We start from the raw sequence: 66,535 nt of genomic DNA on the forward strand, positions 1-66,535 counted from the left end.
TTAAAAACTTTGTGGCAGGAGTTAGATCTTTATGATGCAGCAGATCTTCAAGGTTTAGAAGCTAATGCAAGGTTTAAGAGTTATTTAGAGAAAAGATGTCTCTATGATTTTCTTGCTGGCCTTAATCGTGATCTTGATGATGTTCGTGGAAGGATATTGGGGCAGAACCCGTTACCTTCCATTGCAGCTGCTTTTTCTATGGTACGACGGGAGGAACTTCGCCGAAAGGTAATGTTGGGAGACAAGAACTCTAAATCCTCCGATGTTTCTGCCCTAGTAGCAAAACATACTCCTCGTCCCCCTAGTGATGCAAAACGTTCTGACCGATGGTGTTCTCATTGTAATAAGAGTGGTCACACTCGCGAAAAATGTTGGGAAATTCATGGAAAACCACCAAACTGGAAAACAAAGGGGCTGAACAAGAGTCGTGCTTATCAAATCTCTTCTGATGATAAGGGTGAGGAGTCTCGTGCCTCTCCAAACTCCGATGGTGTATTCATGATGTCTCAATCTGCTGAGGCAACTAGTCATGTTGCTCAACAAGGTATGGCATTTCATGTTGATCGTAGTAGTCATTGGATTCTTGATTCAGGAGCCTCTGATCATATGACAGGTAATGCATCCTTGTTTTGTTCTTATACCCCTTATTATCACCCCTCACGAATAAGGACTGCTGATGGTAGTTTCTCTAATATTGCGGGAAAGGGATCCATTAAGCTCTCTGATGAAGTCTGTCCTTCATGTCCCTTCTCTTACTTGTAACCTTATCTCTATTAGTAAACTTTCCTCTGAATTGCATTGTGTTGCTAAATTCTCTGCCAAAACCTGTGTTTTTCAGGAACAGGATTTGGGGTTGATGATTGGCAGTGCTAGAGAGGAAGAAGGACTTTACTATTTTGAAGAAGATTCTCATGAAAAGAGAATTTTTGCAAATCACTCTTTATGTTTATCAGACGATTGTAATGATGTTTTGTTGTGGCATCGTCGTTTAGGACACCCAAATTTCTTTTATCTTCAAAAGTTGTTTCTAAACTTATTTATCAATAAAAAACCAAGTTCCTTTTTTTGTGATGATTGTCAGTTTGCAAAACACTCGTGTTTCTTATTCCCTCAGAGATTATAATGTTTCGTCTCCATTTACATTGATCCATAGTGATATTTGGGGGCCAGCTCGTGAAAAAAATATATCTGGAACTCGTTGGTTTATTACTTTCATTGATGATCATTCTAGAGTATGCTGGGTATATCTTCTAAAGGATAAGTCTGAAGTTGCAGCCACTTTTAAAAACTTTCATGCTATGGTACGAACTCAATTCCAGACCTCTATCCAAATCCTGCAAACTGACAACGGTACTGAATATTTTAATTCTGTTCTTGGGGATTACCTAACCAAGCAAGGTATTATCCATCAAAGTTCTTGTCCTAACACCCCTCAACAAAATGGGGTGGCCGAAAGAAAAAATAGACATCTCATTGAAGTTACTAGAGCCCTCTTGTTTACGATGCATGTCCCTAAATACCTATGGGGGGAGGCTGTATTGACTGCCTCATACCTCATCAATCGGATGCCCTCTCGTGTCCTGAATTTTCATTCTCCCATATCTTGCCTTACCCGTTTTTTCCCCTCCTTTCGGGCTTTCTCTTCCCTTCCTCCAAAGTTGTTTGGCTGTGTGGCTTTTGTTCACATTCCTCCACATCAAAGGTCAAAACTTGATCCTAAGTCTGTTAGATGTGTCTTCATAGGATATCCTCCTAATCAAAAAGGGTACAAATGCTACTCACCTTCTCTTCGAAAGGTCTTTGTTTCTATGGATGTTACCTTTTATGAAACACAATCATTTTTTCCTTCGACTTCTCTTCAAGGGGAGTCTATTGGTGTAAATGAAGACAAGTCTTGGATTCCAAATAATTCTACTGTCTTACCTTTACCCTTGGAAACAAGTGTTGTTTCTTTAACTATGGAGACAGGGGGAGTTAATGTACAGGAGAAAAGGACAACAACTGTACCAGAGACTGGAGATCCTCCCGGTAAATGGGGAAAATTCTACAGCAGGCGTAAATCTCCTCAAGATCCTCTAGACTGCCAGAATTCTGACCCGAGTCCTAGTTCCAGCAATCCACTTGAGAACACCGGTACATCTGACCTAGATATGCCCATTGCCCTTCGAAAAGGTACTAGATCTTGCACTGCTCATCCTATTTCTCATCACATTTCATATGAAAAGTTATCTCTAGGTTTTCGTGCTTTCAACACTATATTAGAGAGTACAAAAATACCAAAAAATATCCAAGAGGCACTTAATGACCCTAAATGGAGGGATGCGGTTTTTGAAGAAATGGATGCACTTAAGAAAAATGGAACTTGGGAATCCGTGGCACTTCCCAGAGGAAAGAAAACTGTAGGTTGCAAATGGGTGTTCACAATAAAATTTAATGCAGATAACAACATCAACAAATATAAGGCTAGATTGGTTGCCAAAGGATTTACTCAGACTTATGGGATAGACTATCAGGAGACGTTTGCTCCCGTTGCCAAACATAACTCTATCCGAGTCCTACTATCACTTGCTGCCAACCTTGATTGGCCCTTGCATCAATTGGACGTAAAGAATGCCTTCTTAAATGGGGACTTACACGAGGAAGTTTACATGGATCCACTGTTAGAATATTAGATATGATATGATTAGATTTGATTAGATATGATTGGATTCTGTCTTATCCGTAAATAGTCTGACTGTATTCTGATTGTATTAGGATTAGGTTTGGATTAGGTTTGGGCCTTACACTTAAGCCCATTAGGATCTCTATATATTGTAACTCCCTGACACAGATCAATACATAACGTATTCTTTTACATTTAACTTGGTATCAGAGCTTTTTCGCTCTGGGGATCCGCTTCCGCTAAAACCCTAAGCCCACTGCTTAGGTGTTCTCTTCTACTTTACCGTGCATTCTTCCGGCGAGTTTCTCTCTAAGCCGTGTGTCTCTCCGGCTTGTTTCTTCAACTGTCAGAACCACTTCCCACCGCCAACAACCGCCGCTCGTCACTGTTCAGGCCACCGGAACCACTTCCGGCCGCCAACAACCGCCGCTCGTCACTGTTCCGGCCACCAGAGCACTGTTCCGGCGAGTTTTCAGCCCAGACTACCTGCGATCAGGACCGTCTCATCCCGGCGACCAGTTCTGTGGTGGTCCGACCACCGTCGCGTCATCAATGCGCCTCCACGCGCCGTTCTTCTCCTCTGCGCGTGGTGCTCACGCGCCACCTTCAACCGGCGCGTGTGCACTGTTCCGGTGGATTTTTCCGGCCGTTCTTGGACAGAACTTCTCGCCTTCTTCTCCTCTTTCTGGATCTGTGCTTGGTTCTTTGTGGGTCTCACTTTAGACGCGTGGTTCTCCTTGATTGGATATCGTTTGCCTTCGTTTACGGCTTTTATATTCTGTTTTTAAATGGCAGCAGCGTCCACTGATCTCTCGGAGGTTAACTCTCCTTGTCCTCCTGTCAAAACTTCCTCAGGAATCATCTCTACTAATATTGGGCTCATTACATCTTCCAAACTGAAGGATTCTACCTCTCTTGCTGCGAATATAGCTCAGTCAGACAATGCATCATTTGGTTCAGTTTCTCTCTCACTTGCGGACTATGCTGCACTCCAAACTCTTCTCAAGAAAGCTTCTCCTCAGTCTCAACCATATACTGGTAATCCCGTTGCTTGTGTTTCTCATTCTACATCACTTGGCACTTGGATATTTGACTCAGGTGCTACCGATCATCTCTGTGGTAATAAGGAACTTTTTACATCTCTTACTTATTCTGTTTTTAAATTATTTTACCCTTGCGGATGGAACCAAAGCCCCAGTTCGTGGGATTGGACAAGCTCGTCCGACCTCTACCTTGGCCTTGACATCTGTTTATTACATTCCTGGCATCCCTTATAACTTAATTTCTATTAGTAAGTTGATCCACCCCTCACTTGCACCATTACTTTCTCTAACCATTCTGTTTCTGTGCAGGATCCGGGTACGGGGGAAATGATTGGAGTGGGTCGTGAGTCACGGGGGCTTTACTATCTGGATGTGCCTCGTCCTTCAGTGGCACTCTCTCTCACAGAATCTCCACAACTTATCCACAGTCGCCTCGGTCATCCAAGTCTTTCGAAGTTGCAGAAAATGGTTCCTCTTTTATCCGGTCTTCAGTCTTTAGATTGTGTGTCATGTCAACAAGGGAAGCATACACGTTCCTCTTTTGCCAATCGAGTCAATAAACGAGCTGATGCCCCTTTTTCTCTTGTTCATTCAGATATCTGGGGTCCAAGTCGTACCTTGTCTGTTTTAGGTTTTCGGTATTTCGTTACCTTTATTGATGATTTTTCCCGTTGCACTTGGGTCTATTTAATGAAAAATCGTTCTGAGTTATTTTCCATTTATAAAAAGTTTTATACTCAGATTCATACTCAATTTGGTGTTTCTATTCGTATTCTACGTAGTGATAATGCTAAGGAATATGTTTCTATTGATTTTTCTAATTTCTTGGCCACACAAGGTACTTTACATCAAACTACTTGTCCTCACACTCCACAACAAAATGGGGTGGCTGAACGTAAAAACAGACATCTCATTGAAACTGCACGTACCCTTCTTCTTCATATGCAGGTTCCCCTTCACTTCTGGGCAGATGCTGTACTCATCTCTTGTTTTCTCATCAATCGCATGCCCTCATCTGTGCTCAACAATGACATTCCTCATAACCTATTGCTTCCAGATGTTCCTCTTTATTCTCTAACTCCACATGTCTTTGGTTGTACTTGTTTTGTTCATGATCTCACTCCTGGTAAGGATAAGTTAACATCCAAAGCCTTTCAGTGTATCTTTCTTGGTTATTCTCGTCTTCAAAAGGGTTATCGTTGTTATTCTCCCGATCTTAAGCGTTACTTAGTTTCCGCTGATGTCACTTTTCTTGATCAACAACCCTTTAATTCTATTCCATCTCAGTTGTCACAGGTTGATCATGTTCTTCCTGTCCCTTTTCTTGACTTGTCTTTGCCAGCTGCAGGTGCTTCTATTCCAAATGAGCAACCTATTGCTTCTATACCTGAGGACCGTCCACTTCTCACCTATCAGCGTCGCAAAACTATGCCTCCTGTCGACTCGACTCTTGCTGACTCATCGCCCACTGCTGTTGCTTCTTCCTCTCCGGATCCTTCACCAGAGGCTCTTCCCATTGCTCAAAGAAAAGGTACTCGTACTACTCGTAACCCTTATCCTCTTTATACTTTTTTGAGCTATGACCGTCTTTCTTCACCTCATCTCACCTTTGTTTCTAGTCTTTCTTCTATTTCTATTCCTAAGACCACAGGTGAAGCACTTTCCCATCCAGGGTGGCGCCAAGCGATGCTTGATGAGATGACTGCACTTCATTCCAATGGCACTTGGGACCTTGTTTCTGCTCCTCCACAGAAGTCTACAGTGTTGTCGCTGGGTGTTTACTGTGAAAGTTGGACCTGATGGCCATGTTGATCGACTCAAGGCCCGCCTAGTTGCAAAGGGTTTTACTCAAATATTCGGCCTTGATTATAGCGATACATTCTCTCCGGTCGCTAAGATGGCGTCTGTCCGCCTATTTCTTGCCCTTGCTGCTGTTCGTCACTGGCCACTCCTTCAACTTGACATCAAAAATGCCTTTCTTCATGGTGATTTACAAGAAGAAGTTTACATGGAGCAACCACCTGGTTTTGTTGCTCAGGGGGAGCCTGGGAAGGTGTGTCGTCTTCGAAAATCCTTATATGGTCTCAAGCAGTCTCCTCGAGCATGGTTCAGTCGCTTCAGTTCTGCTGTTCAGGAGTTTGGCCTAATTCGCAGTAAAGTTGATCACTCTGTGTTCTATAGGATCACATCTCCTGATAAGTGCATCTATTTGTTAGTCTATGTTGATGACATCATTCTCACCGGGAGTGATCAAGACGGAATCCATCAGTTAAAACAACATTTATTCAGTGCATTTCAAACAAAGGACCTTGGGAAGCTGCGTTACTTCTTGGGAATTGAGGTAGCACAATCTAGACAGGGCATTTCTATCTGTCAAAGGAAGTATGCCTTGGATATCCTAGAAGAGACTGGTATGTTGGCGTGTAAGCCAGTTGATACACCAATGGATCCTAATGTTAAGTTATTGCCCAGACAAGGGGAGCCGTTATCTGATCCTGGACGTTATCGAAGGCTGATTGGGAAGCTCAATTATCTTACTGTGACTAGGCCAGATATTTCTTTCGCTGTCAGTACGGCCAGTCAGTTCCTTGATTCCCCTTGTGATTCACATTGGGATGCTGCTGTGAGGATCCTCCGATACATCAAAGGAGCACCAGGAAAAGGTTTGTTGTATTCGGATCAGGGAAATACAGAAATTTGTGGTTACTCAGATGCCGATTGGGCAGGATCACCCTCGGACAGACGCTCTACTTCTGGTTATTGTGTCTTCTTCGGAGGAAACTTAATCTCATGGAAAAGCAAGAAACAACCTGTTGTTTCCCGATCTAGTGCAGAAGCTGAGTATCGTGCAATGGCAAATACTACCTGTGAGTTGATCTGGTTAAAGCAGTTGATTCAGGAGCTTCATCTTTGTGAACAGAAACAACCCATGACACTCATCTGTGATAATCAAGCTGCGCTACATATATCCTCTAATCCTGTTTTTCATGAGAGGACCAAACATATAGAGATTGATTGTCACTTCATTCGGGAAAAGATTCAGTCAGGAGAAATCAAGACAGCTTTTGTCAACTCATCTAATCAACTAGCAGATGTTTTCACTAAAGCTCTTAGAGGTCCTCGGGTTGAATACATTTGTAACAAGCTTGGTGCTCATAATATATACGCACCAGCTTGAGGGGGAGTGTTAGAATATTAGATATGATATGATTAGATTTGATTAGATATGATTGGATTCTGTCTTATCCGTAAATAGTCTGACTGTATTCTGACTGTATTAGGATTAGGTTTGGATTAGGTTTGGGCCTTACACTTAAGCCCATTAGGATCTCTATATATTGTAACTCCCTGACACAGATCAATACATAACGTATTCTTTTACATTTAACCACCTGGTTTTGAAGAGGGAGATGGTTCAGTATGCAAGTTGAAGAAGTCTCTTTATGGACTTAAACAATCCCCTAGAGAGTGGTTTGAAAAGTTTACTCGTGCTGTTAAAGAAAGAGGATTTGTCCAAGCTCAGACTGATCGCACTTTATTTTTTAAACACTCCGATAGTGGCAAAATTGCTATCCTCATTGTTTATGTTGATGACATAATTGTCACTGGTGATGACTGGGAGGAAATAAAATCTTTAAAGGGGGGTTTAGCTAATCAGTTTGAACCGAAGGATCTTGGATCACTCAAATATTTCCTTGGAATGGAAGTTGCTCGTAGCAAGGCCGAAATTTCCTTATCTCAGAAGAAATATATCCTAGACCTGCTACAAGAAACAGGTATGCTCGGGTGCAAGCCAGTAGAAACTCCTGTTGAACCCAATATTAAATTGGGAATTGAAGATGGAAAAGATGTTGACAGGGAGCAGTACCAAAGGTTGGTAGGGAAGCTGATCTACTTATCTCACACTCGGCCTGATATTGCATTTGCAGTTAGCATGGTTAGCCAATTCATGCATTCTCCTAAGGAAAAACACCTTAGTGCGGTTTATAGAATCCTCAAGTACCTCAAAAACACCCCTGGTCGAGGAATGCTCTTTAAAAGGGGACACAAGAGGATGATAGAAATCTATACAGATGCTGATTGGGCTGGCTCTACAATGGACCGAAGATCCACTTCAGGATATTGTACCTATGTCTGGGGAAATCTTGTGACCTGGAGAAGTAAGAAACAAACTGTTGTTGCCAGAAGCAGTGCAGAAGCAGAATTTCGGGCGCTAGCCCATGGCATTTGTGAAGGAATCTGGTTAAGAAGACTCCTTGAAGAATTAAAGATATCTTATTCTCTACCTGTCAGACTCTATTGTGATAATAAGGCTGCAATCAGTATTGCTCAAAATCCTGTACATCATGATAGAACCAAACATGTGGAGGTTGATCGTCATTTTATTAAAGAAAAATTGGAGGAAGGTAGTGTATGTTTGTCATATATACTTACCAAGGAGCAAACAGCCGACATTCTCACCAAAGGATTACATAAACCCATCTTTGAGGATTTAATTAGCAAGTTGGGGATGATCAATATATATCTCCCAACTTGAGGGGGAGTGTAGAATATTCTAGAGTCTTTTACTTGTTTCTAGCTACTAGTATCTTTGAATAGTGTGATGCCTCTTCGGTTACTGTGTATTTTATTTATTACTTCATCTCCTTAACTACCTTGTAATATGTATAAATAGAACCCTTTGGGGTGTCAATCAATATATGAAAAAAATACATTTCAGTCTTATATTACAATAATTTTACAGTGTATTCGGTAAATAATTTTAGATTTGGTTCCTTTTCTTTTAGTTCATGTTTTTGCCTTTTGTGAAGAATGTTGCTACAATTCTTGGTATTGGGTGTCGGTGAATTTTTTGTTGTTGTTGCCATTGGTTGCATCAGATTTTTGTTTTTTTCCCCCTTTTTTTTTTCTCCCTTTATGTAACACCTTGAATTCCGACTTTGAACCAATTTTTCTTATATGATTTTGGTTTGGAAAGGAAAGTTGAAAGATAACATGTTGATGGGTGTTATTAATTTAGTTTCATTCTTTTGTTAAATTATTGAATATTAAATGAAATATACACTATATAAATTAAAAATATTATTTAATATTAAAACGTATTCCAATGTGTTGAAATCCATATTTTTTTAGGATTGATGTGTCGGAGTGTCGTGTTGCGTGTCGTGTCAGTGCTGCATAGGTTGCATGAGCCTTTTAGGTGCCACAGCCCCTCTTTAGTTGAAAAACCTGGGAAATGTGTTTGGTAGATAGTACTTTTCAACTTGGTAGTTAAAATTATTTAAAAAAAGGGAAACAATTTTACGATATATTTTTTTAGAAAAAGAAGTTATAGAGATGTCTTGAGCCTTTGGGGGGACTGCAGCCCCCCATTGGATGAAAAAACTGGAAAAGTGTATTGCATTCTGCAATCTACTCTATTACATTTAATTGTTTATTGATATGTTTTGCTTAAATTCTCCACACTTCTACAATTATAAGATCTCTTCTTTTTACAGTGGTTTTACCTAATCCTTTCCATGTTCATTTTCGGTGCAAGCAGGTTACATACATCAGTACAATTCATTGAATTCCCATCCTGATGTTCTAAAGTCCTTGTACTCACCACTACAACCGTCGAGTTCTTTGGAGGGTCTAAGGCAAACCTTTTGTAATTTAGTTTCTTTTTTAATTTACTCCATGTTTAATTTTCGACCATGAAATGAGAAACATTGTTCAGCAAACTAAAGTATTTCATTCACTGAAAAAATAAAAAAGTATTTCTGAATTATAGACCCTTTATGCATTTGATAAGATTGTGTTCTACCAATAACACAAATGCAAATCGCATCAGCAAAACACTAATCAAATTGTGGGTTCTTGGATTGTGAAGAATGTGAGCACTCTAATTAGTATATCTTGATGTAATAGGTACCATGATGGTAGGCTCTCTGATCAGCAAATGGCTTTGCTGCAATATCAGCGTGAAAATCTTCATTTTTTGAGTGAGGAGGTATATGGCAATTTGAACCATTTTATATGCACTTTGACTGATATTGACAGTGTAGACATTCCACTGATGGTAACTTACAAATAGTTCTCCATCAATGTTTGGTTTTGCAGATTCTTCGATTGCAAGAATCTTTAAGCAAATATGAACGAACTGATGATCGAAGTACACCACAGGTAATAATGAACACATAAACTATTTGTTTCTAGTCCTCGTAACTGCATCATGTGTTATGTTTATGTCTCTTACTACGAGCATATGTTGTGGTTGTATCCAGGAAAATATTCAATATTGTATTTTTTTATTTATTTTTTTAATCAGGTAGGTGAGCAAATTATGCAATAACAAATGTCTGTATTGAATTAGCAGAGTTGCACTGCAATCTGAATTCATCTTGTGATTTAAATCAGAGTATCATGTTAAAATTTATTCAATTCCACAATTTATTCAATTTACATTCAAAATCCTCCCTGCTAAAATACAGTTCTATTTACCAACCTGCCTCCACCACCTCCCTAAAAAGACAACGCTATAGTTCTTTTGACACGGAAATAAATTTTTTTTGAAGATCTGACATGAAATGTGAGTCTTTAAGATGTCTACCTTAATTTTGCATTGTCAGAATTCATAACAAAGTTGTTAAGATGATCATGTATCATAAGTAGGAAATTGTAGTTAAATAGCCTGGGCTTCTCAGCATAAACTGTACACCTCGCAATGATGGGTCTCTGCTATTATAGGTATGATGTTACTTAGTATTTAGCCCGTTCTTGGTACCTGGAGGCTGGAACAGTTGTCCAAAGGTAGTTTTTATTTTATATTTTATTCCACCTTACAACGTGGGTCTCTAATTTGATTAACTTACAGAATCTGTTTCAATGACCTGAGGCTGATAGCACCTCATATTCTGTTGAGATCTTGGACGACATCTTGTTTTCACTTTTCAGTAGATATTAGTGGCTCTCTCTGCAATTTTTTAAGTATTTTTTTTTCTGGGAAGAAATTTCTTATATTGCATTTTGACCTTGCTCATTTTAAGTAATAACTTTTGGAGGATATTTATAGTGGAGGGATGTAGTAAATCGTGTTTCAATTACCTTTGTGCCTAATGTGACCTTTATTTTTTTGAGAACCTAGGTGAAAGATTTGTTTCCATGGGAATGGCCATGAGCCGACTTGAGATGAGCCTAGTGTCTCACATAGAAAATGCTTATATCAGGATTGACTTGATAAAAAAGTGAGCCTATTTTTTTGACTTGCTCATGAGCTACTCAAGCTCAATGAGCCAAGCTTGAATTCTATTCCAATTGTGTCTTTAAGGCAACATGACAATGAGTTAGGCTTGAATTGTGATGGGCCTGAGATAATTAGTTAGTTAGTTAGGGAGTTATTCTAGAATATTCTCAAATAATAGGATATAAGGAGGGGAGTGTGGGAGTGGGTGGTATGCATGTATTCAGAATATTTGAGTGGGGTTTTGGAAAAGGATCTCTTGGGATCTCTTTGGCCTAGGTATATTGGCTTGAGAGTGAGTGAGGTCTTTTTGTGTTTATTTTCTACATTTTATCTTGAATTAGTGTTTGCAATCTCTTGATTTAGTAAATACATAATTATAATTTTCTGGGTTCCATCAAATTGTAACCAAATAACAATATTTTACATAATTAATTATAAAATAGTTTGGCCAAACCAAGTATACTTTTTAGATAAATTGAGAAACTCACGAACTAGCTTAACTCATTTTTCATATTCTTTTGGATGTAAGTTTCAATGTGGCTCCATCTTCTTCTTTCTTTCTTTTTCTTTTTTCGGGTGAATAAATTACTTATATTGCAGGTTGACCTTGCCCATCTATTAGCGGCTCGTGATCAAGAATTACGGACACTTTCTGCAGAGGTAATTACTATCTGTTCTAGTTTTAAATTCCTGTGCAGACATATTAATGGAATTGCCTGTGTCTAGTAAATAGAAATTCCAAACGAAAATTTCTGTGACGCCTTTTATGATGAGTCGCATTTTATTGTCCTGTTTACATTTATATATCTGCTTGTGGGAGGAAAATCATTAAGAGACAAGTACCTAGCACAGTCCCCTAACTATATTTACACTAAACTGTGAGATCTTACACATGATAAATAATGAAACATAAGTCAAGCTGTTTGAAGTTTGATAAAATCACAGCTTGTATTCTAGTTCTTTTTTATATTTCTAGCCTGAAAATGATGGTGAGTTTAGAATATTATAAATGTACACTATGAGATCCCATATGTTCAAATAGAGCTATTAGTTAAACATTAAGCTCAAGAAATCCTTCTACCTTCCCGAACTCGTTTACTTCCTATGATATCTTCCACAGAAGTTGATTTATTGCTACTGTATCAAAATGGGGCTACAAAAACATTCTGATGAATCAGATATTGGCAAGTTCATTTATCTTAGAAAAGTAGAAAAGTAGTGTATATTTAATTGATGTTTACACAATGAAGCAGTGATTTGAAAGGCATCTCTTATTTGGTGACCCCGCCATCTCATTATTTACCAAGGTTTAGGGGGTCATCAGATATCATCCAACTCCACCTCCACAAACTAAAAGTATCCTCACTTGGAAATTTATGTTACAGATGAACCAAGTCCAATCTGAGCTAAGGCTTGCCCGGTCCTTGATTGCCGAAAGGGACTCGGAGATCCAACATGTACGCACAACCAACAATCAGGTATCTTAAAGGTTTTGCTAATACTAAAATGTAAATGGCCTTAGATTATAAGGTGCTTACAGTAGAATTCTTGCTATAATAATAACAGTATGTGGAAGAGAATGAAAGACTCAGAGCTATTTTAGGAGAATGGAGTACGCGGGCTGCTAAGGTATTATTCATAATTGTAATATACCAAGAATGGCTTTGAGCTAAAATATACTTTTTGGGCTCTGTCCTTATTAAAATGTGTTCTGCTGAAACTTTTTATTTATGATATAATGAAAGCTGGAGCGTGCACTGGAGGCAGAGCGGATGTCAAATCTTGAATTGCAAAGGAAGATTTCAACGCTAAGACATCAACCACCATCACCATCAGGAGAAGATTTCAAGGCTTAATTCACTTGCAGGCAAATGGATATGTTAAATCCTCAGTTCATGCTTTTAACCTCATTCTCACGGTTTTAAAAAAAAAAAAAAGTTGCTGTGGAGATGTGTCTTCAGCGCCATCGCGGCTGTGTTGAGATTAGATGTACATATATTAGTTACAAATGGGTTTTATTTTTATTTGTTAAGAGAAATCCATAATGATTTGATTTGATTCAGTGTTATCGTAAGCTATTGTGCTGCTTCATATTTGCCTGTTTCCTGAAAATCTTTCGTTGCACCAAATGAAATCTTTACATTTTAACTCTGGTATATAACAAAAACCAAACAAGAGAACATATATTTTACGAGTCGTGTCTATACAATTAATATGGGTTTATAAGATCTTGGGTATTTTCATCTTTTAAGTTAGCTTTTGGGAGGTGATCTCAAAGTCCATAACAATTGGTTCTTTTATTGAGAGTTGAGGCCACGGAAAATGTTACTTATACGCTGGATTAAAGTGTTATACTTTACAAAAGGAAAATAGCGATCATCGGGTCACTGTCGATAGTAGGGTGAAAGCTGCTATGAATGTCGGCCCTTAAAGGGGGTGACAATTTATAAATTTCAGATTAATTGTCTATATAATTAATGTGGGATTTATAAGGTCTTGAATATTCTTACTCTTTTGAGGCTAGTTTTTAAAATGGTGATCTTAAGGCCTGATAACAGGATCACAATAAATTAAAGAGAGAAAAGGAAAGGATGAATTATGCAACAAAGTTTTATGATTATTGATGAGTTAACAAAAGATGTTCAAGATGGGGTGTTATGGTGTATATTATTTACAATTGATATTGTTTGTATTTATTGATGAGATAAAGATCGATGTAACTTTAAAATAGAATAATGGGAAAATCACTAAATATTTATGCAAAGTTAGAGAAAAATTAGATAGAGTGAGTTTGTCATAATAAGCGGAGATTAAAAATGAATATTAGTATTTACAAAAAAAAAAAAAAAAAAATGAATATTAGTTGTGTTAAAGGAGAGACATTGATGAAAATATGAACATTAACGAGGATGTAAATTATAAAATTAAAGCAGATTGAATGAAACTAGACATTGCATTAGAATTTGTGTGATTGTAAAATCTCAATAAGGTTAAAAGAAATTTTTTAAAAAACAACATTCAGACTTGAAACGCACGACATTAAGGTCTATACTATTGTATCAAGCTAAATGTTGACCAGCTCAAACATGGTCACGTAACGAAAGTAATAAATGTAAAAATGTATAAGATAAGAAATGAAAATACTTAACAAATATTATAGTAATTGGTGGAAGAAAGAGAGAACATAAATTTAGATGATTTGTATGTATACTCTCGAATGCTTCTATCAACAAAGAAGTTTATTCCGAACATGATATAACCACAAAAAAAGGGAAAAGTTCGGCCGAAATTTATTTAAAATAATAAAATTTAATGAAGTGAAAAATAAATTCATATGCAAAATTTAATGAAGTGAAAAATAAACTAACATAGATATGATAAATTAAAGGAAAACTTTTTTTCAATATTGTAATTAAAGGTAAACTTTTAACATCATAACAGATTAGAATTTGTTTTATATATTTTTTATTATATAATATTTTTCTTCATCATTTATTTTTGCTTAATTATTCTTATGAGAATTACTTTTCTACAACAGCGGTAGAAAATTAATATCTATTTCAGAGACAAAAAATGAGATTCACTAATTTTTTTTTTAAAAAGAAAATGGCACAAAAATCAATGAGAATAACTGCAAAAAACTTTCTACCACAAAGGGTTCGCTTTTTCTGCAGCCACTGCAGATAAATTATCTGCAATAAGTCCAATATGATATTTTGGGACAAAAATCATAATATTTTTGTAATTTTAATTTCTTTTAAGATTATTATAATCTTTATAATTATAACTTTTTAATTTTTTAATCCCAAAATAATGTCATTTTGGGAGTAAATGCAGATAACTTATCTGCATTAAGTACAGAGATATTTTTTTTATAAAAATGTTGACGTGGGAATCAAAACTTAGGCGTTGGAATCAAAACTTAGGCGTAATGTTAAAGGAAAAAAACTATTCTCATGTTACATGATATAAGTTTTCTTTCCTACACATCCTTCGATAAATATGCCACTTTTTTCTTTTCTTTTCTTTTTATTGTTTCAGGTGGTGAAGCCTAAAAGTTTATCTCTATGACATGAGATAACTTAATAAAACCCAATGTTAAATTGGTTTTATTTTGCAGGAAAATAAAAACTTAGGCGTAATGTTAAATCTTTTTCCTGCTGACCCGTAAAAAAGTGTGCAATCTTTTTTTTTTTCTTTAAAAAAAATAAACAATGGATCCCACAAAACATGTATCTGCAGGAACTTTAAAAGTAATTCAATAACACAATGAGACTGGTCGTTGCTGCATGTTTATAATTTTCCAGCATATTCCTCGAGCCAAACAACCAAGGAACACTCGGAATTGTTTATTTTCACTGTCGCTCACTGGCACACAAGGTAAATTCTGGCACGCGGGATAATCCTCCATGAAAGAAAGGTCTTACACAAAGAACTTATAGCCAGTCCCGCTATAATTAAAATTTAAAATTCTTCATGACTAGATTACAACGGGCTAACCTGTGAAATTTCGTTCAAAAAGAGACACCTGAACACATTGTTGAAGAAATCACAACCTTTGGCAATACCACCCTCTCCAACCACAATATCCATGTCATATTTGCAAGCTCTTGTACAATCAGGGCAGTAAGTCACCTGCATAAAAGGAAATACATAAATATACACAAAATTCCAGAATTCAAAGAGGAAATATATCCTGAATAAATAATTCACTATATGACAAATAGGATATTGTCAGGTATCCAAAACTCGGAGGAGTTCAGGTCAAATATAAAACTGTTTGGTATTAAAGGAGTATCAGAAAAGAACTGCTTCAGTTACTAACCTCTAGTAACTTAGGTTGGAAAGAGCTGTCCAACATGACATCTACACCATACATGGCCCTTGATGTTGGACTATGCATCTCGGGATGTGCAACAGCAGCTGCCTCAAACACTGATCGAATCATATTCCTCACTCTTGTATGTATATCTAACCATTTAACTGCAAGAGATACAGGGACAGGAATTTGAACCAAGAATTCATTCAAAATGCAAATCATGCTCTAGAGGAGCCTCAAGAAACTCGTCTTAAAATGTAGCAGTGAATAAACATGAGGGAGTCCTCATTACCTTGATGTTCTTCCTCAAATTCCCTCACAAAATCCTTCATATTTTTGTGATTTATTCTTCCACGATAATTCTGATATCCATATAGTGACTATGTTAAAACTTGTCAAGGAAAGCATAGAAATATTCAATATTTCAATCAAGTTTTCAATTGAAGATTTTGTTGCTAAATAACATGGTACTCAAGACATACCATAACAGTGAAGTGAGTTTCATACTCAAAAAAACTACTTCTGTCCAAAGAATATTGGTTGCTGGCTATCCTGACCTGAAAATAAAATATAAAATCCATTGCCGTTACAATCTTTTAAGAGCATAAAAATAACAGAGGGAGGCTGAAATAAATGTTCACAATAGGTCATATTTACTAACTTATAGTTAGAACCCAAAAGAAGAAGAATCAGTATACCCAGAAACAATGTGACAGGAATATCTCCAAAGGGTGCATGCTCCGAACCAGTACCATGTAGCGGAGATCAAACTTCTTCCCCTGGAACAAAGCAGGTTGTTCAATATACTTCTGGCAAATCTTTGGACCAGTTTCCATGAGCCGGATGATTGCAGGTAAATTATCAGTTACAGTAGTATCAATTGTTCGGGCCATGTTCCAGGGTTTTAAGATCCAAAGATTGTCTAGTCCTTCTCTTTTGCGTACATAATAATCACCAATAAGTTGAGATAGATGTGTTTCAAGATTATATGTAGGCTGCAACCATTGAGGAGATCCATGTGCCTGAGGCAACAAAACCCCCAAAAAAATAAAAAAAATAAAAAAATAATGATTGAGTTATTGAAAAGCCTCAAAGGAGAAAATACAGTAACACTTCAATCCAATGGTAAGTTCGTCTTGGAAAAGAAAATAAAATTGTTACATTCCGTGATGAATATGTATGTATAATACATATTTCATTGAGGAAGAGGATGGTATGTCACCAGAAATGAATAATGGACACAAAGTCAGTCATTTAGGAAAATCTCATTGGCATCAACATACGTAGTTAACTATTATTACCTTCTGAATTGTCTCCGCTAAATGATGTTTCATGACAAGACATGCCTCAAAAGGAAATTGATTAATGTATTGCTGATCTGTTATTCCCGTGGCCTTCTTCATATCCTCATCTACCTGCATACCGGTCCATATTATATCTGCATCTTTTGGTTCCTTTGCTGTAGGCAAATAAGCATTCAAAAAGAGAGGGAGAAGGTCAGCAATACAAAGTAGTTATTTTTTTTTATACATGGAGACAACCATGAAATCAAATCCAAGGGAATTTTTTGACAGCTAAAAGCTGACAATGCTCCTCCAAAATAGAAAAGTTACAAATCAAACAAGGAAACATCAATTCAGGCTCTTTACATAAAGATTGGCATATATTAAATATGTTCCAAGTTACATGATAATCTAATTATTAATTACTCCAAAAAAAATAAAAAAAATTAAGAGAATGTCCAATGCATGCATTAAACTTACTGATTGCAAACTCAGGATGTGTCAAGTATTCCTCCACATGAGGTACATCTGTGTAAACACGTAAAGGCCGCCCATCAGGTTGGCGAATACTTTTAGTCTCAGAAGACTGCATCGTGGGAGATATAAAACGCGTACATTGCAATTTCTGATTGTGCTTCTCATACTCCTAAAGGTAGTAGATGAATTAGCTTCAAATATTCCTGATACTCTCATATAATAGATTTTTAACCACAAATCAGAATCATATCTATTTTAGCAATAGAAGAAATACTTGGATAAAATAGTTCTCTGGCGTGTGGAACCAGGCAGTAAGTCTGAAAGAACGTTGTTTATCCTCCCCAATACCAAAAAGAAAATCACGAGTGCATTCATCACCTTTCCGAACATTCTGTGTTGGCCATAAAATAGAAAAGCTGGGGGAAATGGGAAAGTTATTACTTGTAGATGACTAATTATGACTTATTACAAATCCAAAGGTCACGCCATGATAAATGCATAAATACAAGTATTTAATTAAAAAGGGGGGAAAACCAAGAACAAGAAGTTTCATATATAGATTTCTCAAACACATGCTATGCAAGTACTGAAGTCAGGAAACAATGAGCAAGAAATGAGGAGAAAAACTAATAACAAGATAGTTTTTGTCACAAAAAATCAGTTACACATTATGTAAAGTATGGTCATATAGCATAGCAGCAAGTACATTCATAGAGCATGTAAATATGACTTCCACATCAAAGCACAAATCTGAAAAAGAAAATATAGAAGGTAACCTCACAGCTGATGCCAAACTACCCTCTGGCATAAAAAGAAAAGGCGCCACTCTAAAATTTGGCTCATCACTATGCCGCAAAGCTGAACCTAGTTCATCCATCACATACCTAAAAAATATCCAAAACAATGTGCTGTTATTTTGGTGCATCGTTTGGAAATACCGAACATATCATTCATGATTCATGTGAAACTTCTATTTTGTTTTTATTCAATTTACTTAACCCAACAATTTGAGCAGTCAAACATTGACCCATTGATTCAAGTAGAATTGAAATAATAAAGCATAAATTAGACCACCTTGATGAATTTTTTGCATTTCAATGAGACATGCAAAAAAACACAACAAACTTAAATGTATTTACTGATTAAAATAAAGCTAGTGCTAAATGAGAACCAATGAAGTAAATTAGATAAAATGTAGGTCTTACCATACAGATGTCTCATCTAACTTTTCTTCATCTGCAAGTCTATAAGTCATTAGGTATTGCCACATTGCACTTATAATACGGTCAGCAAGAGGCTCATCAGGAGTCCATTCAGGAAGACGAGGAAGAAGCACTGAATCAATAACATGCTTTCCAGTTTCCAATATTTTGGATGCATTGATACCATTTAGCTCAGAAATGTTAGGAAGAGATTCCAGAATTTCAATGGCACTTCCTCCAAGTGGACCAGGAATATCCACCTGAAAATTGCTCAAATTCCAAAAGGCCAAAACACTGCTGAGCAGAGTATGAAAATAAAGAAAAATTAATTAAATAACAAAGGCAATTTGGGGATAAAAAAGTTGTTTATAAGTCAAAAGTACCTCCAATGAACATAAGCAAGGGAATCTCCTCAGCAGATCTAATAAGTCACCAACTGAGTTTTGCCCCAATGGATTTCCACGAATATTCAAGTATGAAAGTGATGGCAAGCAAACAGGTGAAAATGCCTGAAGAAATGGGGTAACCATCATAAGACTTAAATCAAGGGTGAAAACAAACAGACTCGGAACCAATGAATTGGTATGAAAAGCCACACGTTAACATCCTTTGTTGATTATGCGTTGTTTACCATTCAGCATCTCCTAGGCAAAAGACAATGAATTTCTAGATTTTTGAACTCATGCAATCAACTTTTGTTCTCCTAAAATAATACATTCAAGTCTCCTATCTATATTTTTGAAACATAAGCAAGGGGGAAAGAAGCACAAAGAAGATAACAAATAAGCATAAGAAATGGTTCAACCAACCTTATTAATTACATTCTGAATGTTTCTATTTGAAAGGTCAAGAGTAGACACACTCTGCAGCGGACTGTCATCCTGACCAGCATTTCCTGGATTATCCTTTCCATATATCCCTGCACAAAAGCCCAAGGCCCACTCCCCAAAATTGCTTGTGAAAGTTGAATTATATATTTCCAGTTCTGCTAACTCCTTAAGAACTACACCTGCAACCTCACCATCACTAGAAGTAAAGTAATTCAGTTCTCTTTATCTTTAACAGTAAGGGTTGGCCAGATGAATGGGACACCTTTAAGAATTTTTAAAACCCAAGAAAACTTACCAATTTTTTAGAACCGGATTATTGTTCAGCCAGAGTCCTTTAAGATGTTTAAATTTGATAACTTCCTGAACAACCACTTCCGCTCTATTGAGCTTGTTTCCAAACAGGCTGAGTGCAAGTAAATCCTGAAACAATGAAAGGAGAGGAGAGCGCATAAGTATTCAAATTATAAGGTAAAACATGATAATTAAATAACAATGGGACTTTGGCGATGATGAAATAATAATAATGCCCGCCATCCTGCGATTCGATTCAATATTATACTATAAGATTCCCAAGTTTAATAAGCATGATTTATACGTGTTCAATGAAACATGTCACATTATCAAAATATAGAAAGCATCAATAAAAAGAGTAACAAACCGGGAATCTAGTAGATAACCGGAGAGACAGAAGCATATCATCATCAATGTCAAGTCCATCAAGCTCCAACCATCTCAACGTACCATCTCCTTTCTCTTTTGCCTCTCTAACATCACTCTCTAGTGTTCCCACAACATCAAGCTTATCACTCGAAACTCCATTAACAACACCATTCACTTCAGCTTCAGCATCCAAATTCATATCAATATCCACACACATCAAAGAACCCATCCTCTCCGTCAATCCAGGAACCTCATGAAGCTACAAAAACAACAACAACAACAACAACAAGAAACCAATATTAACACGGAAACAAAACCCTAGAAAGAGAACACCAGAGTTGGAAGAGGAAGAAGAAGAAGGTGGTGGGGACCTGCTTGTAAGCGTCGGAGAGTCTGAAAGTCCATGCGTGATCGATGAGGAAGACGTTGGAGTCCTTGGTCAAGGAATCTGAGGTGAGAACGAGGCGCCTCTGGCAACCGTCCTCGCAGGGATCGATCTGGAAGTGTTCGCCGCCGTCGAAGGTCTCGGCGGAGAGCTTCTGAAAGAGGCGACGGTGAAGTGGCTCCGGCAACCCCGATGCCGTGAGTAACAGTGAGTGAACTTTGACGAACTCCTCGTAGGTTTCAATTCTCTTGGTGCCCGCCATGGCTACGATTGTTCTCAGTGCACTCGAACGCAATGCTGCTTCTGAACTGAGGCTAAGCTCAGTGCTCGCTAACACGAAGATTTCTTTGGAGCTCGTGGGAGGGGCATGAATTAACTGGGCTGGGCCTCTTCGGATAGGTATTTGCCGAAGGCCCGTTGAGCCCAATGTTTGTATTAAAGTGGAATTTATTTGTGAGGAACGAAGCTAATTGAAGTGAACCAAACTTATGAAAAGGTGACATAAGGGGGCTTTTTGACCCTTATAACCTTTAATTAATAATTAATTACCAATTTGACCTTCATTTGAAACTAATTCGAAAATTTAACCCCTTCAGAAAACATAACACCAATCTGCCCCTGTTTGACCGTTGACCATGAAGCCTACCCGGGTACACCCCTCGCTACCCTGGTATTTTTTGAAATTTTTTATCTACCCGGGTAGAGAGGGGTGTACCCGGGTAGAGTTCTTGAATCTGGAAAAATGGTTGAATTAGTTACCCGGGTAAGAAGGGTTGTACCCGGGTAAACATCCAGAGTAGCGTTTTTATATAAATGAAAAAAACTGTGACAGGCATGGTTCATGGACGATAGCAACGAAGATCCAAGGCTTCCTCACCATGGCAGCCCTAATGAATTTGTTTCCATCAACCAATTAGCAGGTCATTACTCTCTCTCTCTATCTATCTATAGTTTTACTTAGTTATGACGTTGCAGAAAAATGGTGAGTTTTGCAGAATTGGGACTCTTATACTGGAAGCTGAATCCAAATGATTATGAGAACGATGAAGAGTTGAGGAAGATTAGAGAAACTACGGGATACAATTACATGGTAATGTTGTATTAATTTTTTACTAATTTCATTTTGTTTTCTGTAATCAGAAGGTGCTTCAATTTTTTGCGTTTTCATTAACTTGATAGAAATATAAATCCGAGGAGAATATGAATTGGAAAAAGAAACTTTTTAGCATCTCGGTTATATAAAAACCCTACTCTTGATTATTACCCGGGTACAACCCTTCCTACCCGGGTAACTAATTCAACCATTTTTCCAGATTCAAGAACTCTACCCGGGTACACCCCTCTCTACCCGGGTAGGTAAAAATTTCAAAAAATACCAGGGTAGGGAGGAGTGTACCCGGGTAGGTTTCATGGTCAACGGTCAAACAGGGGCAGATTGGTGTTATGTTTTCTGAAGGGGTTAAATTTTTGAATTAGTTTCAGATGAAGGTCAAATTGGTAATTAATTATTAATTAAAGGTTATAAGGGTAAAAAAGCCGACTTAAGGGGCATACAAGTTAATCTAACGTGACAAGGGGGGGAAGTTTTGTTTGAAATTTTATCTGGAATTGCCAATTGCTGCCTCTCTCTTTTTTTTTTTTTGTAAATATACATAATACATTTCTTTTATAATAATAATAATAATAATAATAATAATAATAATAGAGTTGTTGTTGATGGTAATGCTTAATCAATTTTGATCTATTGCTATTTTTATGATTCTTTTTAACTTGCCATAGCATGTCCATATGCAAAATTTCATTGTAGATATTCATATTTATTGTACAAGGTAGATGAATTGAGTTTTATAAAATACTTTTCTTAAAGGGACTTTTTTTCTTATGTAAAAATTAATTTATCCAATCTTTAATTTATGACAAATAAGTCTTAAGTGAATATGCAAGTACGTGAACAAAGAAACATGATAATGTGAATTTAAATAAGGCTTTAAAGGGCTTTAAGGGCTGTAATTTACCCTGGTTTGGCCATCATCATTTATGACTTTCCTACAGATACAAATCATTTAATAGTTTCCCCCATTATTTGTCAAGCTTCTATGGTGCTTGATCAAACCATGATGGCCACCAAGTTTGTGGTACTTAAACATTTTACAATCTTTCTTGAATTTCCTAAGTACCGGATTACCTCTCAATTTCAATGGATTTCACCATCAATGAATATTTGAAGGAATGTGTTTTTTTTTTTTTTTGGATACATTGAAGGAATGTGTTTGAAAATGAATAAGCCCTCTCAAAATGTAAATTATACAAATTGAAGAATTAGTTTATAGATGGCTTATATATAAAAGAGAAGAGCTCAAATAATCAATGATCCATAAGGTATGCAATCAATGAGAGTAAGAAAGTTAAGTGCAACGGTAGTTGCTTAGAGAAATCTGCAAATTGATGGTAAATCATTATTTTGGTTGCCATTGAAATCTGCACATTGCTTCTAGATCACATGTCTTTTGCGCGGAGTGCATATCCAAAATTCGCTGTGTCTTCAGCCACATAGTCTCCATGCTCTAATATTATATATAAATACCAGTTGAAATTAAATTGATGGTAAAACATTATTTTGGTTGCCATTGAAAAATATGTACATGTGATTTGGGTTTAACTTCACTTTAGAATAGTAGCTTGACTATACTTTTTTGAATACCCAACTATTTTGTTTGTATGATTCCATATCTGAAGCTTAGATTGTTGTTAGCTCCGGTATTACGTAATTTGTGTCGTACATATCTTACTAAACACTTAAAATTGCGTTAAGTTTATATGTTCAATGTAATTAATTAAGCATAGTAAATGACTGCAATCGTGAAACATAGTTGTGGATACGGGTGTAAATGGGCTGGACTGGACTTTGATCTTTTTGGCTCAAGTTTATGTCAAAAAAAATTCAGCTTATCTGGCCTACTGGTCTATTAAAGACTTTATTTGTAAGTCAAGCCCGACCCATTTTTAAAAATAAGAAAGTCTGACATGGCCCACATGTCTTGTAGGCCTCCCACTGTAGATACTAAGTAAAAAAAATAATTGTATAGAGCAAAGAAAGTTCCATTCATGCATGCACTAGTATTTCTCATAAGAAAAAAATGACAAACAAGAAAGAGTCAACATAACACCCCAGCTCTAGAAATTGAAGAATAATTTCACTACTTTTTCTTCCTTGAAGTTGCAATTTTTTTCACTGCTTTGGTTCGACTTGCAGATAGGATATCCTCTAGGGTAGACCTTACGGTCGACAGAAGAAGTGTGCTTGTACCTCATGTTTGTGCTATAGTTAATATGCCATGTTCTTGTGTGATTCATGGAATTAATGATTGAAAATTGATGATAATGTTTATGAGATACCAAGATATTACACTTTGAGAATAAGGAAAGAAAGTACAACGATGTTCGCGTAAAATCAAACAATAAAATTGAGTTGATGTTTTCCAAACTATTATCTTTTAAATAGCTTTAATAATGACCATATAATGGATTTGAATTATCAGGCAAATATATTGATAATAGATGTATTGTGCACGAGCTTGTTAAATAAATAATCTTGTTATGAAATTAGATATTTGGTCCTCATTTCAACAACCTGATTGCTAGAAAATCAAGAGATAAGATCCCTGTCTAGACAATCAAGTCAACTTGGATTATTAAAGCCCAAATCCAATAAGGTAAGTATTATAAATAAAAGCTAAAACCCTGAGGCTGAGGTACATATTTTTTGGCTTATATTTACTATTGCAATTATTGTACACACACTCATGTCTTCTCTGTGCAGAATGATCTATCCATCCACATGTGCTGTATTTCTCATATAAATACACGTGAGCATGCATTATCCTATATTGATTTATCTCCTCTTTGGTGAACACTCTCGTTCTACTGGTACTGAAGAAATCCATTTGTCAAACTATTATTTAGTATTGACAGGTAACAATGTAACATTGATTCCAATCAGTTGTTTTGTTCTATATAATATATCTATTTTATCAATAATATGGTTTTCGTCTTCTCCACTCTCCCATTGTTTTCCGGTTTTGTTGAACGACTCAAACTCAGCATCAAATTTGCAACTTTAATAATATGTTTTTTTTTTTGTATTTTATCAAATACGTAATTTATTTATTAAAAATTAATTTTTTTAATTCTACGTTATTATTTTTTTTAATATCTAGTTCTCTCATTATTTAAAAAAAATGATTATGTTTTATTTATTTACTGAATTAAATATTAATTAATATATATAAATTAATTATGTATATTTTTAAGAGTTTAATATTTTTTTATGTTTAACTTTTTTAATTTACATTTTACATCAACCTATATATATATATATATATATATATGGCTTTGTATCTCTTCAGTTACTACAGAGCTTTGTCTTCTCTCGCTGTAACAAAGACATGGTGGGGCCCACCATATTTAAAAAAAAAAAAACTAAAAATTTGGCTGAGTGTGTCACGTGAGGAAAACACTTCTGCAGTAACAACAAAGCTGTTTTTCCCATATATATACGTATGTGGAAAACTATATATATAGGGGTTTACATTTCTGCAGCTATTGTATGTAATTAAATATTTACCATATGTATATTTGAAAACATTAAATGCGGAAAGTCATAACCATACGAAGAATGAAAGCATTACACGTGGGGAATCATAACCATACACAAGTCGTTGTTGTACGTAAAGCGGCTGTAAATTTTTTTTACCATATATATATATATATATATACGTTCATTTTTTGTAGTAAATGTAGATAAGTTATCTACGTTGAGCCCAAAATTACGTCATTTTGGGACGAAAATCAATTTGTTTCTGTATATATATAGGGTTCGTTTTTTCTGCAGTTACTGCAGATAAGTTATCTGCAGTAAGCCCAATACGACGTCGTTTTGGGCGGAAATCATGGTGTTTTTGTAATTTTAATTTATTCAGGGTTATAATAGTCTTTATATTTATACTTTTTTAAGATTTCAATACCAAAACGATGTTATTTTGGGAATAAATGCAGATAACTTATCTGCATTAACTGCAGAAATATTTTTCTCATATATATATATATATATATATAGATGATAAAATTATGACTTTAATATTTTTACAATGAATCTAGATAAGTTATCTACATTTACTCTCAAAACGACATCGTTTTGGGTTGAAAAATTAAAAATTATAATAAGAAAGACTATTATGACCCTGAAATAAATTATAATTAAAAAAATACCTTGATTTTCGTCCCAAAAATGACGTCATTTTGGACTCAATGTAGATAACTTATCTACATTGACTGCAGAAAAAGCGAAGCCTAAAATTATTTCTGCAGCTGCTGTACGTATAGCAATTAAATTTAAACCGTTGATTGATTATGATTACCCACATTTAATGCGATTACCCACCACTGTATGGTTTTGATTTTCCAAATTTAATTGTTGCACATTTAGTAACTGCAAAAACATGAAAGCCTATATATATATGGGCTTATCGTTTATCAAGCTACTTGAGATAATTTTATCTCCGGCTACTAAATCATAACCGTACAAAGATGGATCAATGGTGATAAAGGAAGAGAGAAAAAAAGGGAATCATAACCACTCAAAGGTGAATCAATTAATATAAGGAAATAAATAAATAAAACGACGTAGTTTTGGGGTAGCCGGAGATAAACTTATCTCAAGCTGCTTGATAAATGATTTTCCCTATATATATACATATATATATATATATATAGAGGGAGGTAGGATCTAACGTCTCTCAGATGAGGTGTCAAACTTCAAATTTGACACCAGTGTCAAAAGATCTGGTTTCGTTGTTTTGATTCGCAGTGGTTACCACCCACAGGATGCAAGTGAGTTGTTCAATCAACAGCATATTATGGGTTCACGGAAAACAGTACCTAAAAAAAATGAAAAATTATTACAAATCAAAATTTGAACAGACAAGGAAATCGAATCTCGAAAAATTGAACCCTAGCTCACTTGCAAAACGAATATAGGAAATCGTGAATAATGAGCAGATCAATTATTTCGATTTTTTGATCAGATCAAAATTATGGGTTCACCTGTGTTTGTAATGGGTATGGAGGAGCAGACATCAATATAGGAAATCGTGCCTTCAGAGCCTCAAAAGTTCGATCAATGACATTATGCCTTTGATGAATCTCAATCAAATATTAATGGGACTTACAAAAAATCGAATCTGGTAAAAATCGAACCCTAGCTCGTGTATTAGGCGAAGCTCTCCGCGGGATGCAGCGGCGGCGGCACGACGGAGGCCGGCGCCGCCTTCGAGACAGAGGATATGGGCAGCGGCGGCGGTGGCAGTGTATAGTGAGAGAGAGAAGGGAACAAAGAGAGAAGGGGGAGAGAGAAACAAATATAGAGGGGCTATTTAAGAGACCAATGAAGACCGTTGGATCGCTACTACCAATCTAACAGTGAGATGATTGGTCGTAACATTGGTCGTAACTTTATTTGGTTGTCACAATATCCTGTCCCTATATATATATATGAGAAAAATATTTCTCAAGCAGCTTGATATATATTTATCTTCGGCCACCCTAAAACTACGTCGTTTTGTTGATTTAATTCCTTATATTAATTGATTCACCTTTGAATGTTTATAATTCTCTTTTTCTCTCTCTTCCTTTATCATCATTGATCCATCTTTGTACGGTTATGATTTAGTAGCCGGAGATAAAATTATCTCAAGCAGCTTAAGAAATGATAAGCCCTATATATATATATATATATATATATATATATATATATATATATAAAGAAGGTTATATTGACAACTTATTTTCATTTACAACATCTTACAACCATATTTTAACCGTTGATTGACGATAAATGATAATCGTTGATTGATGGACGGTTAATATATGGTTGCAAAAGGTTGTAAACGAAAATAAATTGTAAGTATAACCTTTATATATAGGGGGATAAGATCCGTTTACAAACTTTTTTTGCAAATTACACTAAGTACGACCGGTCGTACTTAGTGTAATTAAAGTATGACCGGTCGTACTTAGTGTAGTTTGTAAGAGTTTGTAAACAAAAAAGTTTGTAAATATAACATGGCCCTTATATATATATATATATATATATATATATATATATATATATATATATATATATTTACGCAAAAATATTTCTACAGCAACTTTAGATAAGCTTATCTACAGCTGCCATTTTTAACTATATTCTCCCGGGAGAATATAGTTATAACGTTAAAGTTGCTCTTTTTTCTCTCTCTTCAATTACTTTTCAGAACTTTTTTGCTGACGTGGAGAGAGAGAAAAGAGCAACTTTAACGTTATAACTATATTCTCCCGAGAGAATATAGTTAAAAATGGCAGTTGTAGATAAGCTTATCTAAAGTTGCTGTAGAAATGTTTACCCCATATATATATATATATATATATATATATATATATATAAGTACAGAATTTCTACCGTCAATAGAGATAAGTTATCTCCGGTGAGCTAAAATGACGTCGTTTTAGGCCGAAAATCAATGTATTTTTTAATTCTAATATATTACAGGGTTATATTAGTCTTTATCATTATAATTTTTTAATCTTATAACCTTAAAATGACGTTGTTTTGAGCTAACTAGAGATAATTTTATCTCTAGCGACTGAAAAAATATTTTTTCCTATATATATATATATATAAGGTAGGATTATTTGACACCAGTGTCAAATTTTAAATATGACACCTTACCTGAGAGCCATTAGATCAAAAAAGATCAACAACTCTGATTTGTAAGCATGTGATACTATTGATCTTTTTTAATCTAATGGCTCTCAGATGAGGTGTCAAATTTAAATTTGACTCCGAAGTCAAAGGATCATATATATATATATATATATATATATATATATATATATATAAACAAAATAATTTGTAATGTGATTATATATAAATATTGATACAATCACCTAAAAGTTACGTCATTTTGGGTTGATATAAAAAAATTTCGCTCAAAATTAATTATAAAAAATAATTATATCATATTTGTTTTCACTTTTTGTCATACTTACATTGTACATATACATACTTCAATTGTTATTTAACAAATTTTAAAATGCCATTTTTAAATAATCTTCTATTTTGAAATAAAATAAAACTGATAGCAAGTGGTGTGCATGACAACCATTCTATTCCCTAGCACTGTTTCTGAAAAGAAACAATTTTTTTCTATTTCTGTTTCTTGGAACAGTTTCTGAGAAAAAAAATGTGCTTGATAATATATTCAATTTTTATTCCGAGAATGAGAATTGCGTTTGATAACACAACAAATAATATAACAAAAAATAATTCCTACTAAATATAAAAAAAAAATTGGATCATCACTTTCCTCTCCATAAGGTGTGGTTGTGGTGGTGGCAGAGGCGGAGGGTGGCATGGTGGTGGCAGCGGCGGCGCTACGACGGCGGTGGTGGCAGTGACGTGGTGATGATAGTGGTGCTGGTTGTGATGACAGTGGCTGCGACGATGGCGGTGGTAGTGGGGGGACGGTGGTGGTGGAGATGACGGCAGTTGCTGCGACAATGGTGGTGGGGATGGCGGTTGGTGGTATTGGTGGCGGCGACAATGGTAGCGGTGGCATGGTGGTGGTGGCAGTGGTAGTGGCTGCGGCGGTGGAGGTGGTGGTGGTGGTGATGGTGGCGGTGATGGTAGTGACGGGGTGGTGTAACGGTGACGATGGTGGTGGTGACAGTAGTGGCTGTGACGATGGTGGTGGTGGTTGTTGGCGGCGACGGCGGTGACGTCGGTGGTGGCTGCAGCAATGATAGTGGTGGTTGGTGACAATGGTGGTGATGGTAGCGGTGGCGTTGTGGTGGTGGTAGTGGTAGTGGAGGTGAAAGTAGTGGCTGTGACAATGGTGGTTGGGGACATTGGTGGCGACGACAATGGTAGCGGTGGCATGGTGGTGGTGGTTATGATGGCATCGTATAGATGGTGGTGGTGGTGGTGGTGGCAGTGGCTGTGGCGGTGGTGGTGGTGGTGGTTCAGTGGTGGTGGTGTTGGTGGTAGTGGCGGGGGTGGTGTAATGGTGCCTATGGTGGTGGTGGTTGGTGGTAGCGGCGATGGTGGTGGTGGCAGTGGCGTGGTGATGGCGATGGTGGTAGTGGCTGCAGTGGTTGCGATGATGGTAGTGGTGGTTGATGGCGGTAGTGGTGATGGTGGTGGTGTGGTTGCAGCGGTGGTAGTTGTGGTGGTGGTGATGGTGGCATGGTGGTAGTGATGGGTGGAGGTGGTGGTGATGGTGGCGGTGGCATCGTGGTGTTGGGGGTGGTCACGACAGCACTAGTGGTACGATGGCGGCGGCGACGATGGTGGCAGTGGTCGTGTTGGGATGATGGTGGTGGTGGTGATGATGGTAGAGATGAAAAGTAATTAAGAGATATAAATGTTTCTCATTTTGTGCCCGGGAACAAAAAAGCAGAAATTTTCTGATTTTTTTTTCTGTTCCCCAGCACAAAAATTAATCTGGTTGTTCATGGAACAAAAAAATAAATCAGTTTTACCAAACGAGTTTCCTATCCATTTCTGTTCCCAAGAACAGAAATTAAAAAAGAATTGATTCCGGAAAAGTTGTCGTGCGCACCCTAATAATCGTGATTCGTGAACCCGTAGTCATATCACACAAGCCACCATAGCAATACCATTAATCCGGAACTCTGAAGTCCATGTTCGACGAAGTCAAAATCATCAACACCAAGTCTCAAACTTTTGAAACAATAAGCAGAAACAAACTAGTGGGTAGTTTTCTACCTTCACCAAAACCATAAGGGCTACTTTCAACACATGCTTCCCTCCCAAATCCTTCTTCACCTTTCTCCCCCTTTCACTTTAATTTTTTCATGTGTTGCATCCATTCCATATTGCAACGACAAAAGGGGTTTATTCCTACACAAGTAAATTCAATTCTAATTCTACCAGAACATAAAAGTCCCATTTTTTTATTTTTTATTTTTTTGAGTCTCAACAAGCTCTTGAATCTAGAGTAATAGCATGCCTCCTATGTCAACGATTCCAATTCACAGACCTGAATTCCATGCCTTATTCTTCAATGGGTCTCCAAGTCCTTTCAAATTCCCAAGAATGGCTGCTTCATGGACCATGTGAGTTTCAATTTTTCTCTCGTTTTTTACCTTCGTTTTTTTGAACCGTTTATCTGCTTGAATATAATTCTTAGCTTGCTTCTGTTCTATATTTAACATTAACAGGACCATGGATTCGAGATTTTCCCCCACAATGAATACTAATAACAATATGAAGAAGAAGGAAGAACTCTCTGTGCAGCTTTCAACGCCACCCGTTCCAAAAGTGGAAACTTTTAGCTCCAACAACCTCCAATTTGACCGTTTGCAGCCATCGGATCAAGAATTGGTTCGAGAAAATAAGTTTGATTTTGGGCAATTTGTTGCACGAGAAGCCGTGCTTGATGAAGAGTATTGGGTATGTCATAAATTCTTGGATAATATATATATATATATATATATATATATATATATATTTATATATATATATTTGTATGTGTGTATTCGGGAGTGGATCAATTAATATGACCATGTCATGCGGGAGAATCATAATTCTATAAAGATAAATCAATAGTGATAAGAAAAGATACTCTGACATAGGTTTTTATAAAATTTTTGGCATAGATTTACCCTTGCATGGTTAGGATTTCCTCACATGACATAATCATGTTAACTAACATATGAGACGATACACTGTCGTGTGTATACCTCTTTTTCTTATATTTATTTATTTGTTTTAAATTTTGGGGTAGACAGCAGCATGGCTAAGGGCAGAAAGTCACTGGGAGAATCGAACATATGAAAGGTATGACACACAGAACACATCAGAAAGGTCAAATGTTCTTTCATAAACTTCTTTTGAATGAGATAAATTAGGATTTTGAAGAATGAATGCGAAACAATTTGTTGCTTTCATTATGGTTCAGTTTTTACTTTCTATAAGTATGGTGTATTGTGTAAACATGCATAGAACTGATTGTGCACTTGAATTAAGAGCAGACCATAAACCAGATCAAGATGGATAATGTCAAACATTGATTTAATTAACAGTAGATTACAGGAAGAAATCTGAATGACCCTGCAGGTGGTGGGTCTAATTCATTTGCATTGATTTAAGTAGATGAAAATTTGAGTGCAACTGATTCTCATTATGTTTTATCCAGATATGTTGATAACTACAAAAGGAAATTTGCTGAGCAGGTATAGAAGTTGATATTAATTACTTTGCTCAGTGTGTGTACTTTTTATAAATTGGAGTGTCTTTCGTAGAAATCTTAGCAAGAATTTCTATTGCTTAGGAATTTAATGCGGTAAAAAGGCGGTGCAAGGTGCAAAACGGGGATAGCTGCTCATGCATTATCGCGGTAAATCAATCTAATTTCATCTTAGGTTCTGATTTAGTTGAGAATTTCAGGTTGTAATATATACTTTAAAGCTCTAATGTAGTTGAGCTACAGTTTCATAGTTGATTGTCCTTGAGTATGTTTCACCTTATGGTGTTTGAAGTCAAGTTTATCAGGTGAGAAAGGAGCAGAAGAATGTAAAGCACTCAATATTAAAAAGTGTTGTAGGAACCCTTGATTTGAATATCCGATATTTTCTGCAAGGGGAGACCTTTCCTGGGGTATTGCACATTCTTTCTCATTGATGCAAATGCTTCTGTTGCTTTGTCTAGAGACAACTGAATGGTTTTGATGCTTTTTGCAACTTAAATCATTTCTGCAGGAACGGGTAAAGGCTCCTCTTTTTTGCAACATCAAAAGAACACCACCAAGCAGATATGCCTACATTGCAAACTTGTGCGTTGCTAAATCAGCTCGACGACAGGGAATTGCAAGCAACATGATATATTTTGCTGTTGAAACTGCAAAATCGAATGGTAATATGAACATAGAAGTGAGAGTAACTTTTGTAATTTATGTATGAATTTAAGACTAAAAGTTTACCATATATTCCTGGATTCATTTAGCAGGTGTGACACAGATATATGTGCATGTGGATAGAAATAATAGTCCTGCACAGATATTGTACCAAAAGATGGGCTTCGAGGTATATAATTGTTAGTTCATCTCTCTTTACCATTTTCTCTAATGGATCATTACTACTTGTCAATTGCAATAATTGTGGCAGCTTCCTCGTCTTTTTCAGATGGTTGAAACGGCAAACTCCCGATTGTTACTAGAGGAAACATACTTGCTACGTTTACAGATGTAAAATACCAAAGATTATTACTTATGCTTCAATTGGATAGCTTCGGAAATGTTGTGATTTTCAAAATTTAAATACCCCCGGTTCCTTTAATCATTAGGGGTATAACCTTTTAGTTGTGTGTCCATGTTGTACCAAAGGTACTTAGTTTCCTTTTTCTCCCCTTTCCTTTTTAATGTATAGATCGTTCTTTTTGCAGTTTTTATAAGTGGCCTGTAAACTTACGGCAATTAAATTTGACGGAAAATAAACTTATTGGATTTAAGAAAGATTGATGAAACTGAACAACAATATCTCTATTATTCTTTTATTGTAGTGTTGGATTTATTTTTGTGCTTAAATGATCATATTCCTTGATTCTATTGTTTTCCATGTATTTACTTTCTGTAGATCTCCCAAAGCATATTTCTTATTATGCATCCCAAAATCACAATATTGGAGTTTTCACTGACTGACATAATTTTTTTTAAAAGAAATAAAAATGAAATGAGAAACACTGCAAGACAAAAAGCAGTCTGCATCCTATTTTACTAAGGGGAAAAAAATTTCATGTTGCATGAAATAATTTATTTCATGCAACACACAAAAAAGTAAATAGAATTCATTTTTTTCTTTTTTTCTTTTTTCTTTAGTGGATGTTATTTGTTATCCACTTTTGTGTGTTGTATGAGACATACAACATCAGAAAAGCATTTTTCTTAACATTTCCCTTTTACTAAACCGGGGTTCAAAATGGAGCTAATGCTGCTCTTTGTATTGCTATGCTAAATTAATTATGTAATGGCTTAGTCGTGTTGTCAGTGTAACCCTGTCGAGTTTGTAATTTGCATATCCAAATGTCATGGGAAAACAACAGAATAACAAGTCTATAAAGCCAAGATACTCTTCAGAAAGTACGTACTTCAAAATAAACAGGAAATAGCTTCTCTGGGAGTTTCCAGAATATTCATGGACACTTAGTATTTTTACAAAAGTAATTTTAAGATGAATTTTATCTTAGGTTGGAAAGTTTTTGAATACTAAGAAAATATAATTACTAAAAAAAATGATTGGAAAGTAAGTTTAGTAAGAAAATGTAAAAAAAGTTGTTTGGTTAGAAAAAAATTTACTGAAAAAATTAGGTAAATTTTATAAAGTCATGTTTGGTTTGAGGTAAAATATTGATGGGAAAATAAGTTGCAATTACCAAAATAACTTTTTTTTTAAAATTTTTGAATCACCAATGCTACCCTTTACCTTTACCCATAAATAGCCTTATGATTGCGGGTCGGACATTTTCACTTTCACGCTCTAGCGAGGGTATGTCCTTCAGCTAATTATTGCCCCATGTCTCCATTTAGCTAATTTAGCTAGACAACGGACAATACCACATCCGAAGTGAAAATATGGAGCTGTCTATTTTAGTGCAATTGACATGTAAAATGGTATGCTGGAGTAATAATTTCGATAGACAAATATTGAAATCTGCTCAACCAAACATTATCAAAATAAAATCTCACTTCTCTAATGCCTATCTATCTCATCAGATTGCTCGTACCAAACACAACCTAAGAAAAAAGAAAGTTAAGCTGAGTAAGGGACGGAATGTAAGAACCAGAATCGTCGTGTCAATCATGATCATTCTATTGGTCAAAATCTGGGAAATTGTAACGTATTTTGAGTAACTAGTTGAGCATGCATGAAAATCTGAAAAATTATGTACAATTTACCGGAAATTTGATTAAATGATCAATTTAATTGCCACAACCTCAGTAAATTAGAACTCGAGGCAGGAAGATAAAACTTTCACCATGAGTCAAATATTGGAAATTATAAATATAACATACTTTTAGCAAAATCCTTTATGTAATTTGACGCTCGGCACACAATGAATAGGAAAATAGTCGGGTACAATACATTAGTTCGTAAGTTTGGCTTAGATTCTTGCAAAAGGAAAAATGTACTCTTGATCAGTCGATTGACAAACATAAATATACATGACAAAACGGGCAACTCTAAGATGTCAAAAGTCAAAACCTCTTCGATTTGAGGCAATGATAGCAAAAAGGTATAGTCGTCCGGTTCTACTAGAAATATCTTAGACATAGTTATGCCAAATACCAGTATCTGTATATTTCATTTCCGATTCTAATTTATACCAAATCTCCATAGACTGATGAATAATTTAAAGCACCTTGAAGAGGATTCGGCACTTTGACATGTTGCAACACTGGAGACATTTTCAAACCAATTATCTGGATCTGCAGGTTTGAGTGGCCTTTAAGAAAAACATCTGTTACCTGCAAAAATATGTAACATCTCTTTATATAGGCTTGGTGAATCATATCATTGCACTATTATTTTATACAACTACAACAAAATGAACACAAACATATAAATGAACTATATACTTATATATGACCCCAATAAATTGGTCAGAAATGTTTTTGAGGTGAGGTTTAATGAATACCTGGGTGCATCCAAAAAGTTTAAGTAGCCTCAGCGACATGCAGCTATCCACAATCAAACCCAAGGCATTGTCAGTCAAATTTCGGCACCAAGACAGATCTAGAGAATGCAATTTTTTTGCATGGCTGGCAAGTGATAAGGTTGTGTGGTAACCAACCTGGTTTAAATCAAATGTGGCAATCAGAAAGTGAAAAAAAACAATTAAGAAATAGCAGGCTGCAACTAAACCGATAATTGGAACTAAAAGGCAGAAATATAAGTCTCAATTAGCTAGAACTCTATTAAAGGCTTCCTCCAACAGGTAGGCAGGGCTTTGTGCAATGTAATTCAACAACAAAGCCAGACAAAGAATATAATATCACCTTGACTTTTGACATGCACTTACAGACAAGAGAGTAGAGGAGGAGTTTTGACCAACAAAAAATAGAAAGGATGTTTCGATGACACTTCAAGGAGTCTAAGCTCGAAATACAGTAGTTAATCCTTTTACAAGCATGGAGCAACTCTTCCAGCATATCAAAATGTTCCAGGACCCATGTGTTAAGTGTGTTTATATAATGACATGTGCATCTATGCCCACTGCAAGCCAAAGGAGAGAAAAAGTTGGAGGCAAATAAACAGTGTACCTTCTTAATGTTATTAAGTGACAGTTCTTTCAAGGACTCTCCCGTGGTCTCCACAAATGCAGCAATTGCTTCATCACTGCAATGATGAAAAAGTTAGGTCAATTTATTTATCTGTTGGCATATATCAAGATTAAATGCAGTAAGCACCATTCAAGGAAACATCAAGTAGGGAATGAGTCAATTAGAGAGTGAATGGATCCTGAGTTTTTCATATGACGGGCTAATGTATATAGATAGACACAAACCCTAAACAGGCCCTACCAGCAAAATTGTTTAGGGCCTCTGTGTCTATCTCTTCTCATTACCTTGTCATGTGAAAAACTCACATGAGAGCATCCATTTATCGATTGGATGCATATGGAAAGAAGAATCAATATTTTTGACCTCTGGAAAATCAAAAAACAGTGATTTAGAAAACAGTACATGGGAACAATTAAGATAATCATCCTATTATAAAGTTAGGAACTACAATGAGTCACCCCTTGCGAAGTGCAGACTGATCACAGACAAGAACAGGAAAGTGCACGATAAAAAGTGAGGGTATCATAAAAAGTGTCTAAAGGTAAGAAAATAAACAAAAAAGATAAGAATTGTAAAGCAAATACAATATATAAAGGTATACCAAAACACATCAGAAAAAACAGAGAACAGAAAGAACAAACACCTGAGTGGATTACGGCATAGCTTCAGTGTATGAAGTGTACGACAACCATTTGTAAGATACCCAATGGATAAATCCGTTAATTTACACAAGTTCATAAGATCAAGCACACACAATCCAGGACAGTGTTCAGCAATGACTTTGATTGATGCATCAGTCAAGTTTCTGCACATTGAGAAATATAAATCAACTAGCTTAAATGATGAGTAACTTTTAACAATGAAAGAAAATATGTAAATTACAATTTAAAAAAAAGTACAATATCAAAAGTATTGGCCAAATCACAAATAATGGTTAATACAGGTTCAACGAATGATCAATAGTTAACCAATCACTAATTGGATTAACCATAAATCCCAAGTTAGGTTAATTTTTTCACTGATTTGAAATTTGTTAACCAAACTATCTAAAATGGAATTCTCCAAAAAAAAAAATGGGCATCTTAAGGAGATTCCATACATGAAACAGAGTGCCAAAATGGTACTTACATACAGTCCTTCAAAACAAGCTCTTTCAAGTTGTGACCGCATGCAATGATGTAATCCTTGACAAATTCATCACAAACAGTTTGAATACCAGCCACGGACAAAACTTCTAAATGTTCAAGCTCCCTCAGTGCCGGCACAATTAGTGCAGCATCAATGGCTTGGCAATTATCAAGGTACAACTCTTTCAGAAGAGATCTTAACGATTCAGCCAAAATATAAAGACTAGCAGACGTAAGAAGGGAGCACAGGCTGAGATTTATTGATCTAAGTGCTGGAGCAGAAGAAACAATAGCACGCAACCCCCCATCTGAAAGACGGCATGCACCACTGAGGGATAGACTAGTTAATCTAGGTAACTGCCTTGGTGACTGTGCCAAAGTAGCAACTATTACATAATCTGGCAAACAGCGCCCACACTGGTCAAGCTGTAGTACCTATTTCACAAATAAATAATTACAACTTAGATAATCTACAATACATTTTTAAAAAGTAGAAGCTGACAAGAAGCTAATCAAATCTTCAAAAAAAACAAACAGGGAATACAAAAACTAAAACCTAGCATTCATACAATTAAAATTGAGCAAAGCAAGAAAAACCTTTAATTTTTTTAAAAAAGGATACAAGTATTTCATGCAAGGCACATGAAGATTTTGAAGAGAGGGGGGATTTGTCACCAACAAAAATAAAATGCACACACAGTAAACTAACCTCTTCAAAGATCACAGAATAAATAAAATGCTGCAAAACCATATACCAGAAGCGTTTAATAATAACCATTAACAAAGTCAAAGGAAAACAAATATCTCAGTGTAGCTCTATTATAGCCTTTTTGTACCATAAAACCATCCTTAAAAAAGGTATCTTACATAAATAAATTCCAGCAAATAGACTACCCCAATAGAAATCTAACATTCAGATAACCTAATGACGACCTAGATGCAAAAGAAGAATTAATATTGAAACACAAGTTTCAAGTGCAGCAAAATGACAAAGAAATAACGAAAGCTATCACAAATAACTTGAAGCAAGTACCACCAAATTGGAAGTGTCACACATTTGAAAGGACTTTGTAAATTGTTCCTCTGTCAACCACGAGCAATCTCTAAGCCGAATCTCAGTGGGAGATCCACCAACAAGAAGTTCAAAAAAGTGATTGTTAATCTTTCTCGAGTCACACAGCAACTGGCTAAGCCTATGCCTCAGAGCATCCGGGACACTATCAAGCGAAACAACTGCATCAACATTCTTGACAAGAATTTCAAGGCATAGTTCTTGCAATGAAGGCACCGAAAACCTCACACCTACATGCCCAGGTTCCGTATTAGGAACCCACTTAATAGACGCAGCTAAGCTTGTTTGTGAAGAGACACATCCTGTTTGCACGCTCTTCATCTCTCTATCTTTAATAATCTTCATGGCTGTTGAAAAAGGACCAGGCCAATCCTCAATTTCATGTTCTTCTTCAGAAGATGAACTGTCATCGTTTTCCATTTCATTTTCATTTTCATTTTCTTCCGGTGCAAAATGAGCAAACCGAGATGCATTTTCCCTTGCTATGTCCCGGAACCGTTCCATATACTCATTCCTCCTCGAACCATGCTCACTTGTATTAGAGTTTCGCGAATCGCGAAACTCGTTAGTATTAGAGTTTCGCGATTGTTCTTGATCGCGAAACTCTACATTGTTTGTTGAATGAACATCAACCATAACTGCTTTCCCTTTCTCTTCTCTGCTGAGTAGTTTCCTTCCACTTTCACCAACACTTGACCCTCCTTCATCCACTTTACTAGTAACATTCATCACTGGTGAATCATCCTTACCTTCTTCTTTTTCTTCTTGTTTTTTCCTTTTTCTACCGTTTCTCGAATGGTTAACGGTCATTCCTCTTTTGAGAACCTTCTTTCCTGATCGTAGATTCAGAAAACCCTTTCCCCTTTCATTTCCCTCGCATTCCAAACCATTTAACTCCTTCTTATCCTTCGCGCTAGAAACCCTAACGGTGGAGTCATGTGTTGTTGTTGTTGTTGTGGGGCATTGTGCAGGCTCGGAGTTGGAAACGGAAGCGAGGCGGAGGCTCCGTCTCCGAAGCGGGACCGAAGCAGAGGGAGAAAGGGAAGAAGGAGGTTCGTGGGTTTGGGTTGGTGTGAGGGGGTGGATGTTGTTGTTGCTGTTGTCGGGGATTTTAAAGGGTTTGGGGGTGGTTTTGGTTGGCGGGACCATTTCGCGATGGAAATTGAAAATGGAAGTGACTGGGAATCAGTGACTCTGAGTGTGAGTGTAGCAAATGAGGGAAAACGAAGAGATTTGGAGGGAAAGGGAGATACAGAGACAGAGCATTTATTATGGCAAAGGAGGATGGGGGCAATGGTTGTTGGCACTGCACTAACCGCACACTATACACTTGAGAGAGAGAGAGAGAGAGAGCAAAAGGGCGCGTTAGGTTTTCTATGGAGACGACGGATGAGAAGCTTCCCTTGTACACTTCACCGTCGGTCTATTTTCCCGCCATAGAATTTATTTTATTAGTTTCTTTTAATTTTATTTTAGAAAACAATGTTTGTACGACATCGAATTGTATCATTTTAGTTAAAATTATTGTGTTTTAGAGTGATAAAAATAATTACACAATGAAAAATCATGATACGGGAGAGTGAGAAGTTATTGAGAGATTTATTTTTAATTTAAATAGTAAATAAAACATTACTATTTTACTTAAAATGATACAGTTATATATCATTTAAACGGACAAATTTTTTTTGCTTTGTTTAATTAATTAATTGAAGGGAACTTAATGGTTGCTTTTTGACCTTGTAACACAAATTTTGAAAATACTTATTCCTTTAATTCTTTTGGTAAATTATTTATCATTATAATGCGAAAATAAGTGTGCGCTAAGACATGCATATGTGAAAATTGCATCCTATGTGGTGACAGATAGAGATACGCACGTCACTGTACTGCGTCTAAAAGTAGTTGAGTTGGATAGAAAATTGCATTAATAGACACTTTTGTTCTAAAATGTTGATGAACAATTTACTCGAGTAACCCTTCAAGATTCTGTAACAAAAGTCTAAAATTTATGATTTTGATCTTCAATGGCTATAAATGGCTAGTATATCCATTAGACTCCTATATAAACATTTGTAAAGGGTTTCTAAACTCAAATTAACACTTGACAATATCATATTACACATAATCCATTATGATAATCATTTTAGAGGCATTTTGGCATACTTGGAGATAAAGCTCTATAATATTCTGTTGTTCTTCATTTCTGTTGATTTTTCATATTTAAAGGATTAAGAAAATGTTGTCCTTAATCTGTTTGTGATTGAATTGTCGCTGGAACGAGTCTTTTGGTAAAGTGGAAGATATTATAGGTGTATAGGTTAAGAGAGTGACCAAGATTGGTCAAGATTCTTGTAAAACTCCATTGTACTTCAATTTTTCAGACACCGGTTGAAAGTTATAAAAATAATGGATGATTGACAGTAGTTTGGACGTAGCCCTAGTATGGTTTGAGGGTGAACCAGGACAAATCTTGATGTTTGATATTTTATTCCTTATACTCTTTTATTTTCACATTTGGTTTTTTTTTTATTGAGTTTTAGACTATAATTCAATTCTATTGTAAGTCTATATAAGTCAATTCAATTCTATTGTTGAGTTCTCTTGAAGAAAATCAAAGACTATAATGACTTAGAGCTTAAGAAAGCACAATGGAATGTCAAGGCTAAGAATTTAATCACCAATGTACTTGGGAGTGATGAGTATTTCAGAATTGCATCATGCAAAATGACCAAGGAAATGTGGAAGGTATTGGAGATCACACATTAAGGAACAAATGAAGTCAAGAGGTCAAAGCAAAATGTTCTCACAAGGAAGCATGAGACTTCTGAAATGCAAGATGAGGGAAGTATCTATGATATTCAAAAGAGGTTCATGTATAATAATTATATTGAATGCTCTTGGAATCCACTGTGATGATGAGCAATTAATCAACAAAATTTTGAGATGTGTGACCAAGGAGTGGGATGTCAAAGTTTCAGCCATCTACGAATCCAAGGATTTGTCCACAACATTCATTGCTATCTTATTTGGAAAGCTACAAGAATATGATTTTGATATGAAGAGACAAGCTATGAGAGACCTTTCCAAAGAGAAGATGAAAAGAGTTGCACTCAAGACCACAACCTCCAATTATTAACAAAGTGATGAAATCGATAAAAAAGAGATTGATATGGATGAGTTGGCTCTCTTTATAAAGAAGTATGACAAGTTTTCAAGAGGAAAAACCTTCAAAAGACCAAGCTAACTATTGCCCAAGATAAAAACAAATCTAAAAATTCAATTTCTAACACTTTAATTACTTGTTTTGAATGTGGCAAGCAAAAACACTATAAGAGTGATTGTCCCAACCTTCAAGCTAAGCCAAAAAGTGACAGAAAGCAAAGGTAAAAACAAGAAAAAAGGAGAAGAGCATAAATGACATGAGATAAAGACTCTTCAAGTGGAAGCTCTTCATCAAGTGAAGAAGAAAATTTATGCTTGATGCAAATGAGGAAAGTGAAGAAAATGAGGTAGAGTTTATAGCCTGATCTTAAGATCCTTCATATGATGAGTTAAAATTGGCATTTAGTGAAATCTATAATGAAGCTATAGTATGTGCTAAAAACCTAAGGACCAATAGGAGGCATAATGAAAATTTGATTAAGCAAATTTCATCTCTTAGTAGGGAAATTGTAGACTTAAAAAATGAAAATGAGGCCTTGAAATGAATTGATGCTAGTGCTACATGTTTAGTATGCTTATCTAGGAATAATGGCGCATCTTCTTCTTATAGTTCTTGTACTACTTGCATAAAGTTAAAGGATGAAATTGAAAAATTGAAAAAAAAATGATTTAAGAAAATTGCATCTCTTAATAAGGAAATTGTAAATGAAAATAAGACCTTGAAACTAATTGATGCTAGTGCTTCATGTTTAATATACTTATCTAAGAATAAAGGTGCATCTTTTTCTTCTAGTTCTTAAACTACTTGCATAAAGTTAAAGGATGAAATTGAAAAAGGACTTAAAATTATTTACATGTGCTAGGAAAAATTTGAATTTGATGCTTGTTAGACAAAGACCTTCGCATAACATTTATTGCATAGGCTATGAGAAGCATATGCCTCATGATTATATAAAGAACACCCCACGAGTATTATGCTTATATGTATAAAAGTTTGTTTGTAGAATGCAATTATTATGCAAGAAAAGGATATAAAGCATATCAATGCAAGTTCAAGAGAAATGTAAAAGGTTACAAGCAAATTTGGGTTGTTAAAGGAACTTTACCCCCATATTTTTCTCATGTTAAAAGGCTACCCAAGGCTAATCAACAAGGACTCAAAAGGTATTAGGTACCAAAAGTTCAATGAAATGACTTGTTTGTAGGTACAAGTGTGCTTAAAAGCAGAAAGAACCAAATAGTACCTTAATAGTGGATGCTTAAAACATATGACAGGTGATGTAACTATATTCTCATCAATTATGATGAAACAATATAGACATGTTACTTATGGAGACAATAACCGAAGCAATATACTTTGTATTGGTAATTCTTCAACTACTTATATTGAGGATGTACTACTAGTAGAAGGTTTAAAACACAACTTACTTAGCATTAATCAATTATGTGATATGCAATTTAAGATTGCTTTTGATTCCATGTAGGGTTGGTAAAAATGAGCTAACCCGTCGGGTTGGCTCGTAACCTGCCAAAAATGAACCGGGTTGGGTTGGCATAAATGAGCTGCCAACCCGAGCCAACCCGGACAAAAACGAGCCAGCCCGCGGGTCAAACGGGCCAGCTCGCGAGTTGTTTTTTTTTTAATTAAAGATAATAATATCAAAAACTGCCCTACGCATCGTTCTCATTTTCTTTCATCGTTAGTCGTCATTTTCTTTCATCATTCTCTCTCTTCAACAATTTCTCTAATTCTCCCTCTCTTTTTTCTTCGCTCGTCTTCGTTGCCATTGCTCTTTTCATCTTGAATTTCAACGCCTTCTCCAACTCTTCCCCGTTATTCGTTCTCGCGATTACTGTGTACCTCTCTCTCTCTCCCTCCCTTATGTTTGTGTATTTAGGGTTTCGAATTTGATGGGTTCTTCTTGAATATTGATTTCTGTTACTCAACATAAGCAATTTCATTCCCCTGTTGGTTAAAGTTTCGATTTTTCAGAAACCCATATTGTGATTTTCGTGTCTGCTCCTCTCTAATACAGTAGTAATATACCCATAGTTTCAGATTGGTGTAATTTGTATTGTCTGAAGTCATTTGGAAATTTGAGGTGGATGCAACAGAAATGATGGAATTCTTACTACAATATATGAGAGGAGTCTAGTATGAGACCTTAACAGGGTCCAAACATGACTTGGTTGGATTTGATAAGTAAGGATATGGTTTCAGTAGTGAGGTGGGGGAATTCAACTGTACACTAATTGATGCAAAAGAAATTGTATGAAATAGTGTGATAAGTTTCAATTAGGCATTGAAGTTAGATGCTTTGGCTGGAGCAATAAGGATAAAATTATTTGGAGGTGTGCAATGTTTGCATTGTCTAACCCGCGAGCTTTTATCCGAGCCAACCCACGAGCTTAATTTTTAGCCAACCCTAACTCGGCTCGGGTCGGGCTGGGTTGGATTTTCTGGCTCGTTTTTTTTCGAGCCAACCCTAACCCGACTCATTTTTTTCAGGTTGAATACAGGTTGGGTTGGGTCGAGCCAAGTTGGCCCGTTTTGCCAACCCTAATTCCATGACAAGCAATATAATTAGTATGGTTGATGGTGAAGTTGAATTCATAGGTCATATGATTGGAAATGTTTACATGCTTGACTTGGATGATTTTACTTCACATGACTCTAAATGCTTGTTGAGTAAGGATGATGAATCATGGTTATGGCATAGGCTATTGCATATATTGGGATAGATCATCTTAATAAACTTGTAGAAAAGACTTAGTAATTAGATTGCTTAAGCTCAAATTTGAGAAAGACAACATGTCTAATACTTGTCAAAAAGATAAACAAGTTAACAAAAACATTAAAAATTAAGAATTTTTTCGCTTCTAGACCACTTGAGTTCTTACACATGAATTTGTTTGGTCCTACTAAGATAATGAGTTTTGGTGGTAGTTACTATACTCTTGTCATTATTGATGACTATTTTTAGATTCACATAGACATTTTTGTTACCTCACAAAAATGAAGCATACCATTCATTTAAAAAATTGGCAAAGCATGTTATGAATGAAAAGAATATAAAAAGTGTGCATAGTAGAAGTGATCATGGCAGTGAATTTAAAAGTCAATTGTTTGAAAAGTTTTGTGAAAAGTATGGTATAGAGCATCACTTTTCTTCTATGAGAACTCCTCAACAAAATGGGATTGTTGAAAGGAAAAACCTCACTTTGGAAGAGCTTGCTAGAACTATGATTAATGAAAATAATCTACCTAAGTATTTTTTGGGCGGATGCCATTAGTACCGCATGCTATATAATGGACCGTGCATTAATCAGACATATCTTAAAGAAAACTCCTATGAATTTTATAAAGTATGAAGCCTAATATTGCATATTTTCATATCATCGGTTGCAAATGCTATGTATTGAATAATGGTAAGGAAACCTTGGTGAATTTGATGCTAAAGCGGATGAAAGTATATTTCTTGGTTATTCTCTTACTAGTAAAGCATATTATATCTATAATAAAAAGATAATGACTATTGAAGAGACTATTCATGTTGCTTTTGATGAGACTAATACTTTTATACAAAGGAAAGCTTTTGTTGATGATGATTTTGTAGAATCCATAGATGACTTGACATTTAAGAAAACAATTGCAAATGAAAAAGAAAAAGAAAGCAATGCAGATGTTTAAACAAATGAGCAATCTAGTGAGCAAAATGATCTTCCTAAGGATTGGAAGTATGCTAAATTGCACCCTATTGATGTCGTAATTGGAGGCATATCAAAAGGTATATCTACATGAAGCCCATTAAGGAATGTATGCAATGATCTAGCTTTTGTATCTCAAGAAGATCCTAAGACTATTGATGAAGCTATACTTGATGAAAATTGGATGCTTGCAATGTAAGAAAAACTCAACCAATTCCAAAGGAATGATGTTTGGGAGCTTGTTCCAAAACTGGATGATCATCAAGTAATCGATACAAAATGGGTATATAGAAATAAGCATGATGAAAATGGTGTAATTACAAGGAACAGGGCAAGGTTAGTTGCAAAAGGTTACAATCAAGAAGAAAGAATTGACTATGATGAGACTTTTGCACTGGTTGCTAGACTTAAAGCAACTCAGCTACTACTTGCTTATAATTGCATATTTGATTTCAAGTTATATCAAATGGATGTCAAATCGGCTTTTCTTAATAGCTTTATTCAAGAAGAGGTATATGTAAGCCTACCATCTGGATTTGAAAGGTATGGCTATCTTAATCATGTATATAAGCTTAAAAAGGTATTATATAGTTTAAAGCAGGCCCCTAGGGCTTGGTATGAAAGATTGAGCAAGTTCCTTTTGGAACATTATTTTATTAAAGGTAAAGTTGACATTACTTCGTTTATTAAAACAAAGCATAATCACACTTTACTTATTCAAATTTATATGGATGACATTATTTTTTGTTCTACTAATAAATCTCTTAGTGAAGAATTTGCTAACATTATGAAAAGTGAGTTTGAAATGTCCACGAGGAGAGAATTGAATTGTTTCCTTGAATTATAAACAAAGCTAGAAAAAGAAGGTATATTCATCCACCAATAAAATATTGCAAAGAATTGCTCAAACACTTTGGAATAGAGAATGCACAACCTATGGACATACCTATGAGTACATCAATCTCATTTCACAAGGATGAAAATGGTAAGCCGGTTGATATAACAAATATAGAGGTATTATTGGTTCTCTTTTATACTTGACAACTAGTAGACTGAGCATTATGTTATGTCTATGTGCTAGTTCCAATCTTGTCCTAAGGAATCACATATGAATGTTGTTAAAAGGATAATGAGATATTTGGTAGGAACATCACATATTGGATTATGGTATCTTAAGGGATTTCCACCTACATTGATTGGATATTTCGATTTCGATTTTGTCGATTGCAAGTTGGATAGGAAAAGTACAAATGATACTTGCCCCTTATTTGAAAATTCTCTTGTATCTTAGAATAGTAAGAAACAAGTGATTGTTTCATTATCAACCGCCAAAGCGAAATATGTAGTCGCTGATAGTTATGTGGCACAAGCACTTTGGATGAAACAACAAATTCAAAATTATGGTTTGACTTTAACCAAAATTCAAATTAAATGTGATAATACAAATGCTATCAACTTGACTAAGTATCCTATCATGAATTCTAGGACAAAACACATTGATATTAGATACAACTTTATTAGAGATCATGTACATAAATGTGATGTTTCTATTGAATTTGTTGATACAAATGCTCAATTAGCAAATATATTAACTAAACCATTTCCTAAGGATGCTTATAAGAAATTAAAATTGGAATTAGGACTATATAATTCCTTGAGTTGATCCTTTACGTTGGTATTGTAATTCTACTTGAAAGTGATTGATTTGATTATTTTTAATGCTTTGATATCATATGATAGTGTTTTGATGATAACTATAACACCTCGCATTTCTAAGTTTAAATATTAAAATATTAAATGAGAATTAAAGAGAAGGATTAGTGAAAATCCTGAGTATAAGGCCAAAATACAAAGAAAGGGCAAAACGGTAATTAGCCAACACACAACCCTAAGAAGATAAAATTGAGTAGAAGGTCTCAGATGATAAAAAGAACCCTGGAAATGGATTCAGAACGAAAAATCGAGTGGATAGGCAAATTCGGGAAAAATTGATGAATAATGATTTTTTCGATGTAAAAATACTGCGGTATAATTGTACCGATAAGCGTGAAATTCTTATCATTATTTTTAGGAAACAAAAATATGACATGAACGAGAAAAATACGTAGGTCATGAATTTGTTGTTGAAATTAGTGATTGATTAAAGTTAAATCGCGTGTAGGACCCACCTATGGCTTAAGTGACTTAAAAGTCACATTTACATGACACATTCTCTTTCCACTCCTCCCTTCTTCCCTGTGGAACAGCCCTCCCCCATTGTTCTTCATGCAAGTTTTGGTTCAAAACTTGTCTCCCTCCTAACTTCATCAATTCTTAACCGAATCGGACGATTCTTGTCTTGAAATTCGATGGAAACGATCATCCGAACCCATTCCACCGATTAGTTTCCCTTGAAACCCTCTCTCTATTGTGAGAAAAGAGGCATTTACAGCCACGAATTTTGGAAAAAAATTGGGGTTTTTGGAGTTGTTGCTCAAGCTTTGCTTAGGGATCAATTGGAGGAGCCTTTGTGACTTAATTGTGGGTAAGTTTCAACACTTTTGATGGCTTAATTTGTGGATTTATTTTCATGAACCCTAGACTTGATTTTGTTGATTTGTGTTGTTAGAGAGCTCAAATGCAAAATGTGTATTAGATGATAATGCCTTAGAATGATGTGTTAGAGTTAGAAATGCCATGAAAATTTTAGGTGAAAAATATGTATTTTAACTTAGTGAAATTTTTTGTTGTCATGACTTTAGATTTTGGAAATATGTTAGGATGGATTGGTGAGTTGTTGCATGATTGTATGTTGATATAATGAGATTGTATGAGGTGTGGAATGATTAAAATTGAGTGAGAATCCTTTGAAAATTCCAAGTGATAATTTGGCCATATAGAGTGTTTTGAGGAATTGAGGTCGTTTGCATTGCTTGCTTGATGTGTCAAGTGTTAAATGGTATTTAGATGAGTTGTGTGGCGGTTGGAAAGAGAAAGAATCAATAAAAAGTAACAAATGGTATTAAGGGTCATAAAGAAACATAGAGTGAATTATTAAGCAAAACGATACTTAAAAGACGTAAAACGAAAAAACGGCACTTGAATTAGCCTCTTGGCAACCTAAGGATATGTAATAAAATGAGAAAGGAAATTTAGAAAAATAAATTTGGATGTATGCCTTGTTTGGCTGAACCACCTAGTGTAGGTGTAAGATTTTGACGTTTTTCGCGTTTTGATGGAATTGTCGTGTGCCGACGCTTCGTACATGGATGTTGTAGGTTGTCGTACGTCGATTTGAACCCCGAACCATGAGTCGGAAGATTGCCCTTGGTCCTGGACCAAGTGGAGTGAGGTAAGTGGTTGGATCAAAGTTTTTATAATTGTAAATTGGCATGTGTTGTATGAGTTCTTGAGTAATTGGGAACGTCCTATATGTAGACGTTCTGTTGAGTAACAAACTTGGAACCTAAGCTGCGGTGGAGCTAAGTGGAGTAACATATTGAGGTAACCTATTGGTACTGGAGCTTGTTCCCCTTGTGTGTTCCACCACACCTGTTGAGGGTGATGGTAGGAAGTGTATATGAGTAGTGTAGAACAGCATGAGCATTCATGTAGCATTTATGAGGGTACTTATGTACCGAGTCTCTGGCCAGTAGACAGTTAGCCTTCGTGCAGTTTCAGACTTCCACTGGATAGGTCTCCGAGAGGGAATTCCAGTTGACCTAGGGTCGTGGTGTGTAATCCGGGTAGGAGCACACTAGGAAGTCTCGGGTGTATGCGGATGGGAGGGGTACCTTGGTTGGTTGTTCTTGGAACACGCCTTGGATGAGACTCGTAGGCTTATATATGCCGAGGACATTGCGTGGTATTGGTAGCTACCATCCCGCTTCGTCTTATTTTGTATCCCGATATTCTCCAGTTTTTCTAAATCCCTTGCTATATCCCGCTTTGATAGATGTTGTTTTATATTATTTATATGAATCGAAGTAATCATTGGGCGGAGTTTTCTCCAGAACCTCTGGGTTACTGAGATATATCCGTATATTTCACCCCGTCTTGGGGGCTTTATTTCATGAGGTAGCAGTGGTATTGGAGCAACGGGTAAGAGGCCCGTAGGATGACTAGTGGGAGCACCTTTACTATTTTGCATTTTGTTGGCCATGTGGCCTAGGCTAGACTTAGGGCATGAACATCTCATGTGTATGTAGGATGAGTCTCATAGCCATATTGTTCATGTCATTTTGCCTAAGTCTAGTTGTATATGTTATTTGAGTTTTTATGTTTTAAGTTGTAAATTCAAGTTATGAAGTTGTAAGTTGTAATTTAAAGTTTGAAGTTGTAAATTGTAACATGTAAGTTAAATGTTGTATTGTAACAATGATGCATGATGTACTATGATAGAAGAGCTTTAGGCCTATTTTAGGTTTATGATTACTTGTATGTTGAGAATTTGTATGAAAATGAACTTTGGTGATTGAAACAAGTTAAGGATTATAAAGTGAGCTATATTGTGTAATAAATATAAACTGAGTTGGGTTGTAAGTGCCCCAAGGCATTGTTGGTCCTTGTGTGTGCCACCCATTGGATTATTAGGTACATTTGAGGTACTAGTGATCATTTGCAAATTTAGGGATTTTAGGAAAAACAAAGGAAACTTTGGTGAATTTTCTGTAGAATTGGCAAATTTTAGACAAACTTCGAGAAAGCATATCTCCCTCCAAAAAGGTCCGATAGGGAAGTTCCATACGCCATTTTGAAGCTTGAGATGTCCCCTATACTGTGTTAAAATATTAGAATTTTATGGGTTGTACGCAGCCCTGTGGAAGCCATTGAAGACGGACTGCCCAGAACACACCTGTACAGGGGCTGTTTCTGGCAGTTTTTGGGAATTTTATTCTCGCTTCGTTTCTTGGTCAAATTAAGCATACGATATATCAAATTGAAGGTTGAGGTGTATAGTTTATGGTGTAAAATTTTTTGAGCAATTGGATGAGTGGATTTTCTGCAGTAATTCATGGAGTGAGAGACGTTTGGAGCCATTTTGGGGTTGGTTGACAGTTTTGCTTGTCCAACTTCAAACGGCGATATCCGGAGCAAACGAGATCGAAATGACTCGTGTGATGACTCTTTAGAAAGGTAATTAGATCCCTTAAAAGATAATAAAATATGAGACGAACACGAAGAAAATTGGGAGAGTATGAATGAATATACCGAACCACGTTCGAATAGGTAGAAAACGTAAAAGTGCGAAATTAGCTAAGCGGGTTTATGGGAACCCCTTAGTGACTTATAATAAGTAAAGTAAGTTACACGAATAGTTTAAATAAGTATTTCGCAAGAGTTTACAGTTTTGGTCACAGCTTTTAATTATTACGCTTTTTATGGTTTTAAATGCTCGCGTAATAATCGGAAAAAGTTTACTCGTATTTTTATCATTGATTTGTTGTGATTGTAACTGCGCTTAATATCATAATTAATGTTAACAATACCAGTGTACAACGGGCTGTTACAATAACTACGAATTACCCAATGCTATTGTCGAGTAAAATGATCAATATAAGCCATTTTATAGATGAGTGACATCTATGTAATTTCTGAAAATTTGGCGATATTGAGTTAATTTGACTTGTTATTCATGTTTTTGATATTAACAATTGGCAATTATAATGTTAATTCGACGAAAAGTTGATTTTTTGCATTTTTAGTGTGCTTTAATGTTTTAAGTACTTTTTGATGTTGCCAAATAGGGGAGAAATATGTTGAAATTGAAAAAATGTTTTTAATGAAATGATTTTAGCTCTAATACCTTATCACTTGTATGAATGTATGGAATATGACTAAGTGAAGGAGAGAGCATACATTGAAGGGAAGCATATAGTAAGGGGGAGTATATATGTATTTTGAATTTTCTGTATTACTAACCTCAATTCTCAACTAACTGTTTGTCATCATCATAAGGGGGGAGATTGTTAAACCCTAAGGTGTGAATTGATAATTATCTTAAGTTTCGATGATAACAAAGCACAAGCAAGCTCAACATGCAAGAATGATGAAGAAATCAATGCTACAAGTCTCAAATGGCATAAGAAGACTATTTCAACATGCAAAAAGCAAGGAGAAAATCAAAGGACAAAAGTCAACCCTAAAGTCATAGTTGGAAGTCAAAATGAAGACCAAAGGAATCAAGACTTGAAGACAATCAAGACTTGAAAACCAAGCAAGATAAGCAAAGTCGGAAGCTCAATAAGCTAGACATATTGTATTAGGTATGGAAACAAAAAGAATATAGGTTATTGAGCTCTTTTATCAAGTTATGCATATTAGGTTCACTATTACATACATTTAAGGAACCTAAGTAGTGGAATCATGCATACTTGATCATACACACATGACATTATGCTATATGGAGGATACACATATTCATTCGTGTGTGAGGAATCATTAGAAACCATAAGGAGTTGAGTTAGACTGAAAATTGCATTAGTAGATTCTGATATGAAGTTTACCTGAGTAAAACATGACAATTACTCGCGTAAGCGATTTATCCGAGTAACCATAAGTGACTTACATGAGTAAATGTTGATGAATAATTTACTCAAGTAACCCTTCGAGATTTACCCAAGTAAATATGTAACAGAAAGTTAAAATTTAGGGTTTTGATATCCAATGACCGTAAACGACTAGTATATCCATTAGACTCCTATAGAAACATTTGTAGAGGGTTTCTACATGATATAACACTTGAGAATATCATATTACACAAAATTCATTGTGATCATCATTTTAAAGGCATTTTGGCATAAAAAAACTCTATAATCTTTTGTTCTTCTCTGTCTCTATTATTTTTCAGTTTTATAAGATTAAGAAAAAGTTGTTCTTAATATGTTTGTGATTGAATTGTTGCTAGAACGAGTTTTTTGGTGAAGGGAGAGATCCCAAAGGTGTGTAAGTTGATAGAGTGAACACGATTGGTCAAATTTTTTGTAAAACTCCATTGTATTTCGATTTTTCAGACACCAGTTGAAAGTTCTGAGGATAATGGATGATCGACAATAGTCGGGATGTAGTCCTCGTGTGGATTGAGGGTGAACCAGGATAAATCTTAGTGTTTGATCTTCTATTCTTTATACTCTTTAATTTCCACATTTGATTATGTTTTTTTCTAGTTTTTAGACTCTGATTCAATTCTGTTTTAAGGCTATATAAGGTTTATGTTTTGTTGTTGATAAATTTCCATTGATTTGATTGATTTCGAGTTAAGGGGCAAATGTTTTTTGCAAAGCAAGTTACCAAAATTCACCCGATCTCTTGTGGGTTTAGCCATTCATCATAAACAAAGAGAAGATGAGAATGAAAATTCACTCCAACCCCTACGATATGCGCAAGGTAGTAACGTGTCTAGACGCGGCAGCCATGCGTGCGCATCTTTGCTAAAACATGTCTTTCCTCCATGAGCTTTTTTTTTTGGACTCTACCAGCATTCGACAAGTACCATTATGGTGTTGTCCTCCAACAAGCAACAACAACATATTGACCACGAATGCTAGTCCTCCATGAGCATTTTAGACGCGGTGCAATGATGTGCACGTCTCTTTTTGTCGCTCACATAAGATGTGGCTCTCATCCATGCGCATCTTAAAGTACACTGCCTAAGGTGTACGGCTTTTCGCATTACAATAATAAATAATTTATCCAAAAACTTAAATAGTTTTGAAATTTGCATTGCAATCATCAAAAGGCCCTTAATGGCCTAATAACTAATAAAGACATAATGTTATACATAATTTTTCTTAAGAAAAATAAATTCACTTACTGTTCCATCCGAAAGCCATTAAGCATATCAACTCATTATCAAAAATCAATTATTGTTTACTAGCATTTTCCGTAAACCAACCATTATTTAGTTCTAGTACTTGTTTAGTAATTTTCTAAACTAGTTAAAATCTCCTTTATGAGTAAAAGAACCTTGTAACTCTGTTTATCTTTATATTGATAAGTTATACTCAAGAAATTACTCCAAATATTTATCCACACGATCTGGTTGCAAACAAGAAGTTCGAAATTGTCATAAACATTGATAAATTTTCAATTCATCTATTACTTAGCTTGCCACAGAAGGAGGTTTAGCTTGATTTACAAGATTATTGAGCAGCCGTCACAACAATGGAGAGACAAATACAAGGGGTGGCTAAGGATTTTTTATTTAGCAAGTATTGTACAAGTATAAGATAAGCGCACAAAAATGTATACCCAATATTCCAGTATCTATCCTCCCCCAAAAAGAAAGGCAGAGATGGGAAAGGAATGGAAGAACAACACCACTATGAGACTATATAATAGATTCAACGAGGTCCTCAAGAGGCGCCAGCTCTGCTTTGTCGATCAGACGGAATTCCTGCAAACACAAGATAGCATCTCAACCAGTAAATTCAATAGGAAAATAATTAGGGGTGGGCATGGTTCGACCCGAATAGTTTTTTTATCTGAACCAAACCGAACTGGTTTAAACTAATTTATGATTTATAACCGGTTCAAATATACAAATTAGTTTTGAGCTGGTTTCAAACCGGTTCTGAACCGATTGTGAATCGGTTTTGAATCAATTCTGAACCTGTTTTCCAAACTAATTCTTTTTGTTCGATTAATTTTTAAACTGGTTTGGTTCCGTTCAGTTCGATTCAGTTATTTTGCACAGCACTAAAAATAATCACATGTCCTCTCCTTTGGCCCAAAAAATGCCCCAGAACCAAAAGAGAGAATAAAAAAAAAAAACCCAAATGAATCAATTAACTCTATATCTTTATAACCACTTACCCAAGTAAATAAAACAAAATGCTTGAAGCAAGTGTTCAGGTGAGCTTCTTCCTTCAAACTCACTATCTTCTGAAAATGTGAGTGATAAATATGAGCATATACACGGAATAATCGCTTGAAAATTGTCTTGACAACATCTCGAAAATTGGGCGGAAAGGGAGCCCCTGCAACAATGCAGCAATGGATTAAAACAGTGCTATGAATAAACAGTGCTCACTAGATTTATCAATATATCAAACATACCTAACTTTTGAGGGAAAATTGTTTCATCATCTAGCTGAGATTCAATCCAATCCATCAAATACTCAACATACTTAGGAGCAGATACCTCTATTGGTTTCTTGATAGTAACACCGTCAGCCCATCTATACTCGTACCTGTACAGTTTACAAAAAATACTTGTCTCATATATATGTTTAATGTTGTTTATAATGATTTAACTAGTCCATTTAAGAATATAAAGCTCAGGACAATTGACTAACTGAACATTAAAAGCCAAAGGAAAATTGGCATAGAAAATGTGGAATGGGCATTCACAATGTTCTGTGTAGAATAGATTTTCCCAGTTTTACAGTTGAAATTACTTCTGCTACTCTCAAAGCACATGATATATTCATAATCTTGAATAATCTTTAGCTACTAAAAATGCACACAGCTTCTACCGTAGATGTTCAAAACCAAAATCTCCTACATAAACTCAGCACCCACATTGTCTCATGTTAATAGAAGTTTCTGACAAAACCCATTCCTCCAACACTCTAAGATACAAAAATTTGCCCATTCCTCCAGCTATTATCTAGGTGCATTAATTAATGGACATGGTGTACTTTAGCCCAATGAGGAGCAAAAAATAATTGACACAGCACCCTTAACTCCAATATGGAAATATCTGTTTGATGTCAACCCCAATAAAAATGGTTGAACTATTAACAGACACTAAACTAAGTAAATACTTTTGGCAGCCAAGCTGGGCTTATCATATACGTACATCATATGCACTAAAATCATGGATCAATAACACCTGATATAAGAAGTTACAAGTTCCTAAAGCCATTCGTTGAAAATACATCGCAGACAAGCCAAAAAGAGAGAAGACACAGCTAATCTGATCTAGCTGCAAAAGAATATGAAACAAAAATAAGAAGAGTTGGTTGAAGGATCAAACAATACTTTGGCCCCGCAGTCATTGTAGGACAGTTATGTGGCGTGCAGAATTCTGTAAGCGTACCAAACAGGATATTCACTTGATTAAAGAAGTCCACAGCTGCACATAAAATTAAAAAATAAATGCCAATGTGCAAAAAAATTTATAAGCAATTTTGCAGTAAAATATCATTTATTAATGACTATGAAGTTATACACCAGGCTGGGTAAATGTGGAAATTTACATGCAACACCAATCAACTACAAAGAAGAGGTTAAGACTTAAGAAAAATAATTCTCAAGAATATGGAAAGAAAGAGAGGGGAGAGGGGAGGAATAACACAGTTTATAGTTGGAAAATTCAGCACCATTTGCCAAAAACTCGGAGATTAAAGATGCTTACTGTTTACAGCTAGCCACTCATTAATATCTTCACCAGGAGGCAGTTTAACAGCTTCCCTCAAGTTCCCACTACCCAATGTAGCATCAATGTGTTTCTGAAGTTGAGCACCCTACATTCCATAAACAATATATATAGATTAAGGCTCAACTTCAAATATAAACCATAAACAAAAAAGTAGAAAAGAATCCAGTAACCACTCCACAAGAAGTAAAAAGACCAACCTTACTTCCAGATGGGGCGCTCTTTTTTGGACGAAATGTTTTTTGGTTTCTACATGGATGATTGAGAAGTTATCAACAGAAATAAAACAAAAGTGTACCATACTATGACTTAAAAAAAATAAGTGCGAATAATCAAATCAAACAATTCATTTTCCTTAAGAAAAAGGTTGCAGGGAGAAAATTGCAGATTGGAGCAATATGGCTCGTATAGATGCTTCTACTAATGATTTATACCGTATAAATGATATCTGTAGTGCTTCAAATTTTGTCAGCCATAGTTTTAAAATGGTTATTGTTGAAGACAGCTTTACATGCTTATGACATTAAGAGATGTAGCTTTTATGTCCAATTTTACACATTTTTTAATTGTCATAACCAAAATTTAATTTTTGAAAAACGTCAACAGTACAGTCTAATTTTGATGACAAAATATTCATCATTTAACATTTTTGAGCTAAAACTCAACAAAAGCATCATTGTAAATTTGTAATACCAAGACAAGTATATGACCAACTGAGAATCACACAAGCATACATGGCAAATCACAAAACTACCCATCCAAAAGTATCATTCAAATCCCCAAAATAACATTCTCAGCACAACAGAACCTAATAGTAATATCAAACCCAGTTTAAAAACATTAACATAATATAGATTTCTATTTGAGTTCTCTCTTGCCTGAATCTCCTGATTAATTCCAATTAGCAGCTTCACAAAGAAACCAATTCACATTTCTATCACACAAAGTAATCATCAAATTGAAGCATACAGATAACACAGCCATATTATCAACACGGGTAATCATCGTGTCTTTTATAGTTCTATGATCAGCCATCCCATTTAACAGAACATGAAAGATAATAGGTGCAAAGAGAATAAGAAAAAACTCTAAGATTAAATAAAAGGGATAAAATTATAAATTATTTATTTATTTATTTAAAAAAAAATCAAGGGGGCAGCCTCAAAATCAAAATCCCAGTCCATCTTCAAATGGATAAAACAACAAACACAGATAAATTTTTTTAAAAAAAAATTATAAATATAATTAATAAAACACAAAATAAATAATGAAAAGATGAAACAGAAGAAAATGAAAGAAATTTGAAAGAGGTTACCTGCTTCCAAGACCGAAGAGACTCATGGCGCCCAAATCCAAAGTGTCTCTCTTTCTTGAAGATCCAAATTCCAAAGGCTCCTATTATCAAAATCACAAAAGCCAAAAATTGAAGATTGTCCAAAAAAAAAAAATGTGTATATATATATACATAGAGACACAGAGACAGAGAATCCTTAACCTCCCTATTGCCAGTCTGTCATTTCCTCCGTCTCTCTCTCACTTTCTCTCTCTTCCAGCAGTAGAGAGAGAAATGCAAGAACTCCATTTGCACTATGCTTACCTGGCTCTGCCTGATACTTTTTTTTTTTTTTTTCTTTCATTCTCATTCTAATTTGCTTTTTCTTATTCTTTCTTTTTTTGGGCATATATTCTCGTCCTATTTCTCTTTCTTTCTTTTAATTTTAAGAATGTCATATAATGTTAAAAAGATAAGAATAATTGTATATGAATTTAGACATAAATTTAATGATGAATGGAAGAATATAAATGAGATATCCTTTAAAAAAAAATAAAAAATTTATGGTGGTGGTGGGCTTAAATGTTCCTCCAAAAGTATATTAATAAATATAAAAGATTCCGTGTTAAAGTTACAGGAATGATGCTAGTTGTCATAATTTTTTATACTTACTATTTTTTTTTGGTATAAATTTTATGCTTACTATTTAAGATTATCGTCATGTTAAACAATTTTGACATCACATACCACGAGAGAGAGAAAATGACACAATTTCTTGGTTAATTTGGCAACTTTCTTAATTCATATCTTCTCGATTTAGTTGAATTGGGTTCCATATTATAATACTGAAATATGCTGAAGGTTCCTCTGTCATCCAATCATTTACAGCTTGATGCCAACTAATTATTTGGTTATTATTTGTAATGAAGAATAAGAAGAATCATAATATATATATTTTTTAATTGATAATAAGATTTTTAATTTCTTTATGGAAATTCCGGCGCCATCTTTTTATTTTTATTCATTTTCTAATCCCATTTAATATAATTTAGTATCTAATATTTACTTTTATGTACCAAGTTGAAATTATTCATTTGATAATAGTTAAATATATTACCAATTAAAAGAATAATACGTGTTATTCTTAATTTTTTAAATTTTAAATTAATTATACATATTTTCTTTATGATTTTAAATATATTTTATATTTATATTGTATAGCTTGTACTCGAATTAGCTATGTATATCTCCTTTATAATTGTTAAAAAAATTCTTAAATATTTTATTTTTTATTTATATTTTATTTGAATTTAAAATTACTAGTACTAATGGGATATTTACTATTATATGACTTTAAGTAGGGCTGGCAAAACGGGCTGAGCCCGCCGGGCTGGCCCGTCCCGCCTGCCAAATGGGGTGGGGTGGGTTGAGTTTTTTAACCCACCATCCCGCCAAACTCGCCCCGCCAAACCCATCAGCCCGCCGGGCTCGGTCCGCCACTGGAGCGGGCTAACCCGACAAACCCGTTTTTTTTTATATTACTCAAATCATATAAGATCAAATTATCAAAACATTTTCTTCTTACACGCAAACAATCAGGCCCCCACTGTCCACTGACCCACATGAAAGCGTTGTACACCAAAAAGTTTTTCTTTGATTCTAGAAATCTTTGACATTATTTGCTAATTGCTATTGCTTTTTTCCAGCTGGATCACTATTCTTGTTTGACCGAAAAGCACCTCGTTACTTTTGCAAGAATGGTCACCGCTGAATGTAACTAATTTTTTTTTTTTGGTATCCAACTAATTTTTATTATTCAAATAGAGTAATGTATTTGAGTTTGATTTTTATTTTGTTCCTTATGGTTTCTCATATATACCCTTAGATTTTTTGTTGGACTTTCATATGCACATTAGGATTTTATGCAGATTTTTTTATGAATTTTTTTTTATCTTTTTAGGAATTTTTTATGCAGAATTTTATTTTTTATGAATTTTTTTATTTTAGGCGGGTTGGCCCGTAGCCCGTCAGCCCACTCATAAAACGAGACGAGTTGCTCAATTCAGCCCATTTTGTCAAAACGGGTTGGGGCGGGCTGGCCCATATTCGGCGGGTCAGTGGCGGGCCGGGGGCGGGCCAGCCCATATTGCCAGCCCTAACTTTAAGGGGCGTTTGGTAGAGGAGAAACTTTTTTTTTATCCCGGAATCTCGATTTTTAAAAATATGATTTTTACATTCAGTTTATGATAATATCCGAAAATTAAAAATTTAGAAAAAAATTCAGTTTTCCAGGAATCCCAGAGAATATTGCGTACCAAACGCCCCCTTAATATTTTTATAGTGAATACAGATAAGTTATTTACATTCATTCTCAATATTATGACATCGTTGAGAGTAAAAGATTAAAAATCGTAATGATAAAAATTATTATAATCTTATAAATTAATAAACTATAATTACAAAAATATCTTAATTTTCTCTCAAAATGACATTATTTTGAGCTCAATACAATAATTTATAATATATACCAAAGATTTTGTATGTAGATTTGGTGGTTTTTCCTCTCTCAAGATTACTAGTTTTTTTTTTCGTAAGTTTAATTACAAGAGTTCCACAATCTTCCTTTTATCTTCTAAAGTTCTATAATGGATAGTATACGTTTAAAATAAAAAATTAACAATGATGAGAGTTATAAAAGAAAAAAAAGAAAAAGAAAAAATATTCCTGAAAGACTCGCTCACGTTAAAATAAACTAAAGTGTTGAATATATTAATCCCTCAAAGAGAAAGTAACTAAGAAGCACGGTGCAATTTGAACATATCAACATAAATGAGACTATAATTTACCCTATATTTTATTATTTACAAAATAAATAAGAAACAATTATTAAAACGATCAACGGATCACGTGCAAAGCATCGCCATGTCCTTTCTTAAAATACATGGTCATTAACACAGTAAATGACATATTTACTGCATAGTATAGTATAAGATCTGATAGTATAAGATTTGATAGTATAACATCTTTAAACATAAACTCATTAAGGTGGGACATGCTCACATGATGAACCTGAAGCTCCAAGTTCCGCAATTGGTCCATTAACCTGACACTTGGGTATTTAACCTCCACATGGTATCTGGTCCTATGATCTTCACCTCATTCTCAAGTGCAAATCCATTGGGCCATGTTTTGTTTGGTCCTGCCATGAAGTTTTGGTGCCATGGTTGTTAATGTCCGAAATCCTAAGAAATTTAACACACAAATTTCGGATTTGAATTTTGAGGAGCGTTATATATAATATCTAGAAGTTTTATAGTCTTTTATAACTTATTTTTTCACCGTTAATTTTTATCGGATCTAACAGTTTTAATTTATTAAATCATATTTATTATTAATTATTAATTCTCAATAAATTATAACTGTTAGATTGACAGAAATCAACTGTGAAAAAATAGATCGTAAGAAGTTGTAAAACTTTTAAGTTGTAAGAATAACGCTCTTTTTGAATTTTTTTCACTCTATGATTTTCAAAAATCGAACCCACTAAAATTCTAGTGTTAAGAACACACTAAAAGAACAACTCTTAGATAATTCATTTTTTAATACACATAATAAGGTTTAACTTTATAACCTCATATAAATAAGGGGAAAGATCTATTTATAACTTATTTTTTATAAACTTTTACAAATTACTCTATGTATTTCCGGAAGTACATTATTAACCCAGTGTACTTCTTTGGGAGTACATAGCGTAGTTTGTAAACAAAAAAATTTGTAAATATAACTTTCCCTTATAAATAATTATAAGTAATAGTTTTCTCATGCAATAGGAGATAACTAATCTCTTACATACTCATTTATGCAGATCTGGTCCACTTTCAAAGGGAGAGGGATAAAAAGTAAAGTTAGGCTCATCTTAAATTTGTGTGTACAGGAGATAGATTCTTTTTTATGTAACATAAGAATAATAAATCCCATAAATTATTCATTTTTCATCACTAATTCATTTCGTTAGTAGAATTAGTGTTTGAGGACATAATTTTATTTGTTACACAAAAAAAATGTGTGGAGCCTAGAGCCATAAAAAGAGAGGAGAGAGAATAAAAAAAATCACATATATTTTTATACGTAGGTAAAAGATAATTTTACAATATGATTGTGAGCTATTTCTAATTTCACATTCGTGCTAGACTCCATATGTAGTTGCCCTTCATGTTCAAGTAGAATTGTGGGTTTAGTTGCTCATTGGGTGGTAATACCGACGAGATCTTATCCAAATAGAGTTTACAAGATGATGCAGAACCATTCATTGTCATTGCATATTTGGTCCATGTTGTCGTTTCACTCGTTTGGGTTGTCATTGATGAAAGATTGGATACCTTTCACTCCTCACAAACCATGTATTTTGGGCAAGAAGACCACGTGCTCTCTGCTGATCTTTTTGTATAATTTTTTATTTATTTGTAATAAATAAAGTATATATATATATATATATATATATATATATATATATATATTAAATTAAAATTTAATGAATAATTCAATGGAGAGATATTATGTCACATACAGATAGAAGATTAAAAATTTGTCACCACATGAAAAAAAAGGTTTTTAAATACAATTCTAAAAGTTATTTTATTACAGTACCGACCTCAACAGATAGACTTAGTGAGAGTTTCAACTTTCAAATCCGTCAGAATTAAAGCAAATGGCAATTTTAACCTTTACATTTAAAGTGAGTAGCGATTCCTCCTCTTAGGGCTTAATAAGCTAGAGTTAAAACATTCGCAATTTCATTTTATTTTTCTTTTCTATACAATATTTTTATGAGATGTACACACACACAAAAAAGAAAAAGAAAAAGAAAAATAAAATAAGATGTTCAAGAAAATACCACATATTTATTCATCTCGTAGCACAATTTTCTAAAGTAAGACATTATCTGCACGTTAAAAGAAACTTGACAACAAGAAACAATACAACAAAAACCAGATAACTGATGCAGTTAACAATGCCAGCTAAAGAAGAAGAAGAAGAACAAGAAAATTACACGTTTGCATGCATGCTAAACCCAAAACGAAAACCACACACACACGCGAGAAATTAATAAATTTAACAAAATGAGACATCATTCCCCTTGTGTCCTGTCTCTTTCATGAGTTTTAACCTGAGCCTCCAAGAACACCCTTAAGCTTCTTAACCTGAGCAGCGTCAAGGAAAGTGGTTGCTGTGATCAATTCAGTTGGAAAATTACTTTTGAACAAAGCAAAGTCCAGAATTTGAAGACCAGGATTTGCACTACCGAAGCTCACAAATGCCAGAGCAGGAGTACCACCTCCATTAATTTGGAAGTGCAATAAGCCTTGTGGGAACACCATAATGTCACCCTTTTTAAGAGTTTTAAGGTAAACAGAGTTATCAGATGAAACAAACCCAGCACAGATTGTTCCTTGCACAACAACAAGTAACTCTGATGCTCCAGGATGTGTATGAAGTGGTATAACTCCACCCTTTGCTAAGTCTAAACGTGCCACAGAAATTCCAAGGCCATTCACACCAGGATACTGTGCATCAAATGCCGGTAACACAGAAGCTTTGATTATATTTGAGGTGTTACCTGGATTTCCAAGGCCAGTGTAAACAAAATCATCCACAGTGACCTTTGCAGGCTTCTTGCATGAATATCCTGCAGGGCCATTAGGTGCTGTGTAATCAGCAACACAGAAATCTAGTACAGAAGCATTGGAGAGGGACAGAAGAGAAAAAATGAAGAAGATAATTAGAATCATCTTCATTTGTTATAGATAGGTTCCTATGTTTGTTCAAATTACCAGTGAAGTAGTATATCTAAGGAGGGTGTTTAGTTCCATCATATATATATAAGTGGGTGGGTGGATATATATCTTTTTACCATAGACATTGAGTTGCTTTTATGTGGTTAATTAAAGTCATGGTTAGATTTTTCTTACCTATGCTTGGAAACGACAGATTTTGAGCTAAGATTGGTGCACGTGAATGTCAATTTTTTTTCCTGGATAACAACAAGAAGCATCTTTTCGTTTGAATTGAGAAAAAACAGGATCTTCTGCGCATCTTCTTATGCTCAAAAGATATTGTTTCTTCATGTTACCTGTTAAATTTTCTAGCGTGATTGTTGGAATTGATATCAGTCAATTAACCATGTACATGCAGAACTTAGTAATGGAGGAACATGTATAGATGGAATTGAGAATTAAAAGATTGCTTTTATAACCTCTTTGGGTATATATAGTCATAAAAAATAATGTTCACAATTGCATTTTATTCTTATGCCATTCATTATCTACAGCCTATTTTTAACTTATAACTAATTAAGTTCCATTGAGTATAGGAAATAGCCTCTTTACATATATACGAGAGTAAGACTACGTATAAGTATTGTTCTCACCCGATCCTCGCTAGTCAGGATTTAATAAGAAGTGGTTTTTGAGTACGGTGTTATGTTTCCTCATTTCAACTTTGTGTCCTGAAGGAGTGAACAAATAGGTGAAATGACAACATCAATGAATGTGAGTGTAATAATCAATTTACTGGTATAAATCTTATGCTAAAATGAAAACATGTTTAGGCCCAACTTGCTTTATTGTTACACAGCAGTTTTTGATTTAGCTTATACCAATTCAAGTTATAGTAGTGTAAACTGAGGAATGCACACCTATTAAACAGCCTCTATTGATATCAGAGTAAATTACATTGGTATTTTCCTAATCATTATAGCAATGTCTTTTTTGGACAGCCCATAGAATCATAATTCAAGCATTACAAATGTGATTAGTTAATACTCGATAATCATTATTTATAAAATGCTAACCATTGAATCTCAGATAGAAGCCCATGCTTTTCCTAGTGTTACTCCTATTGCTAGTTTGTGGATATTTCAATAAAATTCTTGATGGAATTTGAGGGTGGAAAAAAGGTACAGAAAATGAGGGTAGTGGTCCAAGAGCACATGGATTGAGCAAGAAATTACGGGCATAAGAAGACATTTTGACAGCTAGAAGGACCCCCTCTGCAAGTCTTGCTAAAAGTAAGGGCATTTATATTTGTGGTTATCTCAAATTCCCTATCTTGTAGGGAACCTTGTTTTAACTAAACGAGGTGAAACCATAAAAAGGGTTTTGTTAACTTTTTTTGTCTCTTGCAGTGACTAGCATTTTCTATTGGTCCCACCTTATTCTTACACAAAAATTTTGTTGGATGCTCAAACTGCAGCTAAGGATAAGTTTCTCATTGACCAATCAGCAGTGGACATTCATTCCATACCAGAGCCAATAAGGGTGTGTCATTGATGTCACTATCATTGTCATAGCGTTTTTGTTCATATTGGTCGTGTCTTTGAGATGTTACCAAGAGTGACCCGTTTCGTGACTCGTAGATTCACTGATATTTTTTAACGTGAAATCGACGTTTCAAGAAAAAGGCACAGGTTGTGATTGAGATACATTTAGCATATGTACAAATTACACATGAGCTGTCAAGCGCTTTCTTTAATGTGCTAGTATGTAATCTTTTTGAATCCGTAGCAAGTCTTAGCTAGCAAAAACAAAGAAAGTGAGAAACAAGATTGATTGATGATTCAATAGGGAAATTGAAATTCAGGACTCAGGATGCATAAAATTGTAAATATTGAATTGGATGATTTATTTAAGAAGGACAAGTGGAGTGAAGTATGAATGTTACCCTATAAGTATAGGGAACATGCCGAAGACAATGAGTAGGAAATAGTATCAAGTAATATCATAATAATGACTAAGATATAGCATAGGTCTGGTGGTTACAAAAGCACCACATTTGAAATTGAAGAATCTATGGTTGATTACAATCGGCCAATTGGTGAAATATGTTGGGACCAACAATTACACGCGCAATCGTAAAACAAAAAGAGAGAAGTGAAGAAAGAAAGAAAGGAGACAACGATTTGTCCTGATTCACCCAATATAAATTACATACAACAATATTTTTCTGTGGCGATCCACATGACATCTCAGTGCAAAGTATCTTCCTTACCCAAATGGCCTCTTGGGACAAGTTTTAGAACAATTAGCATTTAATTTTTCTGCTTTTCATATTCGTTATTTGTCTTGGTCAAATTAAAGTTCCTAGCAGCTATAAGGAAAAAGGTGTATAACAACACATTAAAGGTAAATCTAATCTCGGTGGAATCGTATGATGACTAATCTTGTTGTAAAATTCCTATTGTTTGTTCTGCATTTATAAAACCTGCAATCTTATCACTGATATTGCTTGTGCTTTTAAAGGAGAAATTTATTCTAGATGACGATTTAGTGAAGAACACCATCATTCATAAAAAGGAAGAGGAAAAATGAAAGGATAACACATAATAACAGATCAGATTTTTTTCGTGGATGGTATTATCCAAAATATCAGCAAAGAAGAGAACTTTTCAAATCCACCACTTGATATTGATCAGGATCAGTAGTGGACTCGATTTATTCAAAAGCGTTTGCATCCAAAAATAGTGGTAGGTAAATGCGTGTTATATCATGTACAATACAATGGTTTCGTATTAAATACATTGTTGTTTTATAAATGCAGAAAATGTGCAAACAAAATGAACAAACCCGGGAGAAGCAGTTAGCTGTACCACTAGCTAGTGGATATAAGCCGTTAGAAAGGAAACGGCATGAGATGGTAATGATTCCATTCGTCAACATTTCATGTTATTTTGTTATATTTTCAATTAATTATAATTTGATTATTTTGAAAATTACTTAGGAAGTTGACAGTAGAGAGACTGTGAGCAGTGGTTATCTTTATAAGCAATGGAGGAAAACAGAATTCACATTAGCTTAGACCGAGCAACATTACAATGGTTTGATACGTAAACAGATTTCAATAACTTTTAAGTTTTCTTTATATAAAAATAGGGTTATGTTTGTATTACGTTGCTGGTAAATCTCCTCCAGACTAAGCAAAGGAGAGAGAGAGAAAATGAGATAAAAAAAGAAAATAAAAGAAAAAACTTGTGCCGCCATGATTTTATTGTGTCTGCAAGTAGCTCCTATAACATTATCTTTACATTTCCCATAATAATAAAAGTCGAAAGACAGCAGTGCTATATAACCTTTTTTTATGTCTTAATGCATTCTAAAAGATTTTAACAAGGTTACTGTTTCTCACTTAACAGCTTAAGTTATTAAGTAAAATGAATATTTAGTATGATATTACAATCAAATTGAACATGGAGTTCGATCTTCAACATCGTCACTTTAGGCTGAAATTAAGTTTATGTGAGATGAATGTGGTGTAAATAAGCTATACTACACTACGCTTTGACTTAAATAGGCCAGGCTTGTGTAAAAAATATTTAATTTGGCCTAGTCTGTTAGTCTGTGTAGGTCTCAAAATACAAGTCTGAGCTGACCTATATTTAAAAAATAAAAGCTTTGACCTAGGACTATTAGCTTGTTTAAACCTATTAAACATTCAACAATTAAAAGAATAACTAAAATAATATTACTTTATTATTCAAAATAATTAAAATAATAATTTTATTTATTTTTAAAAAATAAATAATATAATATAGGCCGTCCTGTAGGTTAATAGGTCCGACATGTACAAAAAAGCCTATGACCTATTTTCGAAATAGATTTTCTTAAAAGTTTAGGCTTGTTTTATTTTATTATTTATAATAGGTCAAACCTGATCTAATATAGACTAGACCGTAAGTCTCTGTAAGCTGTCGTAGCCCATTTGCACTCGTAGTCACCTCGATCGCTAACTCCACCCGCGTTTGAAAGTATTGAATGAAGACATTTTATTAGTTATACATAATTTACTCAGAAAAGT

At 35.0% G+C, this 66,535-nt stretch overlaps 5 protein-coding genes across 8 annotated transcripts; 1 reads left to right on the forward strand and 4 right to left on the reverse strand.

Moving 5' to 3' along the window:
- Positions 1-15,175: 15,175 nt before the first annotated feature.
- On the reverse strand, positions 15,176-20,879 carry LOC133297391 (uncharacterized). Its single transcript, XM_061496523.1, has 15 exons — positions 20,573-20,879; positions 20,200-20,460; positions 19,837-19,961; positions 19,521-19,737; positions 19,095-19,220; positions 18,715-18,971; positions 18,286-18,393; positions 17,784-17,925; positions 17,513-17,678; positions 17,051-17,208; positions 16,448-16,771; positions 16,232-16,306; positions 16,042-16,111; positions 15,756-15,913; positions 15,176-15,565 (listed from the first exon to the last, which is right to left on the reverse strand). The coding sequence occupies exons 1-15, from the start codon at positions 20,846-20,848 to the stop codon at positions 15,416-15,418; spliced, it is 2,613 nt and encodes an 870-aa protein (XP_061352507.1). The 5' UTR covers positions 20,849-20,879; the 3' UTR covers positions 15,176-15,415.
- A 9,418-nt stretch (positions 20,880-30,297) lies between these two features.
- Positions 30,298-33,157, forward strand: LOC133297392 (GCN5-related N-acetyltransferase 6, chloroplastic-like). 4 transcript variants are annotated; one of them, XM_061496524.1, is made up of 9 exons: positions 30,298-30,762; positions 30,868-31,099; positions 31,434-31,486; positions 31,845-31,881; positions 31,980-32,045; positions 32,201-32,305; positions 32,407-32,560; positions 32,651-32,730; positions 32,812-33,157. In XM_061496524.1, the coding sequence occupies exons 1-9, from the start codon at positions 30,653-30,655 to the stop codon at positions 32,893-32,895; spliced, it is 921 nt and encodes a 306-aa protein (XP_061352508.1). In that variant the 5' UTR covers positions 30,298-30,652; the 3' UTR covers positions 32,896-33,157. The 4 variants fall into 4 exon arrangements, with proteins under 4 accessions (XP_061352508.1, XP_061352510.1, XP_061352509.1 ...); XM_061496526.1 differs by having other exon boundaries at positions 32,830-33,157; XM_061496525.1 differs by having other exon boundaries at positions 32,654-32,730.
- A 1,837-nt stretch (positions 33,158-34,994) lies between these two features.
- On the reverse strand, positions 34,995-38,709 carry LOC133297396 (uncharacterized). Its single transcript, XM_061496530.1, has 6 exons — positions 38,145-38,709; positions 37,113-37,546; positions 36,628-36,789; positions 35,964-36,039; positions 35,339-35,494; positions 34,995-35,168 (listed from the first exon to the last, which is right to left on the reverse strand). Exons 1-6 carry the CDS (start codon positions 38,685-38,687, stop codon positions 35,022-35,024), a joined length of 1,518 nt encoding a protein of 505 aa, XP_061352514.1. The 5' UTR covers positions 38,688-38,709; the 3' UTR covers positions 34,995-35,021.
- Positions 38,710-53,128: 14,419 nt separating this feature from the next.
- Positions 53,129-57,032, reverse strand: LOC133297390 (MOB kinase activator-like 1A). The gene is made up of 8 exons (XM_061496521.1): positions 56,909-57,032; positions 56,729-56,808; positions 55,614-55,662; positions 55,393-55,501; positions 55,017-55,110; positions 54,090-54,223; positions 53,847-54,010; positions 53,129-53,427 (listed from the first exon to the last, which is right to left on the reverse strand). Exons 2-8 carry the CDS (start codon positions 56,752-56,754, stop codon positions 53,362-53,364), a joined length of 642 nt encoding a protein of 213 aa, XP_061352505.1. The 5' UTR covers positions 56,755-56,808; positions 56,909-57,032; the 3' UTR covers positions 53,129-53,361.
- Positions 57,033-61,589: 4,557 nt separating this feature from the next.
- LOC133297393 (auxin-binding protein ABP19a-like) lies at positions 61,590-62,508 on the reverse strand. The gene has a single exon (XM_061496528.1). It carries the CDS (start codon positions 62,479-62,481, stop codon positions 61,849-61,851), a length of 633 nt encoding a protein of 210 aa, XP_061352512.1. The 5' UTR covers positions 62,482-62,508; the 3' UTR covers positions 61,590-61,848.
- Between the last annotated feature and the right edge of the window lie 4,027 nt (positions 62,509-66,535).

This window comes from Gastrolobium bilobum, unplaced genomic scaffold (assembly GCF_033153095.1).
Source record: "Gastrolobium bilobum isolate Gb01-03AN ecotype WA unplaced genomic scaffold, APGP_CSIRO_Gbil_v1 utg6076, whole genome shotgun sequence".
NCBI classification, from domain to species: domain Eukaryota; kingdom Viridiplantae; phylum Streptophyta; class Magnoliopsida; order Fabales; family Fabaceae; genus Gastrolobium; species Gastrolobium bilobum.

Bases quoted from the DNA above. Each gene is read 5' to 3' on its own strand.
- LOC133297393 (XM_061496528.1), bottom strand. From the start codon at position 62,481: ATGAAGATGATTCTAATTATCTTCTTCATTTTTTCTCTTCTGTCCCTC.
- LOC133297392 (XM_061496524.1), top strand. From the start codon at position 30,653: ATGCCTCCTATGTCAACGATTCCAATTCACAGACCTGAATTCCATGCC. The intron at 30,763-30,867 runs GTGAGTTTCAAT...TAACATTAACAG, and splicing joins ATGGCTGCTTCATGGACCAT to GACCATGGATTCGAGATTTT. The intron at 31,100-31,433 runs GTATGTCATAAA...ATTTTGGGGTAG, and splicing joins TGCTTGATGAAGAGTATTGG to ACAGCAGCATGGCTAAGGGC.
- LOC133297396 (XM_061496530.1), bottom strand. From the start codon at position 38,687: ATGGAACGGTTCCGGGACATAGCAAGGGAAAATGCATCTCGGTTTGCT. The intron at 37,547-38,144 runs GTACTTGCTTCA...TTTGTGAAATAG, and splicing joins GTGACACTTCCAATTTGGTG to GTACTACAGCTTGACCAGTG. The intron at 35,495-35,963 runs GTACACTGTTTA...GATTTAAACCAG, and splicing joins CACTTAATAACATTAAGAAG to GTTGGTTACCACACAACCTT.
- LOC133297390 (XM_061496521.1), bottom strand. From the start codon at position 56,754: ATGAGTCTCTTCGGTCTTGGAAGCAG. The intron at 55,502-55,613 runs GTTGGTCTTTTT...TATGGAATGTAG, and splicing joins GCGCCCCATCTGGAAGTAAG to GGTGCTCAACTTCAGAAACA. The intron at 55,111-55,392 runs GTAAGCATCTTT...TTTTATGTGCAG, and splicing joins TGAGTGGCTAGCTGTAAACA to CTGTGGACTTCTTTAATCAA.
- LOC133297391 (XM_061496523.1), bottom strand. From the start codon at position 20,848: ATGGCGGGCACCAAGAGAATTGAAACCTACGAGGAGTTCGTCAAAGTT. The intron at 19,221-19,520 runs GTTGGTTGAACC...CCATTTCTTCAG, and splicing joins TTCAGAATGTAATTAATAAG to GCATTTTCACCTGTTTGCTT. The intron at 17,209-17,512 runs GTAAGTTTAATG...ATTTGCCTACAG, and splicing joins ACATCCTGAGTTTGCAATCA to CAAAGGAACCAAAAGATGCA.